The sequence below is a fragment of the Balaenoptera musculus genome, chromosome 6 (genome assembly GCF_009873245.2).
Source record: "Balaenoptera musculus isolate JJ_BM4_2016_0621 chromosome 6, mBalMus1.pri.v3, whole genome shotgun sequence".
NCBI lineage: Eukaryota > Metazoa > Chordata > Mammalia > Artiodactyla > Balaenopteridae > Balaenoptera > Balaenoptera musculus.
Window position 1 is genome coordinate 7,786,403 of NC_045790.1, and position 64,464 is coordinate 7,850,866.

Here is a 64,464-nt window from a genome sequence, read left to right on the forward strand (position 1 = left end):
GCTGCCGGTTCTGTCCTTGGACCAGAAACAGTCCTAGTCATGAGATGGTAGTCAGGGTAGTGGCAGGCTGCGTCCCCGCCAGGAAGTGCCCTGAGTCTGTGCCTGAGGACTGTGGCTGAACCACAGGGTATGTTGTTCTGCTCCGTGCTCTGTCCTATTTTCCTCGTGTCAGGTTCCAAACAGAGCTACTTCATGTTCAAGGAAGACAAACAAGGCAGCTAAGACATTCAGGAATCCTGCCAGCTTGATTGTTTCTTATTTGCTCATGCTGTGGTTTAGGCTAGAATGAGCAACACGCACGACCCTTCTCAGATGGGGCACAATCAGAGAATCAGTTGGCGCACAGATATGGTAAAAAAAACACATCATTTATTGGGTTCCTACTCTGTGCCAAACTTCTGTCAGGCGTTTTATAGGCATTGCTTCTAATCCTCACAACGACCTGTAGTGGGAGGCATTGTTACCCTTGATGTGTAGGTGAGGAAACTGAGGCTCAGAAGGGTTAGATATTTGCCCAAAGCAGCCCAACAGCAAGTGGCAGAGCCAGGATCAGACCCAAGGTTCCCAAAGCCCGAACTGGGCACTCAGTATACTTCATCCCCTCCTGGCTGGTCCGGATGGGGTGGGAGAGAAAGTGTGTATCCCATTTGCTTCAACTTCTATGGGGACAGTCAGTTTGAGTTGATTTGGGGAGAGCAGTGAAGTATAAGGGAGATTAGGGAAGTCTGTCCTTGCAGTACAATTCTTGGAAAGGGGGTGAACATGAAGACCCACAGACTGGTTTCCCCCAGAATCCCTCCCCAGTGATGGATAACAAGCATGCCGTTACCTTTTTTGACTTGGCCCTGTTTCTGCCTCTAAAGCCCATGCTTATGGTCTAGGTCTTCTTAGTGATAGAAAGATCAACTTTATCCCTGTATGTGACAACTTCTCCTGACACCCATCCTTGGCCTCTGTATCATTAGAGATTGGCTGGTGGAAATGAAAAGAATAAAGTCATCAGCCACTAGGAGCACTGCTGAGTTCGTGAAGCAACTGGGAATCGGCCGTGCTTCCATCAGGGGCAGACTTCTGCGGCAGGCCCTAGACTTCCTCATCCTGCCTTCTGGTCGGGAGCACCTCACCCCACCCCACCCGCCAGATTAAAGCAAGGCAGAGAACAAGCAGGCGCTACCCAAGATACGGGGGTACAGCCTTGCCCGTGAGTGTCTCACCTGCTGACTCTCACCCCAGCCTCATTGCAAACCCACAGGACTCTTTCTCTCTGTCTAGCTGGCCTTGACCTCTTGCTGACCCAGACTTGAAGTATCTGCCAGGCCCTCCCACTTTGCAGCTTCTGGTCCTGCCTTCTGCCCAGCATGATACATTCTATTCGGTGGGTGGGGAGGATCATGGAATCCTGGGTCAGGAGGTGCCAGAGCTTGAACCTCTCGTTCCAGTGATTTGACAAAGGTCTAATTAGTAACAGAGCCAGGACTGGAGCCGGGATCTCCCGGTTCCTATCCAAGGCTCTTTCCATCGTTCAAAGGAGGTGAGATGATGCTTAGAAGAATCTAGAAGGCTCTCCTCTGACCATCAGGGCTGCTTCACCTCCATCATTAGTGGCATCGTTTCTGCTTTCCTTCCAGAGCTGGGAGTGCCAGGGAGGCCTCATTCCAGCTGTCACTCAAATGTGCTGGTGCTGGGCCTGGAAATACTCTGCAGCATCTTCTAGATGGTGAGTCTTACAAATGTCCATAAGATAAAAGTGCAAACTCCGCAGGACAAGCCACGGTGGAGAGGAGAGTGACCGGGTGACAAGAGTTCACACTTGCGTGCAGTGTCCTGGGCTTCTTAAACAAACCAGCAAGCCGGGCCTGTAATCAAGCCCACCCTCAATGTTCGAGAGGTCTAAAGCCAACACATAAATGGAGGCCCACGTGCCATGTGTCCAAATATTTGAGAGTTGTAAACGAAGCTAACAAACTCTTAGACAATGTTTGTTCTTTCCTCTTGCCTGGACAAACATATCTTTATAACAACCTCAAAGGCAGGTTTCAATTCCAAATCCTTGGACTCCTGGAACGCCAGGGGCAGGGAGGTGAGGTCTCAGCCCCACCCGTGGCCTTCCCCCTTTCCTTTCTGACCTGAGGGCCCTTGCGCTTATGCAGCAGAAGCCCCATCCTGAGAGTCCAACCTTCACCCACACTCCAGAGACCAGGAAAGAGGCCTGCACAGGCCCAGATGCTGGCCACTTGGGCAGGAAATTCCTGGATCCTGGATGCTTAGAGCACAGAATAGGGAAGGAATGGATTTGGAGTGGGCACGTTCTCTGGCCTCATGGCCCCCTTACCTGGAGGAGGCCCAGAGCAGGGCTCTCTAAAGCGTGGGGTCCAAGGCAGGCCCTCTTGCCCATGTGTAAGGCTAGTACTACTAAAATGATTTCCATTTTACAGATGAAGTAACTATAACTAAAACTTGAGGGACGCCATACAGGCACACGCCAGTCACAGAAGAGCTAGGGCTTCAACCTGAGCCTGCTGGCCTACAGATCCCCTGCTGTGCCCCTACCCCCAACACCGCTCTCCCCGTGGTCCAGCATCCCCTGGGAAATGCAGTGAGCCACTCCCTGCCAGGCTCTCAACACTTCTTGCCGCTAGCAAGATGGAAACAATCTCTTTATTGGCCTCCTTTCCTCCCGTCTTGTCCCCTCATCCATCCAGGTTTTCTAAGACACAACAGCCGTGACCCTCATCCTTCTTAACCCCCTGCCTTCAGGGTCATGTTCAAAGACCTCACCTTGGCCCATCATGCCCTCTTGCACTCTTCCTCTCAGCCATGGTCAAGCCCCTTCTGGCCTGAACACACTCTTGCAAATGCTGTTCCTCTCCTGCCACGCTCCTTGTCAGGCCTCCCCACTGCCTCTCCTAGCCAGCTCCCTCGTCCTCCTCAGCTGGGCTTAGACGGCATCTGTCACCTGCCCAACTCCAGTTCTAAGGTGGATGCTCTTTGTTAATTACTTCCTACACCAATAAACGGCAGGCACCGCACCCCATACTTAGCACCGGCTGGTACAGAGCGAGCCGCCCATAAATGCTCATTGACCCCCCTGGGCTCCCTACAGGATGGCAAGTTGGTCCCCACGTCCCTTCAGTGCTTCTGCCTGAGTCAACCTCTTCTGAGAGATAAGGGCAGCAAAGAGCCATTATCCTTGCCAACATCAATGCCTCCAAATGACAAACACTTCCTGGATCCTCTTAAAATGCTGGGTCCATGATGGAAAAGTCCCTCCCAAAGGCAGATGGTAGAAACTAGAGGACTCTGGCCGGGGACTTCGAGCTCTAATCGCTCCCTGGAGCAGGGGAGGGTGTCATCATCCTCCGTGTCTTCCGGAAATAGAGCCAAACAGAAATTTCTTCTTTCCTTCCTTCTCTCATTCAATGAATGGGGACCAAATTTTCATCACCAGGAGGGATACACAGGAGCCTCAGACAAAGGAGTTTGTCCCTGAGTAGTTTAAAAAGGCTGGTGGGAACAGGTAAGACTAATTTAGAGAGTGCTTTGTGCTGTGGGAGCTGAAGACAGCAGAGACCCATCCCAGGTGTGCATTCTTTGCATTCCCTGGGGGAAAGGCGAGTCCTTACAATGGTCTGTCAGGTCCATGGGATCTGCCAGCACCCCTGCCCTGTCACCTCCCTGGCATCATCTCCCACAACTCTCGTCACCCACCCCTCACCCCCGCACCGCACTCCCGCACGAGGCACCCCTGCGCAGGCACGTGTGCCCACAAGGTGCCTTCGCATTGGCTGTTCCCTCTGCCTGGAACACCCTTCCTCCCCTCACCTCCTGACCAACTCCCTCATCTCCTTCAAATCTCTGCTCACAAGTCACCTTATTCACGAGGTCATCCCTGGCCATCGCACATGGATCGAGCGCATTGTGGTTACCGAGGCTGCCTTGCCCATTGCTTGGAGGGACCGCGGGGTCAGCGCGGTGCAGAACAAAGTGCCCTAGATTCGGGGTCAGACCAGCTGGCTGACTCTGAGTAAGCCCCCTAACCTCTCCAAGTTCGGTGTCCTCACAGGTAAGGTAGGGAGAATAGTTCTTGAGTGCCCTATTTCACAGGACCTCTGCAGGATCAAAAGAGACAATGCCTCACTCATCTTGCCTCTTGAAGATTAAATTGGATCCATAGGACTGATCCAAAAGGCAACTTTAGAATCAGTGTGCTGTCACCAAGTCCAGACTCACTCTCCCAGGCTCGGCCCAATGTTCCCTGATCCGAAGGGCCACTGGAGGGGAAGAGCTCCCAGGTGGCCCGGCTGCTCTGGGCTCCAGCCCAGCCTCACAGCACCTCATATAAAAGACAGCTCCATTCAGAGCAGGAGACATCAGGTATGTACTCCAAACACGGGGCCATCTTCTCGTTGTCATAGTGTTTCTTGACATTGCTAATTACAAAAACTATTCGCTGCAGAAAATGTAAAAAATTAATGCAAGTCTGTAGAAGAAATGTAAATCCTCTGTTATTGTGCCATCCAGAGAAAAAGCACAGCTAATATTTGCATATACCCTCCCAATCGTTTTTCTACACATATAAAAGAATTAGATATTGTTAGAATTAAAGCTTTCATCATGTCTTATTTACTTTGACATTGGATGTTCCAGTCTTATTTATTTAGCATGAGATCATTAGCATTTTCCTATGTCATCAAATTTTTGTTGAGAATGTTATTTGGATGGCTACATGCTACCCTGTGCTAGAGCACGAGCTATAACTCAGTTGACCCCGTCACATGGTTAGGCAGTAGACTTGAGACTGTTCCAGCAGAGATCGGGCTCTTCTTCCTCGTCTTGCTCGTCTCTGCCTTGCCGACTCTCCTGGTCCTCATCCAGGCCTGTATGTACCAGGCAGAATGGGAAGCAGGGGGCAGAGACCCTGCCTGCCCTGGACAGGCTGCCTGTCTGTGTGAAGACAGAAGACAATGTACTCGCAAGAAACAGGAGCTCCATGCCGAATGAGGGGCTGGGAGGGTGAAGACGGGAGAGAGCATTTCCAGATGGGGTGGGACGGCTCCACTAAGGAGACACTGGAGCATCTGCCACATGCTGGGGCCGGAATACACTGGTGAGCAGCGGGTCAAACGCTGAGTATTCAGCCAGGGTCGTGTGGCCAAGGACAGCCAGCCCAGGAGGATGCCGAGTTCCTGAGTGGGACCACGTCTTCTGCCTGCAGACATGATTCCTGCCCCTCAAAGCCTACAGCCTCGGAGGCAGACAGATACTAATCAAATAGCCTCACAAATAAAGATAAAATGACAACTGGCCCAGGAAGGAGAGGATCACCTAGGTTCCCTCAGGAGGCAGAAGTGCGGCCCGCCCCGTGCCGGAGGAGCAGGTGTAGAAGGACCTGGAAGAGCATCGGTCTGGAGGGTGGAGCGTCAAGCTAGGCCAAGCCCAAGAGGTAGGCAGAGCCAGACCACACGGGCCCGGTGGCCATGCTGGGTTTTGATCCTGGAAGGGATGGGAGCTGTTGGGGGGCTGTAAGCAGAGAGAAGCCAGGATGGGCTTTCCATGCTGCAGCGTTTGCTCTGGCTATGGAGGAAGGGCTGGCTCAGGGGAAGAGGTGGGGAGCCAAGAGCGGGTGCAGGGCAGTGAGCTAGGGGCTGGTGCTGGAGCTGGGGCGAGCCCACGTGAGCCAGGGCAGTGGCACAGGGGATGGGAAGAAGTGGAAGAATTGGATCCATATTTAGCAGCTAGAGTCCAGAGGTTGGGTCAATGCTGTGACTCTCCAGAAAACCCCTGTTCGAGTACACTTGCTGGTTTAGCACCACCAGCCCGTTCGCATGAAGAGGTGCTCCCATTAGTGGGATGCCTCCTTAGACAAAGTCCTTAGCGGAAGTCCTAGAGAAGAGGGAAGGAAGGAAGTGGGACAGGGCCCAGATGGGGAGGTGCAGTGAAGGACACGGGCACCAGGGGGCAGCACAAGGGTCTCAGGCACAGTGGGGGCCGAGTCCCACAGAAAACAAGGCCAGCCACCTTGGGTCACGTCACTTTGCAGTGTGTACACCTACCCTGGAAATAACGACGCCTGCCCTGCACCCCCAGTGCTGTTGTGAGCATGGCAGATGAGAACTTTGAAGGACCCTGCAAACCCCAAGAGTCTGGGAAAAGAACTTGGCCATGTCTAGGTTCCTGCAAGAGTGAGGCAAACTTCCAGTAGTCAGCCCTGGGGGACAGAGGTCCCAGGAGGAAGCAGAACACCCCTCACCCCCTCCCTCCCCTACCCCCATCTGAACTGGAGTCCCCTGTCTGCCGTCAGAACTGATCCTAAAGGCCAAGCTGTGGTAAGTGGGGGAAACACACGGTCTGGGGCAGGCCCCCCTGGGCTACTCCCATCTGGTCTGGGAGACAGATCTGGAAGAACGTCTGTTTCTCCTTCTCCTCTCTGAGCCTCAGTTTCCTCATCTGTAAGCTGGGGGTGCCCACATCTGCCCCACCGAGTGGCTGTGACGGTGTTGTGGCACGTGCTAGGCACTCAGTATGGGCCTTGCTGCTGGCAGCTGGAACTCAAGCCGCTGGTGGGTGGAGTGTAGGCTCTCAGCCTGCCGATACCGCTGCAAGGGGGTTCTCCTGCCCCCTCCACGCAGGCAAACTGCTGACAGCGGCGAAGCCACGTGGCCACGTTTGGAGGAAAACTGCTTTGGTTTCGGTTTTCTGTGTTTTCGTTTTGCTTTGTTTTTTGTTTTTTTAAAGTCTATTTGGGTTTGGTTTCGTCTAGGGTTTGGCCATCGCGTGTGCTTTGTTTCTACTTGCGGCAGGGCGGCTGCGCTGGTTCGGGTCCTGGCCGGGAACGAGCCGCTGGAAGGGCTTTAGGACCCGGAGCGCGTCTTCTGGCCTGGCGCGTCCCCGTCCCCGGAGCCGCGGGCGGAGAGACTTGAATGAGAGGCTGGAGGGGATCGCGACTGAAAGGCTCGCGGTGGAATAGCTCCGCCGTCGCCAGGCAACCGCCCTGACGCAACGCAAAAAAAAAAAAAAAAAAAAATCCCTTAAAAAAAAGAATAGTGCTGAGAATTCCCAGGAGCAAGAGAGAAAGGGAGGCAGAAGCCGGCTCAGCCTCGAAGCGGGGGCCTTGGGCTGCGGACGAGCGGGGAGCCCGCGTCGAAAGGAGGAGGCGGGGACCTCGGTGACACCCCTGGATTGGGCCTCGGAGCGCCCGGGAAGGTGGGTTTGTGGCAGGGCGGGGACGATCCCAGGTCTGGGGGCCGGACCGGGGGTGATGTGTCTGTGGCCGGTGGCACTGCCAGGGGAGGGGGCTCGGGGCGCCGCAGGTCCCCAGAGCTGGCAGTGGCGGGGAGCAGCCCAGTCCGGGGCTGGGGGAGCACGGACCCCAATGCGCCCTGGAGCGGACACCGCCCCCCGCCACCAGCCCGCAGGAGATGAGGTCCTGCCTCACCCGCTCCTGGGGGCTCGCTCCCCTCAGGGGGAGCGGAACAGCTCGGCTGGACTCCCATCTCCCATATCCTGGCTGGCCCCTTCCAGGGATAAGATCTGGGTGGAGATGTGAGGTTTGAGGTCTGAAAGGGAGGAGCCCCACTCAGTCTCTCCGGGTCTCCTCCCAGACTGCTGGTCACCTCCAAGCCCACCTGGCCCCCTCTGCCTACTTCAGGCTCAACGATGTGGTTATTCCTGCCCCAAGGATGCAATCCCTAACTCAGGAGAAGTGACCCAGGGCACTTGGGCCCGAGGGTGCTCTGAAAGGCTGAGGCCAGTGTGATCAGAGGGAACTGTACAGCCAGAAGGGCCCCGGGGAATGAGAGGGTCAGCCCTGTGGCTGGGCACCCAGGTCACTGGGAGAAGGCGGGAAGGTCTGTGGCCCGAGGCCAGGGGGCAGGTGTCTCTGTGCACCAAGTCGGATTGGCTGTTCTGCTTTTTAAAAAATCCCTTATTGCTTGTATCTTTTTTTCATTCCCTGTCCCTCCGGAGAAGATCTGGAAGGTGGGTAGGTTCCAGGTCGGTGGATCACGGCCACTGTCTTAAACCCATAGGCGCGTTCTCCCAGATTAAGTTTCCACCAGCTCCCAGGGGTTCCTGGTGAATCCCAGGTGGAATGAGCCCAGATCCCACCAACAGGGCAATCCCCAAAGTGCCCGAGGGAGGCGTGGCTCTAAAGCAGCTTCCTTTCCGACGCCCCAGAGACAGTCCTGCCGCCCACCAGGCGCGATGGAGAGTGGAGAGCTGGGCAAAGTCCAGGGAGAGCAGAGGTGGCCTGGCCGCGTCTGCAGGGTGGGAGCTTCTGCTAGCGGAGTTTTAAGGGGCCTGGCAAAGCAGCCGCAAGCTGTTCTCAGAGCGCATGACGATGAGGGCTCTTCTTTCCTGAGTGCACTTGCCAGTCAGGCACTGCTTGAGAACCCTTCACACCCGGCGGTCATTTGATTCCCACAATCACCCTTTGAGGGAACATTATACCCCCATTTTGCCAATGGGTCTCCGAGAGATTCAGTAACTTGGTGCAGCTCATGGGGCTGGTGAAAAGAGCAGAGAGATTCAGCCAACGTGCTGACTCCTAAGGCAGTGCTCTCAAAGGAAGGCTGCTTTTGGACATCTGAGCAGAGAGGCCAGAGAGGGGGAAGAAACCAGTCAGACCCAGGCCAAAAGACAGCTGGGGGACGGGGCTTGTCCTGTGACCTGGGGACATCCCTGGCACCTCGAGGGCCCTGCGGAGCCAGGAAAGCAGGCAGGCTCTGCCTTCGACCTGGCTGGCTTCAGTCCTGCTCCCCTGGAGCCGAGAGAGAGAAGGGTCCTCCCTCACCCCCCTTTTCCTCCTTGAAGACCCCCAGCTTCTCATGCACTCGCTCCTGTCTTGTCCTCCCAATTACATGCATGGATTTCCACTAAATTAATAGGCCCACCTCTGTGTCTACCCGCTTGGTCTCCTTCCAATATGGACTCTGGCAGGGAAGTAAATTAAGGCAGCGCCTAACTATTGCTGAGAGACACCCACTGAGCCCCAGGCCAGCGAGGAAGAAACTGCTTGTCGGGCTCCTCACCCACACACGCAGGCGGCTTTCTTCAGGTGAATTTTGCCCATGGACAACTCCCTCAGCCCCACAGGAGCGTCTGGAATTCCCAGAACCCTCTGGTAGCTGCGCTCTCCCCGGCAATCGCTCTTTGCCTGCCTGCGGCATAGAGCTATTTGCAAAGGTGGAAGATGAATGATAATCGGAGCAGCTTGCTCCCTGGCTTGTAGACTAGGGGGACAGAGTTCTCACTCACGAATTGGAGACCCTCTAGGATTAACCAGGATGGCTCTTAATAGGCGCATGTACCCTGGGATTTGGACTGGGGCGAGGAGAAAGGAAGGAAAGGCAAATTCTGAAGAAGACCTCGAAGAGGCGAGCATGGGCTAAACGGAGGGCAGTGGGCATGCGGACCCGGAAGGATCTGGAGGTGGGCAAGGGGTGTAGAAGGAGCTTTGCCATCAGCCTGTAGAGTTTGAGCCGCCACAGGGGGTCAAGTTGCCGACAAGAGTTAGGAAGACTGCAAATGTCAGCTTCTACGTGGCTAGGACAGCTGCCCTGGTGCGTGAAAGCCCGGTGCTTCCCCACTCTGCCCCCCAGCCCCTCCACGCTTGTCTCTGGAGAGGTGTGGGAGCGGAAGGAGAGAAGAGGACAGAGAAATGGAGAGGAGAAGTTACAAGTGTGCGCTGCCCCACTCCCGGCTCCTTTCCTCCTGAATGCTACCCGACGGTCCCCCCCCCAGCTATGCTCGCCCATGAAAAGCTCCTTAAGGAAGGGAACGCAGAGCACAGCAGCTGGCCTCCCTGCGGGCACACCCCTCCAGGAAGGTGGGGGGGCAGTGAGCTCCCCAGCGTCAGGGGCCGCTTCACTCCTGGCCCCTGCCCAGCAGCCTTGGCAGAGCCCTGGGGAGGGGTGGGGTTCAGCTTCTCCCGGGGCACAGACTGAGCTCCCGCTTCTTCAAGGCCGTCTCTCCAGTATGGCCAGAAATTCCCCTCGGGTATCCTGATCCACATGTGGGAGCTGGTCGTGGGTTCCCAGAGACTTTGTCATAGGGCTCGTCCCTTGGGACCTGGAAGGCCCAGCCCAGAGCCGATTTCCAGGTACATAATGGGCCCAGACGGTGACCTCCACAGAGGCCACAGCTCAGGGCCCACTGAAGGCTGAGCTGTGTTTCCTCATTCCAGGAAGCCAGCAGGGCCTGAGTGTGAGCCGGGCACTTCAGCCGCAGAAGGCCAGCTGGGGTGGTCCAGGGTGATGAGTGTGCAGGAAGGTTCTAGATCAGGATCCTTGAGCGGGGGGCCACTTCAGGCCCTGGTCGCCCCTGTCCATCGTCAAGTTAAAGTGACACTATCTCCCTCGTCCTGTGAGCATTTCCGTGTGCCTCACCCAGGGGACACCGCCTTACTGTACACTGTCCTACTAGTTTGGTCCAAACTCTTAGGTTCTGTTGTGTTGTTGTTTGTTTACTTGTTTGATGGCAGCCACTGAAAACGTTGAGGAAGGTGAGAGCAAACCTCCCTATCAGGCCGGATGGAAATAAGCCTCAGACTGAATTCTGCCACACACCTAGACATTTTTTGAACACTGTTTATTTGCCAGCGGGTCCAGCAGAGTTCACACGGCCTGTTCTGCGGGCTCAGTGAAGTCATAGCCATCTGTCTCTCTAGGAGCCCCGACCACATCTCCCCCCGAGGTCTCACCAGATGCTTTCACTCTGCTCCTTCAAGAGTCAAGAGTGTCTCAAAATTCGTTTGGCCCGCATATCTTGAATACCTCTGTTTTCACCTAGGAGAATGCGCTTCTAACGTTTACTCTGCCCGTTCTCAAATGTCTGGTGCTGAGCGGTAAGAAAGACAGCCAAGCGCTTCCCAGAGCCCCCTCTGCAGAGGGGACCCTACACCAGGCTGCCAGTGCCAGCCAGGGTTGGGGTGTCCCTCGTTGAATGCAGCTGGCTGCAGTTGGCCCGCTGATACCACACAGAACATCTCATGTCTGTGAAGGGTTTTAAGATCAATCATTGACATCCCACCAAGGAAGCAAGACAATGGCCCTGTCCTCAAGGAGTGCAGTGTCTGATCAGAGCTGCCGACGAGAAAAGACCACTCGTGCAGCCCAGAGTCCTGGACAGACAACAGAGTGATGTCCTGCGCATTCTGGAGTGCACAGAAACGTGTGGGCTAATTTTAGTGGTTCTGCAGCCAAGGAGAGGTCCAGCCAAGGGCTGTCATGGGCAGGAGGTGACCGTCCTGTTAGAGGCCTAACTAAGAATTCACATACACTCTATCTCATCGGATCCTTCCAAGGCTTTGCAGCTGATTCCACTATGATCCCAAGGTCATAGAATTAGTAAGTCGCCGGGCTGGGCTATCAACCCACGTCCACCAACACCCATCCCTGCCCCATCCCTAACCTGCTCCATCTCTTTCTCCGGCTCCCGATTCCTGCCCTCTGTGAAGTGTGAACCCAGGCAGCTCAGCAGCTCAGCTACGTTCAGCTCAACTGACCTGAGAAGGGAGCAGGGTCACACACCCTACTTTCTGTTCTCCTTGGGCCCCAGAGGGGGTGCAGGGCTGCACTTTGGATGAGCTGCAGACAGAGCTGGAATGGCCCCTCTCCCCCACATCCTTATGACGGGCCCTGCCCAAACACAGGGCAACTCTGAGGGCCCTCCAACCCCCTGAGAGGTCAGCACGCCCAAACAGACTATGCAGGTGAGGTGACCTACATAAGTGAGTGAAACTTCTTAGGAAGTCCTTGCCAAACCATTGGGCTCTGGAACTTTCGATGCAGAGTAAAACAGAAAGCCAGTCGTCCCAACAGTCTCCCATTTGAGCCGGAGCTGGTTGCTTCTGCATATTCGAAGTTGGAGCCCGTTATTCTGTGGACTCGGACAGTCCTAACTCTGCCTTGGATGGGGGCCGAGACAAATGCCAATTAGGAGGCACTTTGGTGGGGCGGACGTACCCCACGGGGGAGGATGTATGGCCCCAGCGTCTTTAGCTGTGAAATGGTGCCTGAGTTTCGCTCAGCTGTGAAACGTTCCCTGTTCTTAGAGCCAGAGCACCCGCCCGAACTGCCTTCTGCTTTGATCTCTGCAAATTGCTTTAAAGGCCACTCTGTGTCTGCTTTCTCCGCCCTAATCCCCGTTGCCATGGCCTTTGGCCAGAAGAGTCCTGCGGCCACATGCAGCAGTTGGCCGGGCAGCGGCGACAGGCTGCCTCACCCATCCTGAGCATCTGCCTTGTCAGGGTTCTCACGGAGGAGAATCTCTGCTTCGGACTCTGCATTTCCCACGGCTCATACCCCCACTCCCCCCGTGGGACCCTCCGATTCTCAGGCACCTTTCTCCCGGCCTGTCGGGGTGGAGCAGCCCTTTCCCAGGGCCTCGCGGCCTTGGGAGGGACACGGCGGCGACGCCGGGTGACCCGGCAGGCCCCCCGCTCCTTTCAGCGAGGCAGTAAATTAGATCTGTGGCTCCTGGGAGCCAGGGCCTCTTCCCGACCCACAGGGACGCACAACTCTTTCTTGGCGGTTTTCTCAGCCACCTCTTTCACTGGGCGAAAACGATAGGGAAGTTCTCCCCATCCCCAGCCTCGCGGCAGGAGGCCCGCGCGCAGTTCTCTGCGGCAGGGAGCAGGGCCCATCAATTATTCAACGTGGACCGAGCATTTTGTGCAGAGGCCTTAACAAGTATTTTTCTAGACTCTTGTCTCACGAGGTCCCAGAGAGACAGAGCAAGGTTTCTAGACAATGGAAGCTGCACTTGGAGTGCGAAGACGCGGGTCTAAGCCCAGCCAGCTCCCCGAACAGAGCTTTGTGACCCCAGGCAAGCCTTGCAACGTCTCTGGTTTGTGATTTCTCTGAGGTCTAACTCTCAGGAAAGCCGCTCCAGCCCAGGCCATCGAAAGTGGGGAAAACGTTTGTAAACTGCAGTGTGATTTCCTAATGTTTGTGATTGCTCCTGTGATTCCAGGTGTGGACGCGGGAGCTCTGAGTGATAAGCTGAGCCATGGCCATTAGCACAGGACGTTGCAAACCGAACTTCCCCGAGAGGAACGCCTGAGAGAACGCTGGTGAGTGGGTTCCTGTGCCCCCTGCCCCCTGTGGGTGCGATTCCATGACGAGGTGACAACCCCAACGGGTGCTGTGGTCTAGGCTCTGTGCTTACTGGGGAGGAAGGAAGTGTCAAGGCTGTTCCACCCAAACCATGCATTTCACAGGGGAGAAAAAGAGCCCTGAGGGGAAGTGAGTGGCCGCAGTCACTGGGCTGGGGGTGGGCATGGGGTCCCTGGAGCTGACGCCCCGGTCAGGGACTCCTGTTTCCCACCCGGGTTGGGCCTGTCCAAAACGGTGGCCCCATTCCCCTTCCCAAGCAGCAGTGCTGGGACTCCTGGAGCAGGCAGTGGGGGAGTGAGAGTCGCAGCCCCCCCGGGCCTCTCACCCCCGGTATAGAGGGCTGTAGAATGAGGTGGTGTTTGAACTAGGCTCAGAGACTCATCAAATGCAAACCTGAGGCTACGGGGAAAGGCTAAAACATCAAGTTGAGACCAGTCTCCCAAACCACCCCGGCCCCCCACTCAGACTCGCTAGAAACATTCTGACCTTGAAGCTGCAGGAGGTCTTCTACTGGGCAGGAAACCATCTGGAGGTGTGAATTTGTTCACTAGCTCACAGCACCGCCATCCTCAGCATTTATTGAACGTCTGCTGTTTGCAGAGCCCTGTGCTCAGGACACAAAAGAGAAAGCAATGTGCTTCCCATCGAGGAGCTAGACAGTGGTCAGGGAGCCAGACACTCCCACGGTTCAAGGTCATACAGACCACGGTGCCGTGTGCGTGACAGAGGCCAATGCTGGAAGCAGTCAGAGAATGGCCTGGAAGGTGGGGTATCCTGGAGGGGTTTGGCCAGCCCTCAGATGAGCTTCAAAGCAGAGCTGTAGACCCAGTGAGAAGGGAGTTCCCCGAAGGGCCTGTGATGGACAAAGGGATAAAACCGACTGCCCAGAAAGTCCTCCTTCTTTCATTCATCCAATCACTCATTCACTCATCCAACAAGTTTATTTGAGCACCTACTATGTGCCAGGCACTGTTCTGAGTGCTAGGATCACAGCAGTGAACAAGAGAAAGTCACTGCCCTCAGGGGACTTACATTCAACGTGTAACATCCTAGTTCTGTGAGTGAGGAGAGCTATGAAGAAAAAGGAAGCAGGGACATCTCAGTGGGCTGGTCAGAGCTGGTCTCTGTGGAGGTGATGTGTGAACGGCTGCGTGAGATCAGGGAGAAGCCAGTTGATGGAGCAAGGCACGAGGGCGGGAGCACAGCCTCAGGCTCGTAGAGGAAATGGCTGGAGTCTCACAATGGTTTGTGGCAGGAGGAATGATCCAGGCAGCAAACGGGTGGCTTCCAGGAAGTGGAAAGCGGAGGGCTCTCGTGGTGGCAGCTCGCAGCCCCTGCGGGCGTGCCCTCCCCTGAGGGGTGCATCACCGGTGCATGGGAGGAACCCAGGTACCACTCCACTTCCCTCTCTAGCATCCCAGAGCACACACGCAACAATAAAGCCCCCCCCCCACACACACCCCCCATCCCAGCTCAGTTTGCCCCCGCCGTGCACGCACAGTTTGTACACAGGGTCCTGTCTCTGCACCATGCCTTGCCCCCCCCCCCATCTCTGGCACTCCCAACGCCAGCTCTGACCAAGACCTGGAATAAAGATGAGCTGGGAAAGATGATCTGTGAAGGGCCGGACCAGCGGGTGTCCCCTCCTGCTTCGGTCACCATGGCAACCTTAGAGGAGGCGAGAAAACACGTTCTCTGGCAGCTCCTGGAAGCGCCCTGGTGACCGTGGGCCGCAGGGCTGTGTCCCCCAGCCTCTCAACCCCGGTCGTTAGGGCTCCCGTGAGTCTACAGAACACAGACGGGATTTCACAGCCTCCATCGGCCACCGGAGGTCAGTCCTGAGGCCCAGCCCTGCACGCTCAGTTTAAGATAAACATCGGGGTTTTATGATTAAACCTAAAAAAGCCTGCCTCGTCCCAGCTCCACCTCCTTGTCCCAGACCTACTGACCTGTCACCCACCTGGAACGAAGAGGGACTTGCTGCTTTAGAAAAGGAGAGCAAAAGGCTCAGGTGTGAGCCGTGGCCTGAGCCACCCTGAAAGCTTGTAAGACACAGTGCAGACGCTGGAGCCCTTTCCCCCGCTCTGTCCTCAGCCCGGCGGTAGCTGCAGGGTGGACGCTGCAACACCTCATTTCGAAAGAGGGGCCGGCTGAGACCCAGACAGGCGAGGCGAGGTGACTCCCCAAGTCTCAGAGCTCCCGCCGGAGAGGGGCTCCGGTCCCAGAGGACAGACCCGCAGCCCGGGAAGCAGGGGTCCCCTTTGTCCTCAGCCCTGGCAGCCCCTGAGCCACTCTCAGGTCGGCCTGTGGGTAGAAGGTGGGGATGCGTGGCCCTGCCGAGAGCTGGCAGGCGGGCCTGGCCCGGCTGAGGCCACCGTGGGTGCCGTCCCTCCCTTCCTGCAGCCCCGGCTCTCAAGACGCTGGGCGGCCCCTGAGCCCTGGGCCCGAGTCCCTCCAGTGAGCGTTTGAGGCCTGGTGACACATGTAACGCACCCACAGGGCGGCTCTCTTTGGGGGACTGATGGGTCGGGCTCATCAGCCGGGGGCCTGAGGCCCACAGAGGTAGAAGGCAGATGAGCTGGGGCAGCAGCAAGCGCGGCAGCGGACACAGAGCCAGCGGCCCTGCCCTCACACCCCCTGCCCCGGGGAGTGGGCCCCGCTGCTGGCTCTGTGTGCTGCGGGGACATTTCTGCAGTGAAGAGTCGGCTACGCTGTGGCTGAGGCCCTCCCGGATCTGAATTTCCTCAGCAAGGCAGGTCTGGCAGGGGTGGGGTGTCCTAAGGGTCCGTTCCTGCCTTTACCAACCCCGCCCGCGCCCCCTGTGTGTTACCCACTGCTCTGCTGCTGCGGGCCAGGGCCGGGCTGCACAGCGAGCCGGGCCTCACACGCGTGTGCAAAGCAGTCTGCGCTGCGTGTATCACCAAGCCTAAACCCAGGGCGAGTCAGCTTATGCATGAGGACCCACGGGTGGCACTTCTGCTGGAAGGAGTGGCATACGTGTCAATTTATCCCTGTGGAAAACTGTTACTACATCCTCATCAAGCGTTGCCTGTAGTAGATCGTAATTTAAGAAACATATCAGGGACTTCCCTGGTGGTCCAGTGGTAAAGAATCCGCCTTCCAATGCAGGGGACACGGGTTCCATCCCTGGTTGGGGAACTAAGATCCCACCTGCCGTGGGGCAACTAAGCCCACGCGCCACAACTAGAGAGAGAAAACCCCCATGCCACAACTAGAGAGAAGCCCACGCGCCGCAACGAAGATCACGCGTGCTGCAATTAAGACCTGACGCAGCCAAAAATAAATAAATAAATATTTTTTTTAAAAAAAGACAAGAAACATATCAACTATGAATGCAGATGGACTCTTAGTAAAAGCTTCTTTGAGTCCACAATGGTCATCCACTCTCTGGTTCTCAATTGGAGGTGGCACCCTCTAAGGGACACGTGGAGATGGGGGGACGAGCCTCTTTTGGTATTCAGGTTGTTTTATGACACTGCTTAGCTCTCACGTCATATGCTTTGCCTCCCCAAATGAACTGTATGTTCCCCCTCATTTCAGTCAGCGCTCTTGGCTATAAGCAACAGAAAGCAGTGTTATCGTAAGGTGTACACAGAATTGGCAGGAGGTAGAGACCCAAGAGAGAAAACAGGCAGAATTGGGGCAGCTCAGAAAACCGAGAGGCGAGAGGGCCCGTAGTGATCTGTCTGAGACCCACTCATCGGGGCACTAGGTTTTTATTCACACAAACACCCCCGCCCAGAACACTTCTGACACCAGATGTGTGAGTTTCCCACCCCAAACGATCCTCCAGTTCTCTGCAGACACCAACTGGGTGTTCTACGATTTAACTCAATTTTGACGCTATCCACGTAAAGGTAGTGTCAGATCCCACAAGTTAAGGGCTCAGTCCCACAAGACTGTCCGCCACTTCACACACCAATTGCAAGTCCCAGGTTGTCACCTGAACTTCTGACCAACTGGCTGTAAACCAGGAATTGCCCACAACCCCTTCCTCAGATTCAGTCATCTGTTAAATTGCTCACAAAACTCAGGGAAGCATTTAGTACTTGTATTTACCATCCACATGAAGAGGTCCACAGGGGGAGGGGTGCAGAGCTCCCGTGCCCCCTCCAGGCGTGCCATCCCCCCAGCACCTCCGCGTGCTCACCAACCCGGAAGCTCTCAGAAGCCCTTCAGTTGGGGTTTTATGGAGACCTCACTGCATAGGCATGATTGATTAAATCATTGGTGGTTGGCGATTAGGTCAACCTCCAGCCCCTCTCTCCCCCAGAGGTCAGGGATGGGGCTGGAAGTTACAACCCTCTCATCACGGGTTGTTTCCCCTGGCAACCAGCCCCCATCCTGAGTGGTTTCCAACAGTCACCTCATTAACATAAACTCAGGTGTAGTAGAAGGGGGCCTCTTATTAATAACAGACGACCCTCTCTCCACCTGAATGCCCTGGAGCTGTTTCAAGAAGTGGGAAGAAAACTGAGATACTCTAACAAAAACTACCCTTATTGCTTTCATCATGTAGAAAATTACAAGAGTTTTAGGAGCTCTGTGTCAGGAACCAGGGATGGAGACCAAATACATATTTCTTATTATATTACAATATTACCCTCCCACAGTCCTTCAGTAAGGATGGTTTGCCTAAGATGATGCCAGGTCCCCTGCACTTGACATCTTCCTCCAAGGCTCAACGTCCCTCCATCCTGGCCTCACATGCCCCAGACTCAGAATCCTGGGCCTGAGCATCTGATTGGCCAAGCTCAAGTCTCATGCTCAACTGTCAACAAATATCCACTGTGTCATTTTATGTTCTTTGTCCAACACACGCTTATGTTGGTTCCAAATGTCAGGAACCCGGTTCAAAGTAGGAGGATATATAAAAGCTCTATAATCAAGGTCAGGTGGAACTGCTTCCCACAGGGCTCAGTTGAGGGCCTCAAGCTATCTCATCTGCTTGGCTTCGTTTGCCAGGCAGACCCTCTCCCTGCGGTGAGCAGTGGGGCCACGGCCGGCTTCTGGGTGGTTCTGACACAGCCACCCAGGGGGGGGCTCTGATGGGCCAGTTTGAGCCATGTGGCCACCCTGAGGTGAGAGCTGTGACTTCCTCACAGGAAACAGAAATGCTCTTTCCAGGGGAGGGAGGGGACACTGGGCAGAAGTCACCTCACCTCACGATGCTGGACCTGGAGGAGGTGGCCGAGCTGTCCCTCTCCGTGTGCCAGCTCCCAGTCCTGCCACCTGATGCAGGGTCTCCTAGGGCCTGACAGCCTGTGTCCAGGCGCCCGAGGTCAGGGCAGGTCTCGTGAGGAAAGGTGGGGAAGCCCAGATCCCCTCTGCTTCGCTGAGCCCATCCAGATGCGGGGGGAGAGGCATATGTGCCCTTTGTTTGTTCACTCACAAACATTTAAAGAGAGCAGCTTGGCCCCTAAGGGCTGGGGGTTCCAGGGTGCAGAGCCTGGTCCTCGCGCTCTTGAAGCTCAGAGTCCGACAGAGGAGACCATGGAGAAAGTTCCTGGTAGAAATGCTGTGGCCTGGGACGGCCGCTGAGCCCAGCGTTATGAGCCAGCCCAGAGCCGGACTGCAGGGTTTCGAATCCCATCTTCGTGCTTAGTTCTGTGACCCCGGGCAAGCTACTCAGCCTCTCTGTGCCTCAGTCTCCTCATCTGGGTCACGGAGACAAGAATCATATTGCCTCGTGGGGGCATTGTGAGGATTAAATGTGTTCGTGCACATTAGCTCTTAGAACAATGCCTGGAATGACCCGCTCTGAGTAAGCGTCAGCTAATGTTGTTGGGATGACATAATTGTTTCCCCGATGTGGTCTCGTTGCATCCCGGGGGCACACACAGCCTGGGCAAGTCAAGGAAAACTTGAAGGGGAAAATCCCTGAGAACTGAGGCAGAGAAGGGAGGGAAGGGCATTCTAGGCTGAGGGAACAGCTTGTGCAAAGTCACGGGGGCCGTGACAGGGCCTGGTACTCAGTGTTGGAAGGATTGCGTATCGTGGAGAAGAAACGAGAACCCCGTACAGGAAGGAGCAGGCCGGAGCCTGGGGATCCAGACGGGGAGAGAGTGGCTTCGAGTTTCTTAGGAAAACGTAGGGCAAGAGGGAGGGAGGGAGGGAGTGTCCCTTGAGAGAGGGAGGGAGAGACAGAGAGAGTGAGACAGAGAATGGGCCAGCGCATCCTTCCCTGCCCTCGGAGCCCCTCTAGGAAGTGGGTTTGGAAGTTGTCCAAGTGGACGGATTAGGTCATGATGAGATGGGGTGTTGGCCGAACGACGGGGCTGCGCCCACCTGGCGCCCCCAGCAGCGGGGGCAATTAGCTCATGGCTGGCACGGCAGTCTGCGTGGCAGCAACGGTGCGCCCAGAGCGAGCCAGGAGCATGTTTGGACAGCAGTCCTTGTGTGCTGCGTGGGTCCCGAGCGCTGGCACGTTGCTGCTGCAGGAAGGCTGACGTGCCCGCGGGGGTTGGGGTTGTCTTCTGCGTCAGGAATTTGGTGTTCCCCTGCAGCCCGGTGGCCTGCCTGGCGGGGCGTGCCTGGGCCTGGTCGGATTACCGTCTGGCCTCGTTTTTCCGGATGCCTCAGGCCCCAGGTCTGGCAGCATCCTGTGGCTTCCCTCCTCGGGCTCTCTGCCTCTGCCACGTCCCCAGTGAGTGTCACTTTGTCTAGGGCTTACTGTAGACCAGGCACTGTGAAGGACTCGGTATTTGTCACTTTATGTAATATTCAAAATGACCTGTGAGGTTGATGTTATTACCCTGGGGCTGTGGCTTCGTGAGCCAGGGACCTGGGCAGCCCACAGGCCCCTTGAAAATCTTTTTTTTTTTTTAATTTATTTATTTTATTGATTTATTTTGGCCGCATTGGGTCTTCGTTGCTGCGCGTGGGCTTTCTCTAGTTGCGGCGAGCGGGGGCTGCTCTTCGTTGCGGTGCGCGGGCTTCTCATTGCGGTGGCTTCTCTTGTTGCGGAGCATGGGCTCTAGGCGCGCAAGCTTCAGTAGTTGTGGCTCGCAGGCTCAGTAGTTGTGGCACACGGCTCAGTAGTTGTGGCGCACGGGCTTAGTTGCTCCACGGCATGTGGGATCTTCCCGGACCAGGGCTCGAACCCGTGCCCCCTGCACTGGCAGGCGGATTCTTAACTACTGCGCCACCAGGGAAACCTGAAAATCTTTTTAGTTAGTACTTTTTAACGAGGCACCCTGAGTGCATTTTGCACCAACCCAGCAAATTGCATAGCTCGTCCTGGTTCTCCCCACTTGTCAGGAGAAGACACAGAAGCACAGAGTGGTCGTGCCCAAGATCACAGAACTGGGACCCTGGGGGGCTGACCCCAAGGCCTATGCCCTTTACTAGAAAGAGGCTGACCCGAGTCCCTCAACCTTCCCAGCCTCGATTTTGCCATTCTCGAAATGGGGTGACCCCTCCTGCTTCTCGGGGCAGCTCTGAGGCTGGAGGGAGAGGACGTGCACACTCACTAAAGCTCAGCCGATCAAGGATCAGCGCCGCTGATTCTCAGCGCGCTGGCGTTCCCGCCAGTGTTTCCAAGCCATCCTGACGCCTTCTGTGCAGGTCTTCTCTGAACTGATTTAGAAACCACTAATTAAAATAAGCTCCCCCCGCCCCCCGCCCCCTGCCCAGGAGGCAGCTACAAGAAAGCAGTCGTAGCTGTCCCCTCCACACCGCCCCCTACCCCGCGGCGCTGAAGGAAGGCCCTTCCTAACAGGTCCTCCCTCCCTCTGCAGGCAGGGTGCAAGTGGAGGAAAGGGGGAGGGAGACAGACATCCCAGAAGCTTCTTCTGCTCACAAATCTCAGGGCTCATCTGCGACTAGATCCTCTCCAAAAAGCTTCGCTGGAAATAACCAGCGCTCCTGGTCAGTGGAGGACGCCCTGTAGGTTAAAACCACCCCGGCACACTCCAAACAGACTCTGGCACCTTAGCAAAGAGGCAGACGGCGCCTGGGAGGGGCCCCAGACTGCGGCTAATAGGTCTTTAGATTTGGAGAGATTCTTAAGAGGCCTTTGTGACGGTGAGGCCACACAGAAGACCCCCATGAGAATACCCCAGATTTGCAGGGCATGCTAAGCCTGCAGAGGGTACATACAAACCTTAGTTCTGCCGCTCCCCCAAACCTAGGAGGTTGGTATTATCACCCCCATTTTACAGGTGAGGAAACTGAGGCTCAGCAAGCCTGGCAGCACCTACGGCTGGACCATCTGATCCCAAGTCTAGTGTTTCTGTCTCAAGACCAGCGGTTCTCAACCCTGGTCATCTCAGGTTACTTGGGGAGCTTTAAAATATGCTGATGCCTAAGTCCGGCCACAGACTTCCTGAATCAGGACCCCTGGGATGGCCATGGGACTTGTGTTTGTGGAAGTTCCTCAGGGGATTCTCATGCGTGTGGCTGGAGGCAAGAGCCAGGTTTCTGTGCCGTTGGTTGGGGTGGAAGATTTCTTCTCATTCCCGGGGCCAGGCGCAGAGCATCCCTCTGGTCAGATGCCACTGCAGGAAGGGGTTGCAGGAACCATCCAGAAAGACAGCAAGCTCAGCTCTTCTTGAGTAGCTCCAAGCCTCAGTGAGAGAGGAGCCCACAGCGTCCCTGGTGGCCCAGCCTGCCCACCGTCGCCCCATGCCTGGTCCCCATCACCCCAGACGAGCAATCACAACTCTTAGTTTCAGCTTTTCTCCTCAGGCACACACAAGTCAATAAAAATCTCTTCCTTCCCCGCCTTTTCCACACCAAGGGTGGCATCCCCTCCAGGCTGCAAATATATATATATTTTTCCTGTACGCTTTATCTTGGACCTTGTTCCAGACTGATTCAGTCTTTTTCACGGCTGCACGCCCTCAGCACAGATTTTTAAAGCTCACCCTGAAAGCCAAGGGCTCCTCTCCTTGGCCCAAGTCAAATGTCTCCTACTCTGATGGCCCATCTCCACCTGCCGGACGCCGTGGGATATGGAGGCTGGGAGCCTGGGGCCTAATTCTGGCTCAGAGCTACTCCTCTGCCTTGTGACTCCTAATTATGGGGCAAGGGCCTGGCTCACACCTCCTCCCGGGGGGGTGGGAAGGCCAAAGCGTATCAGAAGACTGCAGCCCCGGCCGGGGAGGCGTTGCTGTGTGGGCATTTTAGGTGAATGTGAGAACCATCTTTCTAGAAGGTGAGTCACCGCCTCGCTCCGTTTAACAATCCGCCCGAGTGCAGTTGGCTCTCCCTCAGCTGCTGCAGGTTTACTTGCTTCCTCCTCTGACGAGGTGAGAGATAAGGTGCTGTTCTTGGGGAAGGAAGCTGGGCGTGTGCAGGAGGACTTGCCCCGAAGGGCTGGAGCCTAGGACGGGGCTGTGGTGGACGGGGCGGGGCGGGGTCGGGGGGTCCCTGGACCCAAGGCTCACCTGCGTCTGCATGGGGACCCCCCTCCGCCCCTCCAGACAGCCTGCGCTCAGAGAGGCCTGAGACCGGCTCTGTCCTTGCTAATCACTGGGAGCTCTTGGGTGAGTCATTTAACCTCTGGAGACTCAGGCTCCTCGTGTGTAAAATGGGGACAAAAAGAAGTAATTACAGACTTGCAGTGAGGAGTAAATGAGATAATAGAGGTGGAAACATTTCATAAATGGTGAGACAGTGTACAAAGTCAATACTTTTATGATTAACTTTTTTGCATGGACTTAGGGCGTTGAAGTAGCCTCTCTTCCAGTCCTGAACTAGCAGCCAGCAGCCCCGTGTCTCCCTGAGCCTCAGTGTCGCCTTCTGAGGCCGCATCGAGGGGCGGGATCCGCGCTGACATGGTTCCAATCCTTCCTGCAGGCCTCTCACCAGCCAGCAGCTTCTCGCCGCCTGCCCTTCCCTGTGCGGAGGGGGGCTCTGTCCCGCATCCCCTCCAGTCTTCCATCTGCCTTCACCTCCAGCGCTGACAGATCTTCTTGGCAAAGCTGCCTCCAAAGATTCCTGCTAACGCTTGTCTGTTCCTGCCTCTTGCAAAGCATGGCGCCCACAGCATCTTAAACCCAGATTGTCTGCAGCTGCTCCGGTGGACACTGCAGCTCACCCTTCCTCCCTCTGGACTCCGGGAGCTGCGCCCGTCCTAGCGATGCCCTCGGGAGCCTCGGCCCCAGCTGGATGAGACCCTTCCGGGGCAGGACCCGACCTTGCCACCCACCAAGACCCCCACGGTGCCCTCCACCACCCCCCATGTCTGGCTGCCCAGGCAGGTTCTAGCATGTCTGTGCCCCGGATCCGAGCAGAAGACGCAGCCGGTGGGGAGGGAGGGCCGGCGGGAGCAGCCCCGCCTCCCGGCGACCACCTCCGGAGCCTGAAGGCCCTCACGGAGAAGCTGCGGCTGGAGACCCGCAGGCCCTCCTACCTGGAATGGCAGGCCAGGCTGGAGGAGCAGACGTGGCCCTTCCCGAGGCCGGCGGCCGGGCAGCGGGGCCGCGTGGAGGAAGAGCCCTCGCTCCCCCCAGGAGCACCCAGGCGGCACCCTCCGCCTAATGGGATGGCCAGCCAGGACGACGGGGCCCCGTCCACTGGCAAGCTGGAGGGCTTTGAGAGCATCGACGACGCGATAGCCTGGCTCCGGAAGGAACTGGTAAGTAAGTGGCTGTCCCTCCAGGGAGCCCCAGAAAAGATGCCGTTCTCTCTCTGTCTCCGTCTCTGTCTCCACCCCTCTGTCTCTCTCCCCCATCTCTCCCCCTCCCAACTGCACATTTTCCTGTTTAGTCAAGGGTGGGCCTCATTACTGTGTGGTCCATGTGCCCATCAGCCCCCAACCACAGGTCCTTGTGGAGAGCCTGAGCCCGTGTTGTTTTTTGTTTTTGTTTTTGTTTTAATTTATTTATTTTTGGCTGCGTTGGGTCTTTGTTGCTGCGTGCGGGCTTTCTCTAGTTGCAGTGAGCGGGGGCTACTCTTTGTTGTGGTGCACGGGCTTCTCATTGCAGTGGCTTCTCTTGTCGCAGAGCACGGGCTCTAGGTGCGCGGACTTCAGTAGTTGTGGCACGCAGGCTCAGTAGTTGTGTGAGCCTGTGATTTTTATTTTTATTTTTTGGCCACGCCTTGCAGCATGTGGGATCTTAGTACCCCGACCAGGGATGCAACCCTCATTCCCTGCATTGGAAGTGCGGAGTCTTAACCACTGGACCGCCGGGGAAGTCCCCCTGAGCCTGTGTTTTGAAGGTGTCCCCAGCCTTCCCCAATGCCACTCCTGGCATCAGAGTCCCACGCACTCCTTCCTGGATTGTGACTGCCCCCTTCCTCTCTGAATGCCTGTCGCCCTGCCACCCGCCCAAGCTGCCGGCCGCTCCTGTGGCCCTTCATGCAGCAGCCAGCCCCGCCCCACGGCGCTGCTCTGGGCAGCGGGGCTGCGTGGGGCAAGTACAGGGCAGCGCGGGCGCTGCTGTAAGTAGCTCGGGCTCAGCCCAGCAGCGCTCTGCCCACGCTGACGGGTGTACAGGGAGCTGCCCAGGGGCAGCGTGGCTGATCAGGCCCGGCGGGGGGGAAGGCTTCGGGCTGAGGCTCGGAGGCTGAGTAGGAAACTGCCCAGAAGTCAGAGCTGGGAGGGCATCCAGGTGGAATAAGTGTGAGCCCTGGGCGTGCGTTGGGAGCTGGGGCCAGCAGCTCGACCTTTTTTCTGCCCGCGGGCACGGCAGGCTCCCACCAGGGGCGTCGCTCAGCACATGAGAAGGGGGTTGGCGTGCAGAGCCATGCGCCCGTCGCCCAGGGGAGAATCACTGGTCCTGGGCGTGGTGGTGTCTCAGCAGAGCCAGCTGTGGTGCTAATCCTGTGCTTTCAACTCCTGCGCCACCCAGCCCATCACCTGCAGCCCAGGTCACAGCTGCCCAGTCGGGCCACTCTGGCCACACGTGAGCCAGCAACCGAGGGCCAACCGCCTTCCAGAGCCTCCAGTAACTCCTGGTCCCACAGGGTAGGCAGAGGCCTGCCTGGTTTGCTGGGCAGAATCCTGAAAAATAAATCGCCTTTGGGGCCTGGAATTCCTTGTGAGTTAAGATAAAGAACTGGGGCCAGGAGGGCTCAGGGACTCAAGTATCTGATTAATCAGACATCTTTTTTGGTTTTAATCTTTGATGTTGAGGCTGTTTCTCAAAACACATGTCTCCACTATGTCCTGGTAACTGGAGTGTTAGTTGCTTGCAGAGAAGACGCGGCCCCTGGGGGTTCGCGCCGCGTCTCCAGACTCCCCATTGCCACTGGGTGCTCTCGGGGCATGTAAGAGGTGAGGACGGATGGACACAAAGCTGCTCTTTAAATCCTTGAGGCTGCACTGCTTTGATTTGTTTTCATAAAGAGGAACAAAAAAATAGTCCCATCAATCAAGGATTCAGTTTGTTGGCTTTGGGTTCATTTGAGGTTTGATTGCTTCTGGGAGTGGAGGCTTTTACTTTCTAAGTAAGTTAGCATCCCGCGTGGGTCCCCGTTGGGGGTGGAAATCAGAGAAGGAGTTTCCTGGGTGTGAACCAGGAGGGCATTCTCTCAAGTTGTCGCCCACGTCCTCCGGATGAGAGCCGCCTCTCAACGCTGGCTGTATGTTACACTTACCTGGGAAGCCTTGAAACCCCCAAATCCCAGACTACACCCCAGACCAGTCAAGCCAACATCTGGGGGTGGGACCCGGGCGTCAGTAGTTTTTCAAGCTATTCTCAAAGTACAGCCTGGGTTGAGAACCACTGCCACAGACCTACAGGCCGTGCTCATTTTTCTTGCCAAGCCCATTGCAAGCCAAGCAGCACGAACTGCCCCGGCCGGAGTACACTGGCTGAGGGGAGGAAGGTGGACCAGGCCAAGGGCACCCAGGGGTGACGTTTGGAGTCATACTCCACAGGCAGGGAGAGGAGTGTTAATCGTCGGGACTAACGTGGCTGCCTAAGGCTGTTGTAAATAAGTACAGGGAACATCGGCATCATTAATAATGCTTTATATTTGCATATTTTCCCCCTTTCCATGCCACTTCTCTGTGCTACCAAAGGTGGGTAATAAGCATAATAATAATAATATCAAGATTTGTTACCAATTGAGTGATTATTGTGTGCCAGGTGTTTCACATGCATGACTTACCTCTTCTGAGTGTCACATCACCTTCCTGTTGCCCCGTTTTACAGAAGAGGAAACTGAGGCTCAGAGGGGAATGTAGCAATAAGTGAGAGGGTAGAAGTTTGACCAGTGGCCTGTCTGGTTGCCTCGCCCAGGCTCTTCTTAGCCACTGTACTACATAGTGTCTTCCAAAGGCCGTTGATTTTGTTCCGTGATTTCACAAAGGTGTCGGCAGTCAATAGGTGGGGCAGAGGGAGAAACAAAACTGAGAGTCCAGCCCTCATGCTGTGGTCTCTTTTGTTCCTACAGCAGACCTGTGCGATTGCTGTTATGTCTCCATTATACAGATGAGTAAACTGAGGTTCGTAGAGTCAGACGACCTGCCTAGAATTATATGACTAGTAAGTGGTGAACTCAGCCTTCACCTTTGAGAGTAGAGCTTTGGGGAGAAAGGCAGGGGGTGAGAGGTGTCCCTCCCACAGGGCCCCATCGGGCAGGCCTCCTCCAGCTGCAGGTAGAGAAACTCTCAGAGCAAAGACTCTCCAACTCTAATGGGAAGATTCTGATCTTGTTAAAATGAAGATTCTGATCCTGCAGGTCTGGGATGGGGTCCATGATTCCGAATTTCCAACAAGCGCCAAGGTAGTGCTTGCTATACTGCTGGTATACTTTGAGAATCAAGGACTGAAAGGCAGGCAAGACTGGGGTCAGAGAACCAAGAAGGGACCTCAGAGGGAACCCCCAAGGGTCCCCAAGCCTGTGCCCTAAACCCCGTCCCTGCTGTAACTGTCCTTTGGGCTTGGGCTCAGCCAGTGGGCTCCGGGGATGAAGCCACATCATCCCACACCGAATGGTCCAAGAGCTGAATTAGTCCAGAAGACTTTAAGTCTGAGGTCAGAGCGCCCAAATGCAGACCAGCAGGCAGGCCAACTGAAACGTGCGGTTCTGCCCGCTTCTGAGATTAAAGAGTAACAAAGGCAACCTATAAAATCCTTTGACTGACTTGAAAACAGAGTTGAACATTTGATCAACACGCCCATGCTCCTGTTTTAAGTCTCAGTCAAAACATTAAACTTCACATCATTGTTTTCCCTAATTCGTCATCTGTTAACTCATTGAAGGTGTCATTAAAAATTAACCTGTTTTTTAAAAATAGTGATTTCAAAAGTGGTTTCAAATAACCTTTGCTTTATTTTAAGCCCAGAGTCAAGTTTTCTCTATACCCAGGCAGGCTCTCTCTACCGATTTATCAGACCCATGTGCAAATTTGTCTTTTCTCTTGATGTGGCCAAGGAAACATGGAAAATCTGTAATTCAGTCAGCTGTGTAGCTGTTTGCCCCACATGATGCTAAACTCACTTGGCTGGTAGTTCGGGCTCAGTCGTGGGTTTGTGCCCTGAACGGGTCTCTGACCATCAAGAGCTTATACCGGAGCAGTTGATGAAACCAGCGAGGTTCACGTTGTCAACGCTGACCCTCCTAGAGGCAGGCGATGTCGGGTCTGGAGGATGGGTGGTCCACCCCTACCTCCTAGGAGGTTAGCTCAAAGGCAGAGAGTGACTGCCTGAATCTTGGCTTATTTCCAAGGCCAGAGAGGGTCCTAGCAGCTCCCTCAGGGTCCACCCTTCCTCTCAGCTTTCACTGCAGGGAAAGCGCAGTCGCTCCTGACACCCCCAGGGACCTGCAAGTAGAGGGTTTTCCTTCAGAGTCACATGTTGGGGGTACAAGGAAGGTGGGAATCCTTAAGCCCTGTTGGCACTGCTCCTCCAGCCAGGAAGGCTTGACCTTCATCTCCCTGTGTATTCAGGAAAGGTGTCACCATCCGGCCATGGCAGGCAGGGCTGCCGCCTCTGTGCCCGGCGGCTTCGGGCCACCTGACTCCCCAGGCTGAGACCCGGCATCGTTTTCTGGGGAGACCGACTCAGGGCCTAGTGAAGTGGCCCTCTGCAGCTCTGATTGATCCAGGCTGCTCCCGCTGCCAGAGGCCACAGCCTCCAGCTTTCCACCTTCAGGGTGGCCTCACTAGGTCCAAGTGGCCTGGAGTGGGGCTGGGGCAATGCTTCAGGAAGGGGTGAGCTAGAAAGGACGTGGCCCTGAAGCTGTGGGTCTCAGCCCTCTAGCTGAGCCTGAAATTCAGAACATATCACAAACCTCTGATTGCGTTTGGCCCCAGAGCTTGCAGCCCGAGAGAAAAAGGGACACTCCCTTCTGCCTCTCTCTTTAGTCCTGCTAAAACGCTCCCCTTGCCAACCTGAAGGATAAAGAAAAGGGAGAAATCGTCTACTTGGCCTGTGCGGTGCCAAAACTAAAACCAAAACAAAACATTCCAGCTTCCTAAGGCGTTGTCTTTGTGGCGAGAATCCGTGGGCGTCAACAGATATTTTTCTTTTAGCCTCATGCAGGTGTTTGATCCCCACAGACAGAGCCCCCCGCCAAAAAGGTGTTTATGGTTGTTAGAGAAAGGGAAAGGAAACCTGACAAGTTTTAATTTTTCTAAGGCCTGCCGTGGCAGGAGGCCCGTAGCCCTGGACCCAGCTGGCCTCTCCGGGTTAACCCTCTCTTGCCTCTGCTGCCCACTTGACAAGCACGTGACTGGTGTGTCCAGGCACAGCCCTCTGAGGCCAGTGTTATCCACTGCTACTGAATGATAGCGGCCAAATGACAGTTCAAGCTCACTGAGCATCTTCTGATGGGGATGGAGGTGAGAGGCGTGAAGGTGATAGCCACGTTAACCCCGCCCATCGGGGGAGCATTTTATGGTCCTCAAGGCATGTTTACATACAGTATCTGAGTGAGACGGCTTGGAGGTATTTGCTATTCCCGTTTTACAGATCGGAAGACTGAGGCTCAGAAAGGTGATGAGCCTGAGAGTCAGAGAGGTTAAGTGACTTGCCCAAGGTCATATGTAAGGGTGTGGCTAAGCCAAGACACAGACCTGCATCTCCTGGCTCTGGACCCAGATCTCTTTCCTTTGTACTGGGTACAGGTGCTCACATCAAATGTTCAAGTCAGTGGGCCCACGAGTTGTCAAAAAGCCTGCATTTAAAACTCTGCTGATTTCAGAACGGGGGGTGACTTCCCTGGTAGTCCAGTGGTTAAGACTCCAACCCTCCAATGCACGGGGCGCAAGTTCAATCCCTGGTCGGGGATCTAAGATCGTGGTGCGGCCAAAAAAAAAAAACCAAAATCAGGCCTTGATTTTAGAACGGGACACGTGTAAGGGGTCACAGAGAGTTATTAGCAACGCCTCATAACAACCCTATGGCAGGGATGCGGGCAGCCATGCCCGGTCCATAATGAGGATAATAACTTGCTCAGAGCTACCCAGGGAGCTGCTGGCTGAGCTGGGTTTGATGCACAAGAGTTTCTAGCCCAGGTGTCACTTTGCCCGAGGCTAGGTCTCCTCAGTGTAGCTGGGGCTTTCCACCCATCCACTCCTGCAGGAGGAAGACCATCTCGTTATTCTGGCCAGATACCGCCCTTTAGCGGTTACTAAAGAATTGCTAAACAAAGGGGCCCACAAAGGAAATACTCCAAAACATCAATGATCTTTATTTCTGGGAGCTGATATTATCCTTTGGACTTTTCTGTAGTTTCTGAAATTTCCAAAATAGAAATATATATGATTAGGGAGAAAAAAAGATTATAAAAGTAAAAGACAAAAGACGGGAAAGAACTAAGCTCCTCTTCTTGCCAGTGTAATTGGCACACATGCCTCCCCTCATAGCTTCCAGATTAAATAAGGCATCGGATCTCCTAGAAAAAGATAAAAAATGAGATCTGCCATCGCCAGACATCCCCCACTCGGCATTAGGTGGGAACTGTCGACCAGTGGGATGAAGGTGGTTCCAAATCAGGAGATCCTGCCTGCTTTCCATCTCTTGGCCACCTTGCAATGCAGAGAAGAGGATGGGAGAGGGAAGGAGAAGACACCTGATGGCCGCACTTAACCAGAAGAGCAGCGCGAAGTGGTCCTGGGGCTGTAAGAGGCAGGCGGGCGTCCCTCGATCCAATTTGTTCGTTCAGTACGAGCAGTGTTGACAGAATGCCTGGGCTTAGGTGCTGGTGCCGGTGGGGACAGGGCCCTTGTCTTTATGGGGCCCCCCACTTTGTGGATGAGACAAACATGTAAATAGTGACACCGTGAGACAAGAGCTATGCTAGAGGAACAGTAAATATAGTCCCCAGATGCTTTGGGGTGTGAGGCCCATGTTGAGTCATCACCGAGTGCCAGGCACGGTGGACTTTGAAATTAACCAAAGGGAAGTACACATCCCTGACTTCCTTAGCAACCAAATCCGCGTCTCCAAGGCTTGACATTAGCCTTCTCCTTATTCCCATTCCCATTGTCCTGTAATAATTAAAACCCGGCTCCTTGGAGGGGCACCCTCCCAGCTGTGGTAACTACCCTCCAGGCTAGTGTGTCGTGACTGCTGGATCAGGCACCCAGTGCATTGGGTAAAACCACGGATCCCTCCCAGCCCTCTGTGGAAATTCAGATGCCGTAAGGCTGGGACTTCACATGTGCCTGCAGGTGATTCTAATGTGACAGGGCCAGTAACTGGTCAAAGGTGGAGTCAGCAAAGCATGCAGTTTGTAACTAGATTAGACGTCCCGTCAAGTTCTACCTCATCCTGGCTGTGTGAGTTTAGGAAACCCCGTTAGCCTGGCCCTGGGTTTTGTCATTGTAAAGCGGAGATTATACATCCTACCTGGCAGGGGGCTGTGACGGGACAGTGAGGAGGGCACAGAGGGCAGAGGGCACCTGCTGGGCTCCTGAGGTGGGCAGGCACTATGCACACACATCCATGTGCCTCTTCTATGGTGGCACTATTACTACCCCCATTTTATGGGTGAGGAAACTGAGGTAAAGGGACTCGCCTGTGATCAACCAGCAGAGCAGGGATTGGAGCCCAGATCTGCCGGCCTCAGAACCCCTGCTGAGCAGCCAGGGGCTCCCGAGGTCAGAAGAGGTGAAGGCGCGTCGTGGTTCACGAGGTTTTGGGCCGTCAAAACCTCAAACGTAGTTCATGAGTTGAGCAGTCAACACGCTGTCTCAACTCCTGGAACTTTGGGCTGTCGTTCTCCAATGTTTCCCGATTCTACACTCTTTCAGGCACTCTCCTGCCTCTGAGAAGGACGCTCGTTATCCTGACACAGAGGGTGGCACACAGGGCCTCGGGACTGTTCACGTCCGAGGTGCCCCTGGGCTGGACTGTCCGTTTCTGAGGGGTGCGTTATTTTACAGGCTCTGGACCCACCCTTGCCCTGGGGCTCCTCCAGGGGCTGAAAAGCCGGCACTGCCCCGAGGTGTAGGCCGTGTCCCCAGGCTCAGCCCGCGAGCTGACAAAAACCAGGGAAAGGCCACCGAGGCTCCCGCCAGGTGGCTAAGCCCTCGGCAGCAGGGAGATGGTTTCCAGAGCTGCACCGAGGGTCTGGCACTTGGGGGGCACCGCTCCCGGCCGCTGGCAGGGCCAGGCCAGGCCCCGAGGTGCCCAGGAGCCGGGGAGGGGCCCGAGTGGCAGGCGGCCCTGGCTTCTCTACCTCCCACGTGGCTCCCCCCCAGGGTGGGTGCCCCCCGCCCCCCGGCACAGGGACTGAGGAGGACAAAGCCTCCTCCTGCCAGAGCAACTGCTTCTCGCCGTGCTGGTAACAACTATGGACGGAGCCATCGGTGCTCAGGAAGGAACCCAAGGGGTGGTGAGCCTTCACTTTCCAGCCAGAGAGGGAGATGGGTGGAGAGGTGCTGCGAGTGTCCGCTAGCAGCTGCTGCTCGTGGGCTCCCCCTGCCCGCTCTGGCCTCTCCCACGCTCCGGCCGGCGGCCCCACGTCGGTGCTGGCCACACTGCATGGCGCTCAGCAGTCCCCGAGGTTTCCTGAGCACCCAGGGTGTGCTCAGACTCACCCCCTAGCTCTGGCACGTGAAGCGGAGCCAGGTCACGGACACCCCACGGGCTCAGCAGACACCCTCCTGAGATGGGCTCTGAGTCCAGCCCAGCCCTGAGGCTGCTGTGAGGCCCCTCCCGGGATGAAGCCCAAACCATCATTCCCCCTAAGGAGGCAGGTTCCAGGGTAACGGAGTGTGAAATGACTTGGGAGAGCTAATGGCCTTGCTCACACTTGCAGAGAACAGAAGTGCTTCACTTCCTTTTGAAGGCACAGGTGGGAATCTATATATAGAAACCGCAGGTGCAGGGGCGCCTTAATCACTCATAGGAGACCTAGTTCCACAGGGCTTGCTTCCTGACTCTTGGGCAGCGAGGGTTCCTGGCTGGTTCCTGGGCTCACTCGGTGTCAGACGTGAAACTCCCAGCCCATCCGTTTCCAAGCCGGGGAGCCCAGAACCCAAGAAAAGTCTAGAAGTCCCAACACAGGTGCTCCAGGGGTCTTCTGGGGGCTCCCTAAGGATGCCAGGCACCTCAGCCCTGTTCGATCACATTTGACAACGGCCCTGGCTAGAGCTGGTCTCCACGCAATCCCTTAATGAAGCGCTACTCCTGCCTGCGCTGGTGGGTGCTCCCTGCAGGTGGAAGTTCAGGAGGCAACCCAGGGAGCTCACGGCAGAGCAGGAAGTGCCGGGGGGTCTCGTCTCTGTCTACTCTCTCGCCTAGAGACACCCCAGCAGGAGAGGCGGGGGGCCAGTCCTCCCTGCAGTCTTGCTTGGGGCTCAGGGGGAATAGCTGTGCTGTGGGCCCCACTCCAGCAGCCTGGCATGGGGGGCACCATCCCGGGGCTAGCTGTTGCCCAGCAAGGCCCCCACTTGCTGTCCAGGGCAGCGGCAGGGAAGTTGGGGAAGTCCCCGGCCCACCCTGCGGGCCTGAACCCATCGTGACCAAGCTGAGGACACCCCCGCCTGGGAGATGCCTCCACGGCAAATGCTGAGGTGCTTCGGCGTTACTGGCTCTGTGACTCTGGACAGACCACTTGGTGACGAGATGCCAGCACTGCGCTACCAGCCCAGCTGGCCATACTTGGTATTGATAACAATGTGAAGGGCGACACAGGTGTCAGGTGTGAGCAATCACCCCCAAAGTGTGTGGGAAGCATGGGTTGGTGACTAGTTCTGCTCCAAGCAGTTGGGGAACAAAGGAGAATCACACTGTCCTCCAGAACTCCTAAACCTAGTGGGAGAGATAAGAATGTCATATGGGAAATAAGAAAAAATAACTGACGGCTTAGCTCTGACTATGAAGAATGGATAAAGTGGAACTAATGTTTGTGGAACCCCATGTCCCGGACCAAGTGTCTTATATATGTTTTATTTATTTAATTCTCAGAACAGACATTATTATTGCGCCCATTTCACAGATGAGGAAATTGAGGCTCAGGCAGCTTGAGCAACTTGCCCAGAGGGGCACCTCCAGTGAGTGGTGGTGAAGGACTTTGGACCCACAAGCCAATGCTCTGTTCATTCTACTCGAGGCCTCTCCCCAGGCCTGGAGGGTGGCCTGGGTGGGAAAGTCAGGGATGGTGTCCTAGGATTGTCCCACCTGTGGAAAATCAAGACCTGGCTCTAGGAGGATTGAATTCATTCATTCATTCATTCGACCAATGCCTTTTTTTTTTTAACTTAAAAAATATATTACTTTATTCCAACTTGTGTTTCCACCTCAGCCAATGCCTTTTGAGCACCAGGCCTGTTCTCTCCTGCGTGTTTTACTGTCTGGTGAGGAGACAGGCAATGCTGTGTGTAGGTGTTGCCGTAAGAGGTATCTATGGTTGGGGTGTCACCCAGCCTGCAGGGATGGGAGGCAAGGGCTGAGCTGGGCCTGTGGATGATGGCGTGGGAAGGAGTGGTTCTGGGGGGAGGGGACACAGACCCAGCGTGGCTGCCACAAGGCGCCAGGGGCTCAGAATGGGAGTTCAAGGCTGGAGAGAGCAAGGGAGCCAGGAGGGCCGCTTGTACCTTTGAAAGGTTTGAAGAAGGGGAGAAACCTGGCCGCTGGCCTCTTGACTGCAGGGCTGAGCGCAGAGAGTGGGAGGGGGGCAGGGAGGCGTGAAAGGATGCCGAGGTGTGGGCTGACAGGTGAACGTGGGTGTGCTCACCTGGGCCTGTCTTTCCCGTCTCTCTCCTCTCACAGAATTCCTTTCTTGGGTGTACGGCTTCTAGGGCTCCGTCACGTCCAGGATGCAACCTTATGGGGTGGGGGGAGGTGACGAGCATCCTCTTTCCACAGAGGGGTCACATCTCCTGCCCCGGGCCACTCATCTCCTTATAGGCTGAACTGGGACTGTCTTCATCCATTCAGGCCACTGCAGCAAACCACCTCTGACTGGGCGGCTGATAAACCACAGACATTCAATTATCACAGTTCTGGAGGCTAGAGGTCTGGGATCAGGGTCCCAGCATGGTCAGGGGAGGGTCCTCTTCCGAGTTAAAGACTTCTCGCTGCATCCTCACATGATGGAAAGGGACGAGGGGACTCTCTGGGGTCTCTTTTATAAGAATAGTAATCCTATCATGAGGTCTCTACCCGCGTGACCACATCACCTCCCAAAGGCCCACCTCCTAATACCAACACACTGGGCTTTACGGTTTCAACATATGAATTTGAGGGGGACACAAAGATTCAGGCCAAAGCAGACTAGAGCCCAGAGCCTCTGGGGACAGAGCTGGGGGCCTTCAGAATGCACTACCCTGTCCTGCCCAAAGGTCAGCCTCACCTGTGCAGGTGGCAGTTTGGCCTAGGACCTTCCAAGTTTGAAAACCGAAGACTTTATCATATAGTATGTAGAGCTTGACTCTTGCCACTGGGGACGGAGAGTCCCTGCTGGGGCCTGAAGCACCCCCTGCTCTCTGTCCTGGCTCTGGGGCTCTGCTCCGACTTTCCCTCCCAGCGGACAATGGCTCCAGGGGCATCAGGAGAACCCAGATTCAGCCTGTACCTGCCCCAGCGCCAAGGATGGGGCTGCAGAGCAAGCGGAGGCCGAAAAACATGTTCCAGCCTCTGCCTGAGTCAACAGCATCCCCTGGAAATCAATTCACAAACCCAGTTGGGTTTCTAGGGGGTATTTGAAAAAAAAATTTAATTTTTCCCAGCATCTGAGGTTGTCATCCAGCAGCACACCTCAGTGACAACCCTCACTTTCTTTCCTCACAGCATGACTCTGGCTGTTTCTCAGAGGCCAAACCCAAGATCAAATAATGAATCATGTTTTATCCAGGCTTCTATTTCTACGCAATGCTGATTAAAACAATAACTGGACGTTTAGTTGAGCTAAGTCATGAGACAGGTTATGAAAACTCTTCCCATGGTTCAAGATTAAGTCTCATAGAGAAGGGAGCATGTTCTGAGAAATGGCCTGGATTTTATACCCAGTCTCTCTTCAGCATCAATCAGAGACTAACTGTAGCTGTCGGGCTGGGATAGCTTAGATTCCAGCCTCAGAAATCGGGATTGAACAAAATGCCCTTGATCACCTTGGGATTTTTGTTTTCCTGTCTGCCTGGATACTGTCCATTCCAAGAGCTGTAAGAAGCAAATAGATCATAAGTAATGTACCATATAAACTGAACAACACTGGCCAAAGAAAAGTAAGAATTTCACCACGTAGGTCCTTTCTCTCCAGGCCTAGGTGCAGAATGTTGAAATTGGGCAGGGCCTCCCAGTTTTGAGCCTTTATTAAAAAGACTTAGACGCTGGCCCTAAAACCTGGCCCTGGTGACTCAACTATCAACATGAGTTTAATGCTGTCCCTGGCAAAGGCTCAGCTGTGGGATATGCCGATTTCAATCCCCCCCTCCCAGGGTGGCCTGTTGCCTCTGCAGGATAAAGTGACTTGTAGGATTCTCAGAGGCGCGGCCTGTCACTCCAGCAATCCTCTAGTTGCGGTAATAGTATTTGGTGAAAGGGTGTGTTCCCACGGGGTGAGAAAGCACAGGCACCACGGGGGTGGAGGCTGACCCGTGGCCCTGTTGCAATAGCTGTGCTGTGGTCAGTGCTTGGCTGTAGCCAACACGTTTGATTCTCTGAGTCAGATAAGAACGGCTCTTAGGAGAGGCTGGTTGTTTCTAAGGTGGAAGGTGAAACCCCAAGGGAGGGAAGAAGTGACTAAAGGCGGTAATCAAGCTGCTCTGCAAGAGGAAGAGGGAGATTTCTTGGGTTTTGCTTGAAGGGATAAGGGGATGTGAGGGGCGGAGAGGCTCTGAGAGTGGGGAGGGGCTAGAAAGGGAGCGTCAGGGAGGGCGGCGGTCGGGAAACTCAGGACAGAAGAATCTAAGCGTGTAAGTGGTTTGCTGTGATGTCTCTTTATCCGAGTGCCGTGGATCACTAGTGATTTCCTGGAGAATTAAAAGAGGGGCCGACTCCTGCCTCTGGACTGGCTGGAATAAAAACATTTGCTGCAGTAAAATGGTGCAGAGATCGGTATGGCGGTTCCTCAAAAAATTCCGCATAGTATTAGCATAGGATCCAGCAATCCCACTTCTGGGTATACTTCCAAAAGAAGTGAAAGCAGGGACTTTAACACATACTGTGCACCTGTGTTCACAGCAGCACTAGTCACAGGAGCCAAGAGGTGGAAGCAGCCCAGACATCCATCCACGGATGAAAGGATAAGCCAAACGCGATGTATACGTTCAGTGGGATATAATTCAGCCTTAGAAAGGAAATTCTAACGTGTGCTACAACGTGGATGAACCTTGAGGCCATTATGCTGAGTGAAATATGGTAGTCACAAAACGGTAAATACTGTACTGATTCCACTTACACGAGGGAATTGGATAGTCAAATTCACGGAGACAGAAAGTAGCATAGTGATTGCCAGGGGCTGGGGGGAGGGAAAATGGGGAATTATTATTTAATGGAGACAGAGTTCCAATTCTGCAAGATGAAAAGAGTTCTGAAGATGGTTGGTGGTGGCAGTTGCACAACAATGTAAAAGTACTTAATGCCACTGAACTGTACACTTCAAAATGGTTAAGATGGTAAAATTTTATGTTCTGTGTATTTTAACACAATTGAAAAAATCCTGGGGGGAAAAAAGCCTCTTAGCCCTGCACATTTTGCTCAGGTTTCTTCGGGGGCTGAGAAAACTCATTTCTATATGGATTTGGCTTGATTTCAGTGGAGTTACCTCTTAAGCGGGGACTCAGTTTAGGGTTTAAGGTGTGGAGTCCCCCTTGGAAAATTCCTGTGTGGCCCACAGAGTAGGTGGGAAGGGGGCCAACACTGCTGCTTTTCCTTGTAGCCCTGGAACGAACACTGTGTCTTTGAGCATCAGGTGCAATGTGGATTTACATTCATGAGTCATAACAAAATACGTCTGGCAAGCCAGTCCTAGGGGGGGCTGCTCACGCTGTGATGGGCCCTCAGGACCCTCAGGAAACAGAATGATCAGCCTCTTCTGGTGATGGGCTCCAACAAGTGGAGGGACATGCATCACCTTCCCCACTGGAAGCCGCTTCCTTCCCCTTATGCAGAGGCGAACGCCTCCAAGCTCAGTGGGTGTGTGAGGTGGCTCCACTGAGGTGGCCTTTGTCCAGCCCAAGGAGCCTGGACAGATGCCTTACTATCAACCCCCCCCCGCTTTCAGCTGACTCTGATGGGTTTTCAACACTAAATTGTTCTCTGACCTTGGACCAGACCTATTGGCCATAGAAAAATGGCCCCTTCCCCCCACCAGGCCTCCCTGCTGACCACATCTCACAGGTACTTCCAGACACCTGCTCAAAACTGAAATTCTCCAACTTAAAAGGATCTTTTCAGATTGAAGATGCGATTCCTGAGGCCAATTCCTTGGTTCACATCTGAGCCATAGGGTTCCTAGCTTTCAAAGAGAGATATCTTCAAATTACAGGATACCCCAAAGAGAAGTGGTTCAAGCCAAACTCACAGAAGACCATATTAAATAAAGCAGTGGTGTGAGCTGGCACTGACTTTCAGACAAATTGGACCCCCCATCTCCTTCAGAAGGGCTTAGGCAGCACCTAGCCCAGTTCTAGGCGTGGCTGGAGGCTCCAAATAAGTGAATGAATGACCAGCTGCCCTCTGGTGAGCCCGCCAGCATTGATTTGGCACTATTCTAGATAAATACAATTTCTGATTGGCAATACATTTGGGTTGTGATGCCCAAGGACTGAGAAGTAAACTAATGAACAGGATGCTATGAATTTTAACCCCGTTTTGCCATTAAACACTTTGCTGATCCCCAGGCAAGACTTTCTATCTTAGTTTTTCTCACCTAGAAACTCTGTATAAAAGAGATCTGTAGAAGTACATCAAAACATGGAAGAGAGAAAACAGAGCAATGAAATGCTTATTGGTGAAGTCGCTAATTTTTCTACCCTGAAATGCACTTGGTTCCAAGCCCGAATTCTTAAATGTTTAAAATGCATTTAAGACAGACACTCTTAAGAATGCAGACGTTCTTAAATGTTTAAAAAAAAATGTGACAGCATACCCACCACCCAACATAAGATACAAAACATCATCAATAGAGTTGAAGCCCCTGAATACCTTCCCCAATTTCAGTCCCTCCTTCCTGCCCAAAGGCAGCTGTGCTCCTGAATCTGGACAAACGTGATAGCCACTACGCTACAGAAACGACGCCTGAATTTGGTTATTTATCATTCCCATGCAATTCTTTATACCCTTACTCCATTTATATATATCTGTAAACAATGAGACAGCTGGAAGTACCTTTAAGCCAGGACTGACACGCATGTCTTCCAGAAGGATTTTGACACAGTATCTAGCTTAGCACAAAGCATTATTTGGCAAGCACATCCTTATTTGTCACCCCACTCTCTGAGTCTTTTCACCTCCCTGAGCTGGGAACGGGCTACTCTCTCTAGGTGGACCCCAAATGGTGATGCAAGCCCTTCATTAGGTCTCGTGTTAACGGGCCTGGACGGGTCCGGGACTATGGAGCTGAAGCACCGACCCCCCACCCCTCTCCCTGGCCCAGCTCGGCGCTGACGCCTCCCCCACCTCGTCTTCCTTGCAGACGGAGATGCGGCTTCAGGACCAGCAGCTGGCCCGGCAGCTCATGCGCCTGCGCAGTGACATCCACAAGCTGAAGATCGAGCAGACCTGCGACCTCCACCGGCGGATGCTCAACGACGCCACCTACGAGCTGGAGGAGCGGGACGAGCTGTCCGACCTCTTCTGCGACGCCCCGCTCGCCTCCTCCTTCAGCCTCTCCGCGCCACTCAAGCTCATTGGGGTCACCAAAATGAACATCAACTCCCGCAGGTTTTCTCTGTGCTGAGAAGCCCTAGACGGGGCGGTGGAGCCGGAACGAGGTTTTGGGGGGGTGGGTGGGGGAGGGCGTGGGAAGGAAGCTGAGGCCCAGCTACCCGAGTGGGTCTCCCCGAAGGCAGGGCGTCCCCAGGACCTGTGACACGTGCTCTCAGGGCCCAGCTGTGGAGCTCCGTGTCCCCATGCCTGGCCCTGGTTTAATACCCAAAGAGTCCTGCAGAAGGGCTGCTGCATCCGTTGTTCAGTGAGACCTGGGTCCCCAGGGCACACGTCTCATCCTCCCGTTAGTGACCCACATTCCTGTTTCCGGAATCACTGGTGCTATGACCTGGGAACCCAAAGGGGGACCAAAGCTGTGATTCTTGCACAAGGCTTCCCCAGGGGCACCGACCCCCAGGGGCACTGACCCCAGAGGGAGGTGATTAGATGTCAGCCGCGCCCACGTCACTGTTGCTGTCCTCTAAGTACTGGCTCAAGTTCACCCTAAGTGGGTGACTCAGCAGCCTCGACAGGGACCCACCAGCAAAGGCAGACCAAAAGGAATAACACGTGGAGCTTGGGGAAGCAGGCCCCAGGGCCACAGCCAGTGCCCGGGATGAGGTCTTCGACCTCGGCCCGACAAGCGCGGGGTACGCTGTTTCCAGTGTGTGTGGTCCCACCAGTGTAGCTGGGGGGCAGCAGGCACAACCGCCCTCTGCTGCCCGCTCTGGCCACATACACCAGTCCCAACCTCCAAAGAGCCCCTCTGCTGCCACGCCACAACCCTGGGGAGTGCCTGGGAGTGTATTCCCCCGGGGAGGGGGGGCGACCCGCAGAGGCCTCCCAGTGGATTCCGACGGTGTCACGTCCGTCACCTCCGTGCCCTCCCCAGAAGCTCGTCCTGAGCCTCCACTGAGATTCTGTGCCTGACTTAAACAACTAATTTTAATTGAATCAGACTGTTACTAACCTGTGGTTAACTTGTCAATAACTGTTTGATTTTTGTCCGAATGGCGAAGCCAGTGGGTAGGTCAAGTACAGAGGTTCAGGGTTTGATTTTAGAAGATTCTCCCTCAAGACAAGTGGGAGGACCGGCAAGGTAAGGACTGAGACCTCAGCAAGTTAGGAAGTTAACCCAGTAGAAGGCCCCGTGCCGGGGGGCTGGCCTGTGACCCATCTAGCCGAGCCCTCTGCTTCATAAGGGAGTGAGGCCAGGGGAGGGGAGTGGTCTCCCTCAGGCTCCACGGCTCTTTAGCGGCTGTAGAATATTGATGTGTTAAGAATAATCATTATTAATTACGCTACACAGGACACGTATCCATGAACTTGAACTCCAAAGATGGTACTAATGCTTTGCCAAACCCACGAACTGCCAGCTGCCACTCTCCACTCACACAGCCCCGTCACCTCCCGAGTTACGATTCCCACTGCCGTCACGGTTCCGTTGTCCATGTGAGGCGTCCTGTTGCTCTGTCTTTCATGCTTCGTCTTCCTGTAGAATTTCACGGGGGCCCAGGCACACACACGCACACGCACCGTGACCCACACTGGGGAACGGCTGCTTTTCTCTTGTGGGCCAGGAGTGGGAGTTTGTGGATGATCGGTCCCTAGTTAGAAGAGAATTTGGTGTTTCCTTGTGACTTCCAAGAGCCGGAGGGTTTATGCTTCCTTCAAAGACGGTATTACCACGCAGCCAAGATCTGTTTTTGCTTCGACTCTGAGCGGTGGCAGAAGTCTGAGACGCAGAGCATTTGTCCGTGAAGAAGCCCTCAGTGGAAGGCTAGGCCCCCTCGGGCCGGCCCCGCCTCAGGCAGGAAGGAGGGAGGTTTTCTCTAGCTAGTGCAGCCTCTCCTCAGGGGCTCTGCATGAGCACTGCCAGGTCCTCCAGAGGCGTGCCTGCCAGGCGTCCTCCAGAAGAGCCCTTGAGGTCTTGGGGTGGCAGGCCAGCCTGCACGCACGCTCACTCTTCGGAGACGCGCACATACACACACTTGAACCCACACGGGCAAGCCCATTCCACAAGTGAAAAAAAAGGCCAAACTGATTACTTTTCTTTCTAGGAACCAGTCATTACAGTAACTAAAAAAAGCTGGGTCCAGCCACCGCTGAGTGATTTCCCTGAGTTTCGTCAACCCAGTTGAGTTGGAGTCAACTGGGCAATTTAGTTGCTCAGTTGACCTAATGATTCTTTGAGATCAAGAACACTTGATGGTTTTGCAATAGGCGCACTTTTTGGAATAGGTTAGATGTCTCAGCTATTGTGCTTAGTTCACACCAAGGGAATTTTATTTTGGGATAAGGGGGGAGGAGGAGTCGGGAAGAGACGTGCAGGGAAAAGACAGGTGTGTTTTCTTACTCACTCTCCAGTGTCTGGTAGCATCCTTATTTCCACGGTGAGCACAGACAACTAACCAAGTCAGTTCAGCTTTGTGAAGTCCCTGCCTCCTGTGGGTCGAGAGATGCCTGAGTCAGTCGCAGCCTAACCTGCGTGCCCAGCTCCCCAGGGCAGCCTTCCAGCTTTACCACGCGTATACGATACTGTTGCAGTTTTACTCATTATCTACCCGTCTCCCTGCCATCCCTCAAGGACCCCTGGGTGTAAAACTCGAAGTCTCCATGACACTGCCTGGCAGGGTGATGTCTGACGCCTTCGGGGGCTCAGCAGTGATCACAGGCCTGGGGAGCCCGGGCAAGCTTGAGATGACCTGACCCAGCCTCAGGCCTCCTCCCTGTAGCAACACCAAGTGCTATTACGTAATCGATGGACAATTTATAATTTTATTTTTTATGATTGTTTGTTTCTATATTGCTGTTAGAAAAAGTGAAATTAAAATATTTCAAAAGAATATATTTATAAAGAGGAGAAATGTGCTTCCTTTTACCTTGTTCCTGTTACAGCACACACAGGGCCAAGCACTAAATTGAAAGAGAAAGAAGCGGGAGGAGGGAGGGAGGGAGGCGTGGAGGGAGGCGTGGAGCGAGGAAAAGTCACCTGAATCACTCTCCTTCCTTTATGGCACCTTCCCCCAAGGAGGGCTGCTTGGTGGTGTTGCCATCAGGAGCTTCCCGGCGTGGGCTGTGTGAGCTCAAGATGTGAAATTAAGAGATGCAGGCATTCATTATTCCTGAATTTGACCAAGGCCAGAGCCAAAGCAAATCCACTTTCTCTTACATTAGCCACTTCCAAAGGTGACTCTGATTGGATTCAGAATATATGGGTCAAACTCAGAGCACTGTTGGATAGCGGACCCACAGGACATGTATTTCAAATCACAGTTCTATCATCCAAGTACGGGGCTTAGCGTTACTGTCCTGTGCGGAGAACTCGTGTCAGACTTTTTCAACATCTTAGGTGGCAGTGCTCAAAATGAAGCCTGCATGAGGATCACCTGGGGCACCTGCTGCAAATGCACATTCCCAGGAAATTCCTGGGCTCCACTCAGAGGTTCTGGTGTGCAGCTCTGGCACGGGGCCTAGGAATCTGTTTTTAACAAACACTCCAGGAGACTGACAGGGGTGGTCTGCAGACACTTGGAGAAACCTTTAAAGGGACAAAGCAGGCAGGGAAGGCATGTCTTGAATGGCTCCTGTCTCTCGTTCCCGGGAGAAGTCCATGTCTGCAGGTCAGAGCAGGTGTTAGGAATCCCATTCTGTAGAAAGAACAGCTGGAGAGAAGCGCTCTAGCCGTTCCTTGAGATCATATCACCTGCTTACACCAAGCGGATGAGTGACTGAGATCTGTTTCCTGCAAAGAGCTCCCAGTATGAATTGGCTGCATGGAGCATAGGTCATGAGCTGAGGGACAGATGGGCACCTGGAGATCTGCCATCACCATCGGCCATGTAGTTCAAAGGGCGCTCGGGAAGCCACTGGGCCTTTCCACCCCTGCAGATGGGACCGCACACTTTTTCAGCCCAAAGGGAAATGACTCTAATTTGGCCTCCAAACAAGTCAAATACTTTTAAGTGCCACAGAGAAGGTAAAAGGTGACAGCAGTGCCCTCCCTTGTGTGGGAGAGGGCTGCTTTTACCACGTGGTCAGGGAAGGCTTCTCTGAAAAGGTGCTATTTCAGCTGAAACTGCAGCCATGCAAAGACCAGGAAAAAGTGCTCTGGCAAGAAAAACAAGGACCCAGATTCTGAGGCGGGAGGGAGCGTGGTGGGCAGTGCGGCTCGAGTGGGGTCAGCCTCGTAGGTCAGAGTAAGGAGTCTGGGTTTTACTGGGATTGTGCCAGAAGTGTTTTGAGGTCTTTGAACAGGGGAGTGATGTATGGTCTGATTTAAGTGTTAGCAAGATCTATGTAGAAAGTATGGGGGATGTGGGGCAGATGTGGCATCCCCCGGAGGTCAATTACAGTGGACGCGAGTGACTTGGACGCCCATGGCAGCTATGAACAGGGTGACACACGGTCTGATTTGGGATTTACTTTGGGACCTAGTGCGGGATGTATTTTGGATACTTTGGAGGTAAAGCCAACAGGGTCCACTGGTAGCTTGGATGTGGCGTGTGCAGGAAGTAGAGACTAAGGATAGCCCTCTGGCCAGCAGCTGGATTGGGAGGAGGGGGGTTTACTGAGATGAGAAAGTTTGAGGGGAGCACGAGTCCAGGAGACAGGTAGCGTTAACAGTTCTGTCTCAGCCGTGTTATATTTAAATGTCCATCACACATTCAAGCAGGAGGTGAGTAGGTGGTTGGCTATAAGGACCCGGACTTCAGGAAAAGGCCAATGTCAGAGGCATAAATTTAGGAGTGTGGATTTGGGTGTTTGGATGATATTTAAAAGCACCATACCTGGATAAACTCCTCTAGGAGGAAAGCGTAGGCATAGAAGAGGGGGCTAAGTACAGCATCGTGGGAACTCCAGCACCTAGGGGTGTGAGAAATAAGAACAGTCACAGGAGACTTAGAAAGACCAGCTGGTAAAGTACAAGGAAAACCAGATGAAGGGGGCATCGGGGAGCCTTAAAGAAGAAAATGTTTCAAGGAGAAAGTCGTCAATATCAAATGCTGCTGAGAAATCGAGGAAGAGATGAACAGAGAGATAAACAGTGTTTTCAAGCAAGATGGAGATCATCCGTCTTTTATTCCAACGGTAATAGCCCTTTCAGTCCCGGGGTAGGGACAGAAGTCCAGTTGTGTGGGTTGAGGAGAAAATGGAAAGTGAAGAAATTGACTCTTTCACGTTAGTGAAAAGAGAGCAGAGAAATAGGAGCTGGACAAAGTCATAAAGTCAGGGAAACAATTTTTGGCTTCCTCGAAACAGTGTATGACAAAATAAATACATAATAGAGTGGCACCGTATATTAACAATGTATCAAATCATAATACAAATGTATAATAAAGGTGCCAGCATCTAAGACATGCAAATGGCAATAACCTGTTAGGAAGGGAGAAACTGATGGTGCATGAGAGAGAAGAAAGTAATTGTAGCAGTGAAGTTCTTAAGGAGGAGAGAGGGGGCTGGGAGGGGAGTAAAGACACCCCTTCCACTGTAGGGAGAAGGAAGGCTGAAGATGAGTGGGTTAGGGGATCTCTGGTGGGAAGAGGAGGAGGGTCCCATTGGATCCTTCCTATTTTCTCTGTGAAATAGGAGAGTGACTTGGAGGTGGTGGAATGTTAGAGGTTTGGGAAGAAAGAAGTTTTGAAATAATTATCTCAGCGAATGGGCATGTTCATTTATTAGGAAGGATAGTCAAGTCACCCAGCAGTGCCGGCTGCCCATTTGAGGCTTGTGGGCGTTCAGTGTGATGCAAATCCAGTGAATGTGGTTGCGTGTTTGTTTGTTTTTTTTCCCTCCAGCAATGGTTAGATGCCGCAGTGCACACACAGAGCAGGCAGACAGTGGCAAGGGGATGTGTCAGGCAGATACACGGGAGGACAAGGAAGCGAAAGTTAAAAGTGTTTTGCAAAGGAGCAACCGTAGTGTTGAACCAAGGAATCCAAACCCAGTGAGGAGGGAAGAGGGGACATGGGGACACGGGGGCGGGGGTGACAGCAGTGCTAGAGCGGTGGGGTCCATGGTTGGCGGTCTCGGTGCCATCTGGGACTCGCTGAGTGACAGGGCTGGTGGAGAAAAGCTGAACAGAAGGTGATGATCAGAGTATGGGGACAGCAGAAGTGACATTTCGGGGATGGTGCATCTTCTTCCTTCAGAGACCCAGCCTGATGCTACATTAGCTGCCTGGTGGCCCCAGTAAGTGTGTACCTCATGCACTGGTGACATCAGTCAAGACTGAGACCGCCCCGCCCCCTGCAGATCTCACCCGTCTTATTTAGAAAGGGGTTTTTACGCTCTGTCGACGGCATTCTCTTTGGCTTCTTGGCAAGAGCAGAGCATCTCCCCCTTCCGAATGCTCTCTGTCAGAGCCCCGAGTCTGCAGTTGTGATGGCTGGAGAAGGAGGACTGGAGGAGGACAGTAGTGTGGGCCTGCCAGGACACACAGGCCAAGGACAACCGTGGGCCTATCTGATGGGAACCGCTCAGGCACACTGAAGCTTTCAGATAAGGCTATTTTTAAATACCCTGTTCGCAGGCTCAAAGCAAACAGCGGTGGAGACAGCTAGGCAGTCTCCGAGGGAAACTGACTCACGAAGAGAGACCGCAAACGTTGGGGGGCTCTGGACAGCAGTCACCCACACTCACTGTGAGGATATAAGTCCGCCGGGGACATTTCCTGACTGGCAGGGACAGGTGCCGGGAGTGGGTGGAAATTCCCTGGGAGACAATCCGGTAAGGCGTGGTTCAGCTCTGCAGGACTGGAGTGTATTTATTCCCTAAACCATTCTGTCAAACAGGGAATCCCTCAATCCAATCGCTCTTCTTCCTGCCCCCTCCTCCACGTGGGGGCAACTGGAGCCTGAGAAAGGACCACTTGTCGGAGGACATCCAGGGTCCCAAGGGACTCTGCCTCCTTCCAGAAAACTCCCCTCCCCAGAGGGGCCGGCCTGGGCACCACCCACTGCCCCGAGAGCCTCCCCGGGATCGGCCGCCCCTTCGGGGTGGCACAGGGCTGGGGGGGCAGCACAAGGGCTCTCTGCGCTGTCCCATTGCACCAGGCGGGGTGGGCGGGAAGTGGAATTGTTCCAGCATCCCAAGCAGGGGAGGACCTGACCCAGGGCATCCAGGCTTACGAACCACTGGAAGAGTCAGGCAACGTGATTCTCGGAGCTGTGCTGGATTCCAGGAAGCTCGGCAGGCGTCGTTTTGGGCTTCTGGCAGTTACCTGAGCAGGTATTCCCAAGAGGTCTTCTGTCGCCTGTCTGCCTTCCGCCACCACTGGGTTTTTACTCACACAAACACCCCCGCCCGGAACACTTCTGACACCAGATGTGTGAGTTTCCCACCCCGAACCATCCTCCGGTTCTCTGCAGACACCAGCTGGGTGTTCTACGATTTAACTCAGTTTGACACAATCCACACACAAAATTTCGTCTCCTGTATCCCCCATCCCCGCCCACAGTGGCCTCTGGGCTCGGCTCCCTGTACCTCCCTCTAGGAAAGACAAGACTGAATGAGCCATCATAAAGATGCAGCACGGTGCCCAGGAGGTAAAAAGCGACGCTCTGAAAGCAAGGTTCTGTTAAAAGTTTCCAGCCACTTCTATTTCTAGCAGAGGAGACAGTGAGACTCCCCGAGAAAAACCGCAGGAGCGGCTCCTTTCAGGGAAGTGGGTGAGAGGGGGTCAGCCTCCCTGCCCCTGGGGGAGGAGAGCCAGAGGGGCGGGCAAGCTGCATCCGTGCCAGAAGGCTTCCGAAGAAAACGACCTTGACTCCTTTACAGATTCAAAAGCACCCCTAAGGCCCAACGCCTTGCTCCTTCAGGGGATCACAGACGTGCGGGTGAGACGAGCCTCCTAGGGGCTGGGACACAGGGAGGAGGTGATAGCACCCACTTTAAGGGACAAAGCAGAGCTTAAGGAGCAGCCTCTGGGAGTGATGAGTCTCAGGGAAGAAGGGAGAGGAGAGCGACTTACCCTGCTGAAATGGGGCTGGAATTAAATCATATAAAATAACAAAGGAACATGGCTTTTTATGGACCCCAAGCTGCAGGTGGGACACACCGTATGCTGTCAGAGTCGGGTGGCTTTATCACTCAGAGTACGATTTTTTTTTCCTGTTGCAAACAAAGAAGCAGGTCCAGAAGCTGGAGTGGCTGACCACGGTCACCATCCGGTTGGTGCAGAGCTGGGACCGCACCGCGGTCTCCTAACTCCTCATCCTGGCTCTTCCCAACGCCCTCTCTTCCCTGGAGCCCTCCCACCTCCGAGTTCTCCCTTCCAACTACACAGAGAAGGAGGTCTGAGAAAACTAATCTGAGAAGTTCTTCCCCCTGTAAACAAAAGGTTTTTTTCAGGCTTTATAATGCGGACCTATTGAGTTAAGGAAATCCTAAAGTGCCCCCTGCTGGAAAAACAGAGGAGTCTACTCACACGTGGATTGTCTTCCAGATACTGTAGCAGCGCCAATAACTTCCACCTTGATATTTGCTTGTTTTCTTGGCATTTGTGTTTGTCATCACTTTCCATGTTTGCTGGAAAATTCAAAGTTCAAATGCTATTTCCACCACTCAAAAACTGAGATCTCTAGCGGGAGTACCCTGTCACAATTTAATTAAATTCTACAAATACTTTTTAATATTTACTATGTGCCAAGCACTGTGCCAATTCTAGAAAAGCAAGGTGACTAGAAGCTGAAGTTCTATACAGCACTTTGGTTTCATTCATGCCATCTCAACTGAAATTCATGTTTTATGTCAGTTGTGGCACGCAATCCTTTATAAAGAAAATAAAATGGCCATTAACTTGAAAATAGTGTGATATGTTTTAAAATCTATTGTTTAATGTGGTGTTTTCATTCTCATTTTTAAAAGCTACAGCTCCTAATTAATGAAGCCATTTTCCCCATTACAACTGAAAACTGAGAAGCCCTTACATCTTTCTATCACCAGCTCGTTCCTATCAAAACGCCTGGACTGGTCCAGATTTCCCCCTTGTTGGCCTTGCTGCATTTCAAAGCTCTAGCAGTCTTTCTCCGCTTGCAGCTAAAATCTGGCTTTCTCTTCAAGAGGGAAACACTTTCTCAGATAGTAACTCAAGTAATTCAGTTTGCCTTTTCAACCCCACCCCCTGCTGTTCATCTCTCTCTGTCTTTCCTCCCATGAGTCAGAAACAATATGACTGCATTCACGAAATGTTCTCTGTTCCTTATAGTATAACTTTCCGCATGACTAATTGTCCTCAGTTGATGTGTCTCAATTCATTTTATTTTTACTGTCTTGCTTGCTTATTTTTTTCTGCCTCTCTGGGTTGCTCCCCTCTCTAAATGGCCACCTTCCTTTCTAACAACCAGTTCATCTTCACCTTAATTATCCCTGGCAGCATACCCAGATATGAATTTATAACCACAGCAGGTGGTTATGAAGTGCAGGACAGTCACTTCCCACGGCCTGAGTCACTGGCGCCCTCTGCTGGTGCTGCTTCCAATCGGCTGTGAACAAGGCAAGTCACCTGCAAATCAAGACTTGTCCCTCCCAGGGACAAAGCAAGGATGCTGACTCCCATGGCCTCTTTTCCTCAGTGAACTGGGTATCCTGGCCTATGCAATGAGGCAAAAAACATAAATAAAAGGCAGAAAGATTGGAAAGTAAAAAGTGAAACTGTCTTTATTGCAAACTGCATGATCACATATATGGAAAACCCTAAGGAACCTACAAAAAAAGCTATTAGAACTAATAAGTGAGATAAATAATGTCTCAGGTTACAAAGTCAATATTAAAAAATCAATTGTATTTCCATATACTAGCAATTAAAAGTTGAAATTTTTTAAAATTAGCTTCCAAAAACATGAATAATTAAGTATAAATTTTAAAAATTTGGGGTAAGACCTATTCCCTGAGAAATATAAATATAAAACATTATTGAGAGAAACCAAAGAGACCCCAAATAAATGGAGACATATATACCATTTTAATGGGTTGGAAGACTCAGTCTCCCTACCCAATCCATAGATATAACACAACTCCAGTCAAATTCCCACTAGGCTTTCCTGTAGAAATCAGCAAGTTGATTCTAAAATTTGCATGGAAATACAAAGGACCTGGAAGAGCCAAAATAAACTTGGAAAGAAATACGAAGTTAGAGGACCTCACTTTCTGACTTCAAGACATTACGCAGGGACAGGAATCCAGACAGTAGAGTATGGGCAAAAGGACAGACTTAGAGATCAATGGACAGAACAGAGGGGACAGAAATAGACCCCCGCACATATGGTTAGTTGACTTTCAACAACTTGCCAAGATAATTCAGTGAGGGAAAATATAGCCTTTTCAATAAACTGTTGAACTGGATGCTCATATTATTCATAAAGAGAAAAAGTGAACCCCAGCTTCACTCCACAACATACACAAAAATTAACCCGAAATGAATCACAGACCTAATATAAAAACTAAAATCATAAAACTTCTAAAAGAAAACATAGGTGGAAATCTTTATGACCTTGGGGTAAGCAAAGATTTTTTAGATAAAAAACACAAAAAGCCCAAACCCAAAAAAAATTGATAAATTGGACTTCATCAAAACGTAAAACTTCTGTTCTTTGAGAGATATTGCTAATGGAATGGTAAACCCTGGACTGGGAGAAAATATTCTCAATATATATGACTGATAAAGAACTTTGTAGGACTTCCCTGGTGGCGCAGTGGTTAAGAATCCGCCTGCCAATGCAGGGAACACGGGTTCGAGCCCTGGTCCCGGAAGATCCCACATGCCACGGAGCAACTAAGCCCGTGCGCCACAACTACTGAGCCTGTGAGCTAGAGCCCGCGAGCCACAACTACTGAGCCCACGTGCCACAACTACTGAAGCCCGTGTGCCCAGAGCCCGTGCTCCGCAACAAGAGAAGCAACCACAATGAGAAGCCCCCGCACCACAACGAAGAGTAGCCCTTGCTCACCGCAACTAGAGAAAGCCCACGTGCAGCAACAAAGACCCAAAACAGCCAAAAATAAAAATTAATTAATTAATTAAAAAAAAAAAAGAACTTTGTATTCAGAAAATAAAAAGGCTTCTTACAACTCAATAATAAAAAGACAACCTACTTTTTTTAATGGGCAAAAAATTTGAACACACCCTTCACAGAAAAAAAAAATACAAATGGCCAATAAGCACATGAAAAGATGCTCAACATCATCAGTAAGCAGGGAAGTGAAAACTAAAACCACAGAGGTACACCACTTCACACCCATGAGAATGACTAAAATTAAAACGACTAGTAACACCATGTATTGGTGACGTGGAGCAAACTCATGTATTGCTGATGGAATTGTAAATGGTACAGTCACTTTGGAAAACATTTTGGGAATTTCTTATGTGGTTGAACATATACTTACCATAGGACCTAGCAATTCTAAGGTATTTATCCAAGAGAAATGGAAACAGATGTACACACACAGACTCATCTATGAATGTTTACAGCAGCTTTATTCATAATAGTCAAAAACTGGGGAAAAACCTAAAATGTCCTTTAGTAGGTGAATGGATAAAAAAATTGAGGTATATTTATACACTAGCATAAATATTCCTACTCAGCATAAAAAGGAATGAACTACTGATACGTACAGTAACACAGATGGATCTTGAAAATACTGAGCAAAATAAGTGAAATACAAAAGAATAGGTGTACAATTCCATTTACATAAAGCTAGACAAAAGTCTTATTTAATTTATGGTGAAAGAAAGCAGATCAGTTGTTACCTGGGGCAGGAGTTGGGATTGACTGGGGGTGAGGCCTAGGGAACTTTGTGGGGTAATAAGGAATATTCTGTGTCTTGAATGTGGTTGTATGAATATATAAATTTGTCAAAGCTCATCAAAATGGGTTTTGGATGCATAATAAATTATACCTGAGGAAATTACACCTCAATAAAGTTGATTGAAAAAACACCTAAGCAATCTGGGAAAAAATAAGGCTTAGAAAACACTAACATAACAGATGAAAAGGAAAATCACGACTTTATGGAGTCCTAGAGATGGGGACCAGAAGACACAAGAGGTAAAGCAAGTGAGATTCTGTGAAACACCTTTCCCTCCCCTGGCCTCAGTTACACCCATGGTACAGTGGACAGGATCCTGTGTGCTGTCCCCTGTAAGTTCAGTTGGTTATTTCTCTGAATCAATTGCCGGCCGGGCCTACACACAGTTATAACCATCATTACAGAGAGCCTTTCATATCCGCACTGGATTTTATGGTCTGTGGCCAGACCTCTTCACAATCCTCACAGCCACTCTTGACTCAGATACTATTGTGGTCTCCATTACTACAGAAAAGGAGACTGAGGCTCAGGAAAACCAGGGATTTTTTTAAGATCACACGGAAAATGATAGACCTGCGATTCAAGTCCAAGTGCCAAGGAACTCTTTCCAATTTTCCAAACTCTCTCACCTCCCTATCCTCTTGTCCCCCAGGAAAAGTAACTCAGTTATTATGTAATTAATTGAAATCACCATGAGCAATAACGTATCAGTAACAACAGTACCAGATCTAGGAAGTAGAACTAGGGTGTAACATTCATTTTCTGGCTCAGACCGGTCCACATGTGTTTCTCAAAAGACGGAATGCCTATAACGGCTGATTGTTGTGTTTAATGATGCTTTGCTTATTAGTATCTCAATTCAACAAATACTCTGTGGGGAAGGCATTGTTAGGAGTGGGGCATTCAGAAAGGATTAAAGCGTAGTCCTGGCCTTCCCAGAACTTAAAAGCCAGTGTTACACCCTGTTCAGCTCAGGACTGTTTTCTCCCGTGTGTGATCCTAACACCAACTGTTACCTCCTACCGAAATCCCATCAGCTCCCACGTGACTCACAGAATGGGCACCAGATGGGGGCACCATGTCCGGATTGTCTGTTTTCCAAGAAGTATTAACGGCATTTTCCAAAGTCAGATGGAGGGATCTGACAAGGGCACTGGGGCCCACAGTAGGAAAGAGCAATTTAAATCAGACCTAGCTTGCGGGATCTATAACACAGCACTGTTCTGAATAGGGCTGTAAGCCTCCAGCCTGACAGCCCCAAGCTACTTGACAACTGGTGAAGTTACCTTAGAGTTTTCAGATGCTTTTTAACATAACTGTCAAATATGATAAGTCAAGCAAACATAGGTTGGTTTTCTTTTTTTTTGTCTTTCCTTGCATATTTTAAAACAGCTCTTTTACGTATTATATAGCAAATACCTCAAATTATAAACATTTCTCTGGGAAAGAGGTGGTATAGGATGGGGCACTTCTGTGATAAGCACCATTCCCTTTATTTATGTCCTGCCTTTTGAGGGCAGTGGAAGGAAAGCAGAGACTGTTATTCCTGTTCTCCATGATGGGAAACTCCACTGTGAAGCACCCCTTGGTTTTGTGCATCTCAATCCTTTTTAAAGTTTTGACATATGCATGCTTCCTTCTCTGATGCCCCATCACACACATTCATTTGAAAAATTAAAGTGAACTACACCTACCTTTTTTCATGTCGTAACATGTAAAATGAACTTTCGCTGCACTTTCTGTATGTGGAACACATGAGGAGCAGAAAGGGTGACACAAACCTGATTTTTGGCCTCCTCAGGCACCTGTTGGCCCCCTATGGGATGCATCCTTGTTCATGGCACACAGAATAACCCTAGCCTGCGTCTCACGGTCAAGAGCAGCAAACATCAACCCGTAAAATACTTTCTCCAGTTGTGTCAACCTGGTCAGGACTGGTGTGTCCCGTGGTGGTAGGGATTTGTATAAGTTTTATTTTATTTTATTTTATTTTATTTTGGCCACACTGCGCAGGATGTGGGATCTTAGTTCCCCAACCAGGGATCAAACCACTTCTTACTACCCATGAAGTGGAAGCATGGAGTCTTAACCTTCCCTGGGCCACCAGGGAAGTCCCTGTATAACTTTTAAACACAAAATTGTTCAATTTTTAAAAACTTTTATTGAAGTAGAGTTGATTTACAATGTTGTGCTAATTTCTGCTGCACAGCAAAGTGACTCAGTTATACACATATATATTCTTTTCCATATTCTTTAAAAAAAAATCCCTCTGTACGTGAACGTTGTCCTCAATGATGTAAGATCCATGAAAGGCAGGGTCTTTATCTTTTTAGCTCCCTGCTTTATTCCTAGCGGTTAAGACAGTGCCTGGCACACAGGTGTCCTATAAATATTTGTTGCATGAATGACGAGTAAGCATTCCCTGTCCACACGTGACTGTCCACTGAGCCCCTGTATTAGTTCTTTCACGTGTCCCTGCTCATGTTTATGGGCTGAAGCCCCCTCCCAACTTATCAACTGAAACTCAGCTGCAGCCTCTCCTCCGTGAAATGAGCTCCCCGTGCAGCTGTGATCTGAAAATAGTGAACAGCAGGAAGGATCATGTAAATCAAATCAGCAAAAATATAGTCTATTTCATATTGAAATAAACTAAATTACAGAGCTACTACCATGACTTATCAAGGGATGTAAATGATTGAGAAAATAAATCAATAAACCATTCTAGCAGTTTCCAAATCACGTATTGATCTTTTAAAGTTTTTGCCATGGTTTTTTATTTTTTTATTTTTTTTGGCTGACTAGCTATCACCTGCTAGATGAAACCATAATTGCCTGAACCATAATTTGACTTAGAGAATCACATCAGGCTCTCAACAACATTCCACATTCGGTTGATATTTGGTAGGTGACTTTTGTCTTAAGTAAATGTCTCTTAGCATCAATGCTTTAGTTTTTGGTGCTGAATCCTCCACTGAACTAAGGAATTTCACTAAAGAATTTCTTAGCCCTTATAGTCCTGTTTGATATTTCTATTTATTTAATATTTCTGTTACCAACTAAGTCATACAAATGTTCATTGAAATGTCCTATTAAAGAATTGGTTTAATTTTATCAACTTATGTTCACCTGCAACCCACGAAGCTTTGTGAACATCAATCAGCCATATGGAAGGAACTTAAAATCCGTTATGGTTTTTACTTTTCTCATCAAACATGCATCTATATATAATTTATTTAAAAATTAATAATTTGTCTCTTGTACTTGATATTTTATTTTAAATTCTTTATTTTTCTCATATATTTATATATGATATATATCTTCATTATTTCCTCATTCTCAATATCTTCTGCTTCTTTCTTGTTTTCTGTATTTAGATTTATACGTGTAATGACTATCATTCATCAAAATAATCTATCAGCTTTAATAACTGAAACATTTCTTTCTTGTAAAACAAAACAAAGTTTTGAGGTCTGTTAGAATATTACTTACTTAAACCAAGTCTCTCATTTAAAAAATTTTTTCTGGGACTTCCCTGGTGGTCCAGTGGTTAAGACTCCACGCTCCCAATGCAAGGGGCCTAGGTTCGATCCCTTGTCAGGGAACTAGATCCCGCGTGCCACAACTAAAGACCCCCGCATGCCACAACTAAAGATCTCACATGCCTGAGCTAAAAGATCCCACATGCTGCAACTACAGATTCCTTATGCCGCAACTAAAAAAGATCCTGCCTGCCGCAACGAAGATGCCGCAGCAGCAACTAAGACCCAGTTCAGCCAAATAAATAAATAAATATTAAAAAAATAAAAAGACTCCACCCATCCAATGCAGGGGGCACGGTTCGATCCCTGGTCGGGGAAGTAAGATCCCACATGCCACGCGGTGCAGCCAAAAAAATATATATTTTTTTCCAAACATTTACCTACTCCCATTTCAGTTTCCTGCTCTATAGGAATTGGGTAATTTTCACATTTAGATCTAAAGTCCTCAACTATTTAAGCCCCAAACTCCTTTCCCTCTGTAGATAGTCTAATCACCAAGCAATACTCAGAATCACAGAGCCAGGCCATCTGTACCCATGGCCCTTGCTACGGGCACTGTGATAACGGACCAGTGCCAGGTGCCCAGCACCTGGATGTGCCAGCCCTGGGCCTGGTTGCCCTCAGATCCGTTCCTCATCCTTTCCCTGCTCTGCTGTATGTTGAAGGGGCAGCTTGCAGCCTGCAAGCCCCCTTCTCAGTGAGGTCTCCGATGGGAGGCACCGGTGGGGACGGAAAGGCAGGAGGAGAAGAGAAGCCAGGGTATTCCTCTCATCCCTCTCATCCCTCTCTCCCTCCGCCAGCATCTCCATCTTGTCTGCAGTTCCAGCACTGCCGTACAGGCCCTCTGTGGCCCAGGTTCTCCCAGGGGACCCCAGCCCCTGGCTCTGGTACTCACCATCGCCTCCTTCTCTCTCTCAGCCCAGGGATGGAGGGCCTTCTCACCGCTCCTGGACTTGCATTGTCCCTGGTTGATTCCTGAGCCTCTCCATCCCCCGGGGAACCAATTTCCTGCATTAAATCTCCTTTGCTACCTAGATATGTTTTCCTGGTTAACCTCTGGCTGATGTGTTGCAGTTTCAAGGTCTGGTAATAACATCCCATGGGGAGGTTCTTCCCCTTCCCCTAGTGGCCTTGGGTTCCCCTTTCAACACCTCCCACGGCTTGGGTCTGCCTGCTGCCAGCTCCCCCCAGCTCTGCTTTCAGCCAGCATCTTGTTTGTGGCTTGAAATCGCGTATGGAGGGAGCATTAGTCGTGGAAATCTGCAAACACCACAAATCCTGCTCACCCTGCCCATCCCCACTCCACCGAGGGCCAGCTGTTGAACATTCACCAGCACGCCACTGGCGGAGATCTGGGTGAGATCTGCAGTGGACACTTGTCCATTAACTGCTGGCAGAGCAGGGGGCTTCTCTGCAGAGGTGGGTTTCTGGCTCACCCCACCTCGCCTAAGAGGAGAACTGGCCCCTGCATGAAGACAGCTGTACGTCCCCAGAGAGCCTGGCTAACTGCTGTCTCTGGAGCAGGGCTGGCACTAGGGTGATGGGGGGAGGAACTCACCTCGGGTACAAAATTTTAGGGGGCATCGGGGAAACTCAGCAATCAAGACAACTAGTATTTTCAATGCAATATTATTAAAGATCAAAATTAATGCCCCCCACCAAGCCCCATGAGGAACAAAATATCAAAATTTTAAGGAAAGACAGGATTGGACAAGGCTGAGATCACAGTGAGATGAGGAAGGTAAGTCATGCAAGATTCATCTTGGTTAGATTTTGATAGTTTGTTCACATGGATTTTTTTTGCATTAATTTTGATTTTTTAAAAGGTTCATGACTTTGCATTTGGCAATGATTTCTTGGCTATGACACCAAAAACACAGACAACAAAAGAAAAATAGATAAATTAGAGGTCATCAAAACTGAAAATTTTGTGTGTCCAAGGACACTATCAACAGATTAAAAAGGCAAGCAGAATGGGAGAAAATATTTGCAAATTACATATTTGATAAGGGATTAATATCCAGAATATTTAAAGAGCTCCTAAAACTCAACAACAAAAAACCCAACAACCCAATTTAAAAATGAGCAAGTGAGCAAATGAGCAACTATACTCCAATAAAAATTAATCAAAAATAATAAAAAATAAAAATGAGCAAAGGACCTGAATGGATTTTTCTGCAAGAAGATATACAAATGGCCAATAAGCACACGAAAAGATGTTCAACATCACTAATCATTAGAAAAATACAAATGAAAACTGCAGTGAGCTACCACCTTACACCCATGAGGATGACTATTATTAAAAAAAAAAAGAGAAATAACAAGTGTTGAAGAGGATGTGGAGAAATTGGGACTCATGCATTGCTAGTGAGAACGTAACGTAGTGCAGCTTCTGTAGAAAACAGTATGGTGGTTCCTCAAAAATTTTAAAATAGAACTACCATATGATCCAGCAATTGCACTTCTGCATATATAACTAAAAGAATTTAAAGCAGGGACTCAAAAAGATATTTGTATACTCAGCATTATTTATAAGGGCTACAATGAGAAGTAACCCAGGTGTCCATTGATGGATGAACAGATAAATAAAATGTGGTCTATCCATACAATGAATATTATTCAGCCTTAAAAAAGGAAAGAAATTTTAGCACAGGCTACAACATGGATGAACCTTGAAAGTATACTAAGTGAAATAAGCCAGACACAAAAGTACAAATACTGTGTGATTCCACTTTTATGAGGTACCTAGAAGAGTCAAATTCATAGATACAGAAAGTAGAATGGGGGTTCCCAGGGGCTGGGAGGAGGGAAGAATGGGGGATTATAGTTTATAGTTTATAGTTTATAGGAGAGAGTTTCAGTTTTGCAAGATGAAAAAACCTAGAAATGGATGGTGGTGACAGTTGCACAACAATGTGAATGTACCTAATGCCAATGAACTGTACGCTTAAAAATGGTTAAGATGGCAAATTTCATGTTATGTGTATTCTACCAAAATTTTTTTTAATTAGGGGAAAAGAGCAAGGTGCAAACCAGTATGCAATCAGTTACTTTTATGGTAAAAAGGGGGGGGAGGGGTTAGACTCTAGTACTTTATTTGCTTGGATATGCATTTTTAAAGCTCTGGAAAGATGCGTAAGAAACTAAAAATAAACTTTACCTTGGAGGGGTAGGGTGGGAACTGGGCAGATAGAGGGCAAGGGTCGGTGTGACATTTGTCATGTATCTTTTCTAAGAATTTCCAATTTTATACAAACAGGTCTCAGAAATTCCCAGCTGCTTATGGGAAAGCAGAAATCAGATTCGAGTGTTGCCTAATGGCCACATGGCCGCCTCTGAATGATAACTCTTTCTGTCGGGGTTTACCTTGACCTGCCATTGATCAGTGCCTTGTTATCGGTCTTATCTCACCTGAAACCCAGCATGAACCCTCACACCAACCAGCAGAGCATTTTCCTCTGGAAACAGTCCAGCTCCCTTGAGAGCAGTGGACCCTGAGGGCACTGGGACCCTTCCCTCTGGGGGCATGTCCATCTTTCTGCTGGGCTTTCTGTCACGTCCATGGATATTCTTTCGTTGGTGATCCTGCACTGGCCAGACCTGCTTGCCAAGCTCTCTGTCTAGCAGGAAGACTCAAGGGCGCCCCCTCCTAGCTTTACTGAAGGGTGACCACTCTGGGCACAGTCGGGGGACCAAGCTCTCTGTCTAGCAGGCAGGAAGACTCAAGGGCGCCCCCTCCTAGCTTTACTGAAGGGTGACCACTCTGGGCACAGTCGGGGGACCTAAGGACAGACACCTGCGGGGTGGGCTCCCCCTTCGCCCTTCACCTCTCCTCTATCCTCCTTTGCTCAGGGAGCCCTGGCCCCGAATCTATTCCCCCCGCCGCTGCCCACCTCCCCTGGGCCTGCCCCTCCAGTCCTGCCCTCCCCCCCGCTCCCATGCAGGAGCCCTGCCCCTTAGCCCCATCCTGCAGTCAGACACACATAGGTTTGAATTCTGGCTCTGCTGCTTATGAGCTGTGTGACCCTGGGGAAGGTAGTTAACCTACCTGAGCCTCGGTATCCTCCTGGGTAAAATAGGGACACGAAGAAAGACATAGGGACACGTGCGATCTCCTGCTGGGAGGCCGTGGTCCACACCGGCTTCTGGTGCCAGCCTGGTTCTGCCTCTTGAGCTGGTTGGTGGCCACACAGGACTTTGCTTTATAATTATTTATTAAACTGTACATTTTTATTTTATGCACTTTCCTATATATATGTTCTATCATACAGTTTCCAAAAAAAAAAAAAAAAAAGCTTTTTAAAAAGGTAAACCTATAGAAAAAATACCAGGGGCTAAATAAAGGCTAGTTTAGTTACCCCCCCAGTCCCCATTGCCAATACCATTTCAGTTCTCTCCTTTTCTCAAAAATCATTTTGATTCTCAATTATCAACTAAACCCCTTTCCCTTCCCAGCCAAGCTCCTAAAATGACTGCTCTGAACTGTCCCCTACCACTTCTCTCTCCCCGTGTCCTTCCCATGAGCCACCGTGGGTGTCGGGCTGTGCCCTGACAGATCTGATCGCCCACCACGTTTCTGAGGGGCTGGACCACTTCTAGCTGCCAGGGCCATGGGCAGGGTCTCCTTCCCCATGGCAGGGAACCTCACCTCCCAACACGAGTCAGCCTCGTCCTGGCGCACAAGGGCACGCCCCAGGTACAATCCCAGGTGTGAGGTTCTGCAAATGGTCCAAAGCAGTGTCACCTGCCCTTGGCACCGGAATTATCTGGGAGTATTCACCCACTTGAGGAAAGACACCCCTTCCTCAGCCCCACCCCTGAAGAATCTGCCAGGAAGAAAAGCTCCAGAAAGAGAATTCTTATCCACCGAGCATCTACTACACGCCAGGCACTTCTCATACACCAGCCTATGTAATTCTTCTCCCAGTCCTATGAAGCTAGTGCTGTGATGGTCCTCGTTTTGCAGGTGAGGGAACGGAGGCGCAGAGGAAGTGAGTAACTTGCAGTGGGTCACGTGGGCGGGATGGTGGAGACAGGATTTGAAACCACGACTGTGGGGCTCCTTTGGCCATGCCCTTCCTGAGACCACTCTTTTCCATACATTGCTAACTTAGTTTCTGGTAGTTTCTCCAAAACGTTCATGTGCACGCAAATTACCTGGGCTCTTGTTAATTCTGACTCGCAGGTCTGGGGTGGGGCCTGAGACTCTGCATTTCTAACAAGCTCCCAGGGATGGTGTTGCGGTCCATGGACCTCACTTTGAGTAGCAAGACAGGAGAAGTGAGCATAAATGTGACCCAGGGAGTCACTGGGGTCTCCCTACTTTAAGGGTGAGTCAGCTAAGGTGGATGGACTGAATGTTTGGGTCTCCCCAAAATTCGTATGTTGAATCCTAACCTGAGATGTGATGGGATGAGGAGGTGGGGCCTCTGGGAGGTGATTAGGTTAAGAGGATGGAGCCCTCATGAGGGGGATTAGTGCCCTTATAAAAGAGACCCCAGAGGGATCCCTTGTCTCCACCCTGTGAGGACACAGCGAGAAGATGGCCGTCCCTGAACCAGGAAGCAGGGCCTCACCAGACACCAAATCTGCCAGCACCTTGATCTCGAACTTCCAGCCTCTAGAACTGTGAGAAATAAACACCTATCGTTTAAGACACCCAGCCTATCACATTCTGTATAGCAGCTTCAACGGACTAACACAGGACAGGGAAACGGCTGATCCGCCCTCAGTAGTAGGTCCTCAGCCTGGAGGTCCCCTCACCATACTGCCCAATCAGACACAAAGCCCAGACCTCTGCCTACTTATCACAAGGACTTGGGACCTTATCATTATCTTTGTGATGGTGACCTGTGATGAGTGATCTTTGATGATATTACTACTATGACTCATTGAAGGCTCAGGTGATGGCTAGCATTTTTTAGCAATAAAGTTTCTTTTCATCAAGGTACGTAAATTGTTTTTTAGATATGATGCTATTGCACACTTAATAGACTACAATATAGTATAAACATAACTTTCATATGTACTGGGAAACCAAAAAATTCGTGTGACTCGCTTTACTGCGATAATCGCTCTATTGTGGTGGTCTGGACCAGAAGCCGCAACATCTCTGAGGTCACCTGTATCAGTGTCTCCCCACCTTTTCACCTGTGGCATACAGAGAAGGTGATAGAACTCGTGCCCCGTGCTGGAGCACAGGAGACGGTGCTGCCACTGGGGCAAAGCCCTCGCCCGAGGGTCCCCACGGGCCAAGGGCATCAGGGTCTCTGCACACTTGTGTTCTATCCACAGCACCCAGAGAGAAGCCCTGGGTGGAGATTCTTAGACTCCCCTTCAGGATGCTCATTTCCCACACATTCTATTGATGCTCTGCTCATGTGCTTTGTTCACAGTCACATCCGCAGATTAGTTCAGGGTTCAGGTTGTTCTCTGACCAGAGGTGGGTACCCAGTGACCCCCCGGTGACCCCTGCTCCCTGGGACTCGGCCTGTTCGATCTGATCCCAAGTTGCTGGGTCACATCCACGGCACCTGCCCCCATCCCGTCAAAACTGGTGCTACCCTTTCTGACCTAGTTATTTGGTCTCATTTCCCAACAACAACCAGCGTGGCCTCCTTCCCTCCCTCTTGTGAAATGAGTTGCACAAAGAAAGAGAAGTTGGGGCCTTTCATGTCTCTAAGTTCCTTAGGTATGATTTTTGCCACAAATCGCTCCTGCAAACTGGCCCAGCCAGCCTGACGCACTTTCCAGAATGCACAGTCCACACTTCTCGGCAGATGCCTTTCGAGTCTTAACCACGTGCAGAACTACTTGCTTCTTTTCTTCCGGGGCTGCACGGCAGGAACGCTGGTGTGGCATCCTTGCAAATCTCCATAGCATGACATGGAGCTGGCACACAGCTGGAGGCCTCGGCCGCTTTGACGGCGCACAGAATTCCCGAGCCTGCACACGCTCAGCTGAGCGCCGTCTCTGCTCCACCTGTGCAGCCTGCCCCGTCGCAAGCCAGGGACATTTGCCAAGCGCAGGTTCAGAGCTTCCTGCCCAGGGATATGATGCTGTACCCCTGCACACGGCTCTGGTTTCTGGAAGCACAGGCCCTGCCAGGGTTCCCGCCAGTGAGAATGAAACGTCCACGGGGCCGAGATTTGAAGAACGGTGGATCTTACTTGACAACAGACCCCAGAGGACCCTAGACAGGGAAGAGTTGCTGCCCTTGGGTCCACTGACCCAAATAAGTACTGCGGGGCCTCGGGAGGAGGGAGGATGAGGAGAGACGTCAAAGGGGCCTGTTGAGATGAGGCCGAACACACCTGGCACCTCAGCGACAAGGTGGCATCCACCCCCCTTTCCAGGAGCACCACCAACTTCACAGGCCCCGGCAGTGTTGACCCTGGCAGGACGGGCGGATGCTATCAGCTCGCAAGGTCTGAGCCAAAGGGGCCTGTCAAGATGAGGGCCCAACACACCTGCTGCCTCAGCGACAATGTGGCATCCAACCCCCTCTCCAGGAGCACTGCCAGCTTCACGTGCCCCGGCGGTGTTGACCCTGGCAGGAGGGGCGGATGCTATCAGCTCGCAAGGTCTGAGCTTCAAGGCAAGGGCAGAGCGGCTGATAAGCAAAGTAGGGCCTGAGAACTGCGCCAGGCACAGGCACACGACCTACCGTGCTATTCCCTGGCCGACCACAACTGGGGCTTTGGAGGATTGCCCAGCTCAGGCCTGGTACCGCCGGCGGGGGCTGGGGGGTGGGGCGAAGACGGCCAGCCCAGCCCCCAAATGTGCCCCCAAACGTGAGCTGTCTGCATTTTCCTCCAAACGTACACGTGAGGATCCCCTCACACCATGGTTCTTTACTCTTTGGGGTAGGGGGGGGACCCTTTGAGAATCTGATAAAAGCCAGCAACCTTTTGCCCTGAAAAATGTAGCATCTAATGTAAGGCTGAGAGTTTGGTTTTCCATCCCTCTGAAACCTGGTGATAGATAGATGGGAGGATGGGAAAGCTACTTGGGAGTGTGGGGAGAGAAGCTGCCTCTGAGGCCCCAGAGGAAGGGAGGGGAACAGGGAGAAGTGTTAGCTAAGGTTAAACCCTGAGGTGAAAGAAAAGACGGGCAGCACCGTCTCTCAGAGATGGCTGATGGAGTAAAGGATGCCAGATCCCAAATGGGTGGAGTCAGATTAGCAGAGCATCTTCAGTGGTCCCGACCTGATCACCTGGCCAGGGAGAAATCCAGCAGGAGCCCAAGAACGTAATTCATGGGAGGCTTTGGGAGTAAACTGCAAGTCTCTCCTCACCCTCATGATATAACACATCATGATGAATTCAGGGCGCTGGACAACCGTCAAACTTGGTCATTGTGGGAGACTCCCAGTCCCTGCCCCCTGGTGGTCACTTTTCTGGGGAACCCCTCCCCTTGGGTGTAAGCAAGACCTTGCCTCTAACCAATAGAATATGGCGAAGATGATGGAATGTCCCTTCCTTGGTTGGGTTATGTTATGTAAGACTCTGTCCTGCTAGCAGATTCACTCTAGAAACTCTCCTTGCTGGCCGGATGAATTAAGTGACCATGATGGGAAAGCCCACGTGGCAAGAAACTTCCAGAAGCTTCTAGGAGCTAGGACTGACTTCTAGGAGCTGAGGGCAACTGCCAGCCAACAGCCACAAAACACCAGGACCCTCAGTGATATAAGCACCAGGAAACGAATCCTGCCAGCCACCTGAGTGAGCTTAGAAGCAGTTCTTCCCCAGGAAAGTGTCCAGATGAGAACCCAGCCCTGGACCACACCTTGATTCAGCCACATCCTCAACAGAATCCTGCTTAGGATCGCCTAGGATCATACCTGATCCACAGAAACTATGAGATGCTCAATGTGTGTTGTTTTAAGCCACGCTGTTTGCTACACAGCAATAGATAACACAGCCACGGAGCGAGAAAGTAGCTCAACGGGTTTCTCAACCTGTGCTGTGGTCAGGAGGGTCCGTATTGGTAGACAAAAGCACAGAGGTTCCAGGACAGGGATAAGTGGTTTCTCCATTTCATCTCAGGAATCACTGTGTTTGTTTTAAGTTTAGCTTTTATAAAGTCCTGCACATTATGCTGGAAGAGGTATTCCTTTTATTCTGTGAATTCATTCTATAGCTAAACCTTATCCCTGGAAACTGTTACTGTGAGCCATCACCTAGACTTCAGAAGACTCATATTTGCTTAATTATTTTTTTTATTGGAGTATAGTTGCTTTACAATGCTGTGTCAGTTTCTGCTGTACAGCAGAGTGAATCAGTCATACGTATACATCTATCCCCTCTTTTTTGGATTTCCTTCCCATTAGGTCACCACAGAGCACTGAGTAGAGTTCCCTGTGCTATACAACAGGTTCTCATTAGTTACCTATTTTATACATAGTAGTGTGTATATGTCAATCCCAATCTCCCAATTCATCCCACACACCCCCCTCCCCGCTTCCCCCTTGGTATCTGTACATCGTTCTCTATGTCTGTGTCTCTATTTCTGCTTTGCAAATAAGATCATCTATACTATTTGTCTAGATTCCACATATATGAGTTAATGTACAATATTTGTTTTTCTCTTTCTGACTTACTTCACTCTGTATGGCAGTCTCTAAGTCCATCCACGTGTCTGCAAATAACACAATTCCGTTCCTTTTTATTGCTGAGTAATATTCCATTGTATATATATGCCGCATCTTCTTTATCCATTCCTCTACTGATGGACATTTAGGTTGCTTCCACGTCCTGGCTA

The 64,464-nt window shown here is 52.0% G+C and overlaps 1 protein-coding gene across 4 annotated transcripts; it reads left to right on the top strand.

Annotated features, from left to right (window-relative positions):
* Window positions 1-6,889: 6,889 nt before the first annotated feature.
* Window positions 6,890-42,166, top strand: FAM167A (family with sequence similarity 167 member A). Of its 4 annotated transcripts, XR_005020453.1 has the most exons (6): window positions 6,890-7,203; window positions 12,973-13,072; window positions 22,938-23,718; window positions 39,123-39,370; window positions 40,665-40,807; window positions 41,943-42,166. XR_005020453.1 is itself a non-coding variant. In XM_036856830.1 (5 exons), exons 3-5 carry the CDS (start codon window positions 23,350-23,352, stop codon window positions 40,702-40,704), a joined length of 657 nt encoding a protein of 218 aa, XP_036712725.1. In that variant the 5' UTR covers window positions 6,890-7,203; window positions 12,973-13,072; window positions 22,938-23,349; the 3' UTR covers window positions 40,705-42,166. The 4 variants fall into 4 exon arrangements, 3 of the variants coding, with proteins under 3 accessions (XP_036712725.1, XP_036712727.1, XP_036712726.1); XM_036856830.1 differs by having other exon boundaries at window positions 40,665-42,166; XM_036856832.1 differs by having other exon boundaries at window positions 6,892-7,203; window positions 39,123-39,420; window positions 40,665-42,166.
* Window positions 42,167-64,464: the final 22,298 nt, after the last annotated feature.

Excerpts from the sequence above, each read along its gene's own strand:
- FAM167A (XM_036856830.1), top strand. The coding sequence starts at position 23,350 with ATGTCTGTGCCCCGGATCCGAGCAGAAGACGCAGCCGGTGGGGAGGGA. Across the intron at positions 23,719-39,122 it reads CCTGGCTCCGGAAGGAACTG|ACGGAGATGCGGCTTCAGGA; the intron begins GTAAGTAAGTGG and ends TCTTCCTTGCAG. Across the intron at positions 39,371-40,664 it reads ATGAACATCAACTCCCGCAG|GACACGTATCCATGAACTTG; the intron begins GTTTTCTCTGTG and ends TACGCTACACAG.